This window comes from Lygodium microphyllum, chromosome 15 (genome assembly GCF_053477565.2).
Source record: "Lygodium microphyllum isolate KBCC chromosome 15, Lygodium_microphyllum_v1.1.10, whole genome shotgun sequence".
NCBI lineage: Eukaryota > Viridiplantae > Streptophyta > Polypodiopsida > Schizaeales > Lygodiaceae > Lygodium > Lygodium microphyllum.
In genome coordinates this window covers 63,317,130-63,389,218 of record NC_141149.1, presented here as the reverse complement: position 1 = coordinate 63,389,218, position 72,089 = coordinate 63,317,130, and positions in this window count along the sequence as shown.

Sequence of the window (72,089 nt, the reverse complement as noted above, 5' to 3'; positions counted from 1 at the left end):
CTTCATGTGAAAATGCTATTGAAGCAGAAGTTTGAGATGAAGGATTTGGGAGAGCTGCGTTATTTCTTGGGCATTGAGGTGATTAGATCACCAAGTGGGATACAGCTCTTGCAGAGGCAGTATGGATTGGACATGCTGTCCAAATATGGGATGACAGGCTGTAAGCCTATTTCAGTTCCTTTGGAGCAGAATGTGAAGCTGAGCGCAGATGCAGGTGAGCTTCTGGAAGACCCTACTATGTACAGACGCATAGTAGGAAGCTTGATTTATATGACTATTACCAGGCCAGATTTGAGCTATGCTGTTGGATTGGTAAGTCAGTTTATGCAGGCTCCAAGGAAACCACATTTGGATGCGGCTAGACGCATACTCAGGTATGTGAAGTCCACATTGCAGTATGGACTATTTTATGAGACTGGGGTTCAGATACAGTTGCATGGATACACTGATGCTGATTGGGCTGGTAGTATTTCTGATAGACGATCTACCAGTGGATATGTGTTCTCTTTTGGGAGTGCTGCAGTCACTTGGAGCAGCAAGAAACAGCCTACAGTTGCCTTGTCAAGCACAGAGGCTGAGTACAGGGGTGCAGCAATGGCTGCATGTGAGGTAGCTTGGTTGCATAAGCTACTTTATGATATGCATCAGTCTACAGATGGGCCAGTTGTCATTTATTGTGACAACATGAGTAGTATACACTTGGCAAATAACCCAGTCTATCATGCTAGAACAAAGCACATTGAGGTGCATTATCACTATGTGCGAGAGAGGGTTTTACTAGGTCTTATTGATCTAGTTTATGTCAGCACAGAGGATCAGGTAGCTGACATATTCACGAAGGCATTGGGCGCAGAGAAGCTGCGCAAGTTCAGAGACCTGCTTGGTGTGCAGGAATTGGGATTGAGCTCGAGGGGGAGTGTTGACATATCGAGCTCCACTCGTGATACGCCAGGGTGACCGTTGTGCATTTATGTCACCGACGTGTTAGTTGCAGACGCGGTTGGTACACCGCCCCTGAATAATAGCTACACGATAGCTATCCTTATCTACTCTAGGTTGTGGCTCAGTTAGTATGCCACCTTAGTTAGTTGAGTTTGGTTTGAGACCCATATATACAGGGTTCTTCTATTTCTTTGTATTAGAGTTCTTTTGGCTTACACAACTAAGAAGAGGAAAACTGTTTGCAGCCTCCACCTTTGTGTGTATTCCCCCATTGTGCAAGCAAGAAAGCTACAAGTGAGACTCCTTCCTTCTCTCCCACAATCTTGACACTTACAAATGAAGAGTCTGAGGAGTACTTGTGCATCACGTATAGTTTGGTTTACACTCCTCCAATGAGTGCTACTACTCCATTTGGACCGATTGGTGAGACTGGCCATCTCTCTGATCTTGGAGGGACCATGACATTTGGCATGTTTGGCGATCCATCTCCTTTATCTCAGCTAGGCCTTGTGTCAGGTTCGTATAACCCTTTTGAGTCATATGAGCTAAAACCCTCTCTTGTTTCTCCCTTTGGTGTGCAGGAGCCGAATGGTTTCCAATATGGTAACTTTAATAGAGGAGGTTTTGAAGTAGACACCCTTCATTAGATTTTGATCTCTTTTGCAATGTTTTGTATTTTACTATAGGGCTAACATGCAAGCTTGCACCAGTCCTTGTTGTACCTTCCCTTATGCATTGTATGATTTCATCATCTTTGTACTAGGGCACTTGGGCAAGTGAACAATTTCCCCATAAGGAACACTGTCCAAGTAGCACTTGTTGCATGAGCATTCTTCAACATGTAGCATACTATGCATTGCATTGTGCAAAGCACCACTAGATGGATCCTAAGTTGTTTCCACTGGCGGATTACACCACCATTCTTCTTCACATGATACTTCATCGCCTTTTCCTTGTCAATGACATCCTTGAGTGGTTGGGTAAGCTTGCATTGTTTTATGATGTGTTGGGCGTACCATCTCTACTCTCGTCTTTTGGATCGTTGTTACTTAATTGGTTGCCATCCCTAAAATTCACTTTCCACAAAAAAACAAAAAAAAGTTCAATGTGGTTCCATATGCTTTTGCTTGGTCGACCACTAGGAGCACCCTTTGTTCGATGCCTTGTCCTCTTTGGGGTGTCTACTTAGACTCCCTTGGTAAGATAATTATCACCTTTATAGTCTTGGTAGGCCACTAGGTAGCCAATATGCACCCTTTGTTCAATGCCTTGGCTACTTTGGGGTGAGACTCCTTGGGGTAAACATTGTTGGCCTTTCCTTTTAGGCTTAGTTTTGGGCATGAGAGAGGTTGTTGAACTAAAACATGCTTTACAACTGATTAGCATTTTTATACAATCCCAAAACACACTTAATTAATGAAAAATACAAATTTGGTGTGTGGTTTGAGAGAGTTTTAGTGGTCCCCCAAAACCCTACTTTTTTGGGGCACCCTTCAACATCTATAAATAGACATGTTGCCCACCATTTAGCCTTATCCTTTTGTGTAGATTTCTCACTCTACTGTGCAAATTTCAACCATCAGCCACCTACCATATGCTGCTACCATCTGATGTCAGCGGACTACAGTCCATCAACCATCACCTTGTTGTTTGGAGGTCTCCATCTGTTGTGTCATCATAGCACCTGATTAGCCTGCATTTTTAGCATCTTGTGACAAGCAAGAACAAGTTGTTGCCATCTCTCTCACCAAGGTGACTACTACAGTACCTATGTTTTTACTATCCACTAGTAGGCCGTCTACAACATTAAACATCTCTCCTGTTGTCACCTCAGTTTCCTAACACTTTGGTGATTAGCATTTGGTGTTTGCCACACTCAAACACTCCAACTTGTGGTTACTACACTTGGGATTTGTCTCTAGTGGACATCACTCTCCTACACTGCATTGCTCTATCCTTGGGCATTCTGTACATTCTTACATTCATTCACTTTAGAGTTCTTCTCTTTGTGTTTGTCTCTGTGTTTGAGTTTTTGTGTCTTGCATTTTGCATTTAGGATTTGATTTTTGCTTGTCTCTATCTTAGTCTTTGTATTTTAATCTTGGTCATACATGTTGTGTTTTCTTAGTGTAAACCCTAGAATATCTTTACATTCCCGCCTTTCAAGAAGATATGTGTTTTTCTTTGATTTTCTTTACTATTCAATATCTCAAAAAGAAGAAGAGAGAAAGTACATTTTAACCTTGTGAAAGATTGTATTTATGAAGATTGAAGTTGCCCTTGCTAAAGTCAAGCATGCAATGATGAGACAAAACTAAATGAGTAAACTATATTGATTATAAGTATAACATTTATCCGTTTCATGTTAAAAAATACTTGAAGTAAGTATTGCATTATTAACTCAACATATTATAGCTATATGGTATTATTACCTTGACCTATTAACTCTAACATAGTAATTTAATATATTTTGAGTTTAATATTATTTTAACATACTTATTAACTAAAAGAAACTAGTAATTAAGTAAATAACTATAACTAAACTAGTAAGTAAGCAAGTAAACAACTGCTAACTAAATGATTGATCTAACTAAATAACTAAGCAATTAAATAACTCAATATTTAGTTATCTAATAATAATAACTAATTAATCAATTAATGTATATAAACAATACCTAAGTAATAACTTTATTAATCAATTACTTTATGTATAACTTGATAACTTAATACGAATAAGACATCTTACTAATTAATTTATGCAATAACTAATTATCTTTTTTTGTAATAATTAAGTGCTTAATTTTAAAAAATAATTTACATATACATCAACTAATAACTAATTAATTTATTAAATATAGTTAGCTAATACAAATAAATAAATTATCCTTATGTAAACTAAAATATATAATTACTTTATCTAATTATGTAATTATTAATATAAATAAATTGATAATAATTATATAATCCATACTATCTTATTATTTTCATTGTTGGTTCGTCAATGATCTTCAAAGCACCAAAAGAATTCTGAGCCTAACTCCCCAAACTAAACCTAATTTGAAGATTTCCTCCAAAAATTTGTGCAATCTATTAAATTAATATGACATCATCCTACACTCTCTCCCTCTCCCCCCCCTTCTCCCTCTCCTCCCTCCCTTTGAGAGTCTCTCACTCCCTCAAAGCAATCCAAATCGAGCCCTCCCTCTCTCCCTCTCTCTCTCTCTCTCTCTCTGTTGTAGGGCATCCAGGTGGTGGCCATGGCAGTGGATAGACATGTTGGGATCTCTCTCTCTCTCTCTCTCTCTCTCTCTCTCTCTCTCTCTCTCTCTCTCTCTCTCTCTCTCTCTCTCTCTCTCTCTCTCTCTCTCTCTCTCTGTGATGTGTACTCTCTATTTTTTGCTAAAATTTTGTTTGCTACATCATGTAATTTTTATGATGCTAGGAGGCATATTCCACGGTGGATTCCGTGAGGTTTTGCGGTGGATTCCGTCGAATTATATTTATTTGCCGGGGCTCGTACACAAGGTGGATTCCTACACTCTCTCCCTCTCCCCCCCTTCTCCCTCTCCTCCCTCCCTTTGAGAGTCTCTCACTCCCTCAAAGCAATCTAGATCGAGCCCTCTCTCTCTCTCTCTCTACGTTGTAGGGCATCTAGGTGGTGGCCATGGCAGTGGATAGACATGTTGGGATCTCTCTCTCTCTCTCTCTCCCCATTTGGTGGTTGATAATGGTGGATAGTTAGTAGCAGCCGGATAGTGGCACGTTCTTCTTGCTTTCCCTTGCCTCCACATACAGTGGGGGACTAGGCAGGTGCTCTCTCTCTCTCTCTCTCTCTCTCTCTCTCTCTCTCTCTCTCTCTCTCTCTCTCTCTCTCTCTCTCTCTCCAGTCCATTGGACCAAGCTAGGGTGTTTGGTGATCGATAGTGGCATACAAATAGAAGAGGGACAATTTGGACAAAGGTGGACAGCTAGTGGGTGGTAGCTGCACAGTCACACAGACAGACAAGCTAGAAATTGTTAGTGGCCAGAGAAAGGCTGATGGTTAATGGATATAGTGGGATGCATATCGTGATCGATGGGTGACAGACGACGTTTGAGAGACTCTCTCTCTCTCTCTCTCTCTCTCTCTCTATCTCTTATCTCGTGCAGACAGACGTTGAGACTCTCTCTCTCTCTCTCTCTCTCTCCCCCTTTCTCTCTCTTATCTCGCGTAGACAGACGTTGAGACTCTCTCTCTCTCCCTCTCTCTCTCTCTATTCAGTGGCTTTGGTGGGAGTGGAAGACACGCAAGAGCTAATGATGGCACAACCCTGAGCAGCCTTGGTAGGAGAGGGGTAGTAGCCCCAGAGAGAGAGAGATTTAAAATTGAGAGATAGGAAAGTGAGTGAGAGAGAAAAATGGAGAGAGAGAGAGAGAGAGAGATATATATATATATATATATATATATATATATATATATATATATATATATATATATATATATATATATATATATATATATATATATATATATATATATATATATATATATATATATATATATATATATAAGAGGGGGAGAGAGAGAGGTTCAAGAAAGAGGGGGGAGAGTAAAAAAGAGGAGAGAGAGAGGTAAAAAAGGGGGGAGAGAGAGATTGATTGATATCTAGGGGACATGAAGAGGAAATGAGAGAGAAAACAAGATTTTAAATTGAGAGAGAGGGAGAGAGAAAAACACAAAGAAAAGAGATTGAGAGAGAGAGAGAGAGAGGTAGGCTTTAAAAAATAGGGAAGAGGTAATAAATATTTTGGGATAGAAAGAGAGAGATAAAAAAAAGGGGGGGAGAGAGAGGGGTTTTAAAAAGAGGGGGAAGAGGTAAAAAAGAGGAGAGATAGAGGTAAAAAAGGGGGAGAGAGAGAGAGATTTCAAACTCAGAGAGAGAAAAGAGAGGGAGAGAGAAAAATAGAGAGAGAGAAAACAGAGGGAGAGAGAGATTTACAAAAGAGGGGGAGAGAGGTTTTAAAAAGTGGGGGAAGAGGAAAAAAAGAGGAGAGAGAGAGAGAAGAAGAAGAAGAAAAAAATAATACTATCTTATTATTTTTGTTGATGGTTTTGAAAATGACGTAAAAAAATGAGATATATATATATATATATATAAGAGGGGAGAGAGAGGTTTAAAAAAGAGGGGGGAGAGGTAAAAAATGAGGAGAGAGAGAGAGAGAGAGAGAGAGAGAGAGAGAGAGAGAGAGAGAGAGAGAGAGAGAGAGAGAGAGAGAGAGAGGTTTAAAAACACAAGGGAAGAGAGGTAAAAAGTATCTGGGAATAGAAAGAGAGAGAGGTGAAAAAGGAGAGAGAGTGAGAGAGATTAAAAAAGAGGGGAGAGAGAGGTTTAAAAAAGAGGGGGGAGAGTTAAAAAATGAGGAGAGAGAGAGAGAATTAAAAAAGAGAGGAGGGAGAGGTTTAGAAAAGGGGGGGAGCTAAAAAGGAGGAGAGAGAGAGAAAAAAGAAGAAATATTTGAGAGAGAGAGAGAGAGAGGTAGGTTTGAAAAAATAGGGAAAAAAAGGTAAAAAAATATTTGGGGATAGAAAAAGTGAGAGGTAAAAAAGGGAGAGAGAGAGAGAGAGAGAGAGAGAGAGAGAGAGAGAGAGAGAGAGAGAGAGAGAGAGAACAGGGGGAGAGAGGAAAAAAATATTTGGGAATAGAAAGAGAGAGAGGTAAAAAAAGGGGAGAGATTAGGAAAATAATGAACTTACAAATGGGCCTTTTAGCCCCGTCCTCTCTTCTCCTTAAAACAAGGAAAATAGGAGAGAAGAATAGTAAAATAATCCACTTCTCTCTCCACTTTTGCAATCTCGTTTTGCATTTTTTATATTATCCACAAAGGATATACTCAGATTCCTTCTCTCTCCTCATTCAAGAATTCTTTTTCAACCAAAATTTAAATTCAAAAAGGAGTTAGTTACGGGAGTGGGGTGCTTCGTTTTCAATGCAAAATGATTAGTAGATACGAGGTAATTGATTTTTAAATCGAGAACTATGAAAATAAAATTTTGGAAGTTCCTTTTAAGATATTTTGGGGATTTTTTATATTCTAGCTTTTGGTCAAAAAACAAACCACTTGGTTAAATTTCGTATTTTTTGAAAATGTTTTTGGAGGTAAAATATAAATTTCTAAAATACGAAAAGCCTTGGACATCCCTACTCTCTGAGCTATTTCCCCATATCGATAGCTCTATTGTAACCTCTTCTCTGTGTTTATGAAACCTTCATTAATAGAGTGAATTACTTACACCCTCCTTTCCCTTGGCATCTTTGTGTGCCTCTCTATGCATCTCCAATATACCTCCTGTGACAACCAAGTAGGCTCCCTGTTTCTATTAATAAGTAAAACGAATACAAGAAAGAAGGAGCTGCATATTGAGGTAGAGATTGAATACACCCCATTATTCAATAAAACCCAGCGTACTAGTGTCAATTCTCAAGTTCTATAGAGTTATAGGCAAATGGGATTGAAACATGTGGACTTGTGGGTTGATGGGGGAATCTACACAATTGACCCTTAAACAATAGACCTCCAATTTTCTCAAGAATCACAAATTTGCTGAAGTATGTGTGTGAGGGTGAAAATGGGTTGCTCAATTACACTAGGTAGCTCAATGATTAGACATTCAAAGTATTTACAACTTGCCAAGCAACCATAAAAAGTTATCATGTTGTGATCGTTGCACATGAACTTCATATACAATAGCTCATAGGACAAGTGGTATAGCTAAATGACACTATAATTCAACAAAAAAATCAAAATATTACAATGCAAGACACTATCCATGACATTGGTATCTCATATGAGGAGGCAAAGTATTTACAACTTGCCAAGCAACCATAAAAAATTATCATATTGTGATTGTTGCACATCAACTTCATATACAATAGCTCATAGGACAAGTGATACAGTTGAATGACACTATAATTCAATAAACAAATCAAATTATTACAATGCAAGACACTATCCATGACATTGGTATCTCATATGAGGAGGCAAAGGCACAATTGGACGACTTGAAAATATCAACAACAAGCTAACACATGAGCACAAACGAAAGAAGGAGCCAATCAACAAGTTAATTGTGAATAGCGGCCAGTGAAAGCAACATATCAAAGTATGCAAGGTAGCTCAGAATGAGAACCTAGGTGAGTGTGAGCTTGGATAATGTATTAGTAGATTGCTGAAGGCAAGTACATTGGAAAACGCTTTGAGCAATCCTAAGTTTAAGACTGTGAAAGAAAATGTGAGTGAGTGCACATTGAAAGATGTGTCAAATTAGTTCTCAGCTATGGATGCACAATCCTTTTGTTATAGGGCCAGTATTAGCACAACGACTTACTCAAAGATATTCAAAGGTGTGAAGGTTGGGTTTGGTCGTGTGCTAAAGAGAAATAGAATCATGCCTCTTTCTCAACCTTCAAACTTAATAGAGGCCCGACAACAACTTAATGCAAAGGTTTTGGAGCTGATAGGAGATCCCATGCATGTTCAATGTGTGGAAACACTAAAGGTTGGGACCAAAAATGCATATGAGGTGAAGTTTACCAAACTCAACAATTATTATTTAGATTTGTACAAGGTGCAGTCGGAAATGGTAATGTATTACAATATGTCTGTTGAGGAATGTAAGGTAAATTGTAGTTTTTTATAAAATTGGATGAAAGTGAGGTCGTCAAAGGAGTAAAGCTTGAAAGAGTTAGTGTAACTTTGATTGATAGAGCTTTACAATTCGACAAAAACAACCCAGGAAACTTTAGTGTTCAATCCGGGCACCATGTGTGGTGGCCCGCTGTATTTGAAGTTCCTAAGGAAACATTTGAGGGGCTGTAGCTATTCTTTATGAACACAAGCATTCCAAACATCATCGATCGTCAGGAACATGGTGAGATACTCTTGGTTGAAGGGTATGGTCTATACTTGGTTGAATGGCACCTTGCAGGAGACTTGAAAACTTTAAAATGCATGTGTGGAATCTCCAATGGTGCAAATACAAAGAATCCATGCCTATATTGCTTGACGGAGAGGATGGAAGGAAAGGACAAAAATAAGAACTGGAAAAGGGTGATGAGTGTTGCACTGACAAAAAATATAGAAGATCCCATTTGGAAGCCCATCTTCAACATTCCATCGGATCGTATTCACATTTATTCATTGCATGCTTTTGTTAGAATCATAGAGAAACTTGTATATGAATACATTTTCTTTGCTTATAGGATGCAATCAGAAAAAGAAGCCATTGCAACATGTAGGAATGTGGAGCGAGTGCTATCAGAAATTGGGCTATACAAGCGTCAAGTGAAAATTGAAAAAGCTGATAAAAGATTAGGAAAATTTGGTAACTTGCCAAAAAAGCCTTGCTTTAGAGGAGCAAAGGCTAGGAAGTTTCTTTTAGCGCCCATCAATGAGGAAGGGAGTGTCAGGTTCGTAGGTCGTAAGACTACGATGGGTGAAAAAAGTTGCATTTTGTAGTTCCTGATTGAAGTAGTGGAGGAAAAACAAGGTTGGTCAAAGCTAAGGTTTGGATTAGTCTTAACAAATTGGCTCCCTTACTTTGCAAAATGATGTTTAACAATGAAGATAAGCAAGAATTTATCAATGTTGTGCATAGCTTCTACGAAAACATGGTGGAAGTATAGTTTTACTCATGTGTGATATGTGTCTTTGTAGCATATCCTTGAGGCACATGGGCCATACTTTGCAGAAAAGGGAAGCATCGAATTTTGGTCCACACAAGGGATAGAAATTTCACATTGGATAGTGCATGATGCATACCAAAGAAAAACCAATCATGGTGGAGGGGTGAATGGTAGCAATCCAATGATCTAATTGCTATCTTGCTGGTATAGCATCATAGTAGTGGATGAAGCTAAACTCTTACAAAAGAGAGCAAATGAAAGTGCTGATGAATCAGCTGTAGACATGATGTAATCATGTCATGTCACTAAAAGAGTGTGTTATGAAGCCTCAAGTGCCAAAGAAAACCATGCCAAGTGGCTAGAAACAAGGCTTCGAGAAGGTAGCAAATGGGTTTGAAAAGAGCTAAGATAGTAAGATGAAACAATATGTTTAGTGTGAACGCAATTCTTTGTTTAAGAGAGAAAGAGAAAGTGTGCATCTATGTGAAAGAGTCTTATAGTTTAGAGTTATATAAAAAAGGGTCTCACTTTTTATCTTATTCATTGAGTTCTCACATCTCTTGTGTAGGAAAGATGGCTAGGTCTAAGGTAGTTGCAAAGAAGCTTCCGCTCAAAGCCCCATATCACGTTCAGCCCCTTGGAGCATCTACTAGCTCAGATGCACCCCCTTCTCAACCTAACCCAACTTTCTCAAGCCACCCTCACAAGGGTCCTCCTCAACATCTCCACAAGAAACACAAGCGAAAGCCATGTATAGTGGTCCTCAAAGAAATTAGGAGGTATCAATGCTCTTTTGATCTCATCATTCCGAAGAAGGTGAGCTTCTCAAGACTTGTTTGCGAGATTGTGCAAGATCTCTACCGCATAGAAAGCAAGAGATGGTTTTTGGCACAAGGTCAGGATAGACCTGATCGTTTCACAAAAGAATGTCTTCATGCTCTACAGAGTGTGCTGTAGAGGCCTTTTTGGTTGATTTGATAAAACTGATGCTCACCGTTGTGCAATACATGCGAAATGCATCACTGTAACTCCCAAGGACTTCCAACTTGTAAGAAATCTTCAAGCAGTGAAGGATGCATTCATTTCAATGGAATGAATACAATTTGTAATGTTATCTTTTTTGGCACAGTGTTCTCCTCGCGCATTGGACATATGACTATGTCCCAGTGCAAAACTATTGTATGCGCCCTTAAAAAATGAATTAAATTTTTACTCTTGTTCTTTACTCTCAACTTTGACTGTGCGTCTTTGTTGTATTTTTAACTCTTACTTACAATTTTTGCTAGCATTATCAATTTCAATATGAAAAATATGCAAAAATTTACCATTTCTTATTGCAGATTTTACTCCTGATGCCTTTGTATAGTCTATGTGGTGGGAAGTTTCTAAGGGCCAGTAGTCGCAATGTTGATTTCTCGATTATCGATCCATCCATAATTTTGTTGTGGGATAATTTTTAAAATACCAAACTGTATCGAAATGCAACGAAACTTCACAAGTGCATTTGTTAGGTGGCCAAGAGCCAGAGACTTCGCTCCAGATACCAGGCTTCGGATTAGGGGTCTGCAAGCTTTTTTTTTTCAAAAAAAAATCGGGCTCTTGGTCACCTAATGAGTGCGCGTGTGAAGTTTCATCGCATTTCAATAAAAGGTTATGGATTTATGATCACACAATGGACAGTGTATATGAAGTTGCATTAACTTGGTTTTGGGGTTTAAATGGGTTAAAAGTTCATTCTTCTTTTCATTTTCACATATTGCTTTCTTTGCTTCCTCCATTCTCACACCCCCAACCTCTATCTCTCCTCCATCTTGCCCTCCTCGAGCTTACATGGCACGCACCAAGCAAGCTGCTTGCCATTTCAACCAGAGGGAAAGGCCTCACGCCAAGGCCCGCCACCTGGAGCACAAGATGGAGCCTCCTCTGGTGTAGTATTAGGTGCTCCCCATAGAGCACAATGACCACCATAGAAGAAAAGGAGATGGAAACCAGGCATTGTCACCCTTTGTCAGGAGATAAGGAGAATCTAGCATAGCTACGAGCTTCTAATCCCGAAAATATCTTTTCATAAGATTGTTCGTGAAGTTATGCAAGACTTGGAGTTGAAAGAGCTGGGAAGATTTTGGGCGCGAGTGTGTGGATGGTCCATCAACAGGGAAGTGGACTGTTGTAGATATGGAGGCCTTGGAAACTATTGTAGAGGGGTTTCTCATCGACTTGTTCAATGATACATAGCTAGCAGGCCAAACATCTATTCACCACTTCTTGGTGATTCTTCCCTGCTTGAAATACCATGAGCTATTTTAGAGGAGGCACCCAAGTCATATTGGATCCCTCGATGTAGTATGTGTAGGTAGCAATGGTGCTCACAAAGTCTTCCAAAACCTGAAGGGGGGGATCCAATGATGAGAGCACGCTTTCAAGGTTGAAGTTCTTAGAGAAAACCTAAAATATCTCATCACCTTGGTTGGCAAAGACAGTTTCTTGGATCCACTCGTCAAAGTGTGTATGAGCATCCATCTTAGTAGGTAGGAGGGATGTGGTGGATGTAAAGAGATGAAGAGAGAAAGTGTGAAATGAAACAATGAAACAAAAACTAAACTAGTTCTACCTTAAAAACTTTTAAGTTTTAAATCATTAAGGACTGTTCACATATGATATTTAGTTATGGCTTTACTTAACGTCTTTGTAATGTTCACATGCATATGTAAACGTGTCAATGTGAAAAGTGTATAGCAAGTGTATAATTTTGCACAAATACCATAATTTTTAAATATTACAAGTTTGTAAGCAACAATATTCCATTGGCAATTTTTTTTAAAAAATTTACAAGTGTTGGATATTACAACTTGTGGTGTTGGGATTTTTAGGGAGACTCTACAATTTCTAAAATATGTGGAGCCACAAACTTTCCATTGGTAACAGTACCCTTAGCTCGGCTTTGAATTTTCCTACCATCTAGTTTAAAATAGAAGAGCTAGTAGGTGGATTTTACATTAACATTGTAATTTCTTGGCGCATTATACTCAAGGTTATACTCAAGGGCCAATCATCCTCCATTTGCAACACTTGGGGCTTGCAACCTTCACAAATGACAGTAACATCCACAACTGCACTTTCATGCGTGTCTTGATCAAGGCACAACCATTCACCCTTGAGCATCCTCCATCTACAATAATTGAACACTAGGCATAAAGTCTATCGTGTGACAAAGTACTTGTAATTGGAAAGGAAAGTTAGCTAATCCATCCCAAAGTAAGATAATAGTCAACTAAGAGAGAAATTTTTTACTTGAAAGCCATGTCCCTTATTGTGACTCGACACTCTATTGTGTCAGGAATGTGAGCTATTTTTGATGTCCAAGTTTTGCCTAGAATCTTTATTGCATAATCCTCTGATGGAATTTTTATGATGTACGTGCTTTTGGTACATCTCAAACCCTTACAATGTACTAGAGTTCTTTTTTGGCTTACACAACTAAGAAGAGGAAAACTGTTTTCCGCCTCCACCTTTGTGTGTATTCTCCCATTGTGCAAGTGAGAAAGCTACAAGTGAGACTCCTTCCTTCTCTCCCACAATCTTGACAGAGGGGACAATTAAAGGAGTCGAAAGCTAAACAACACAAGAAACCACAAGATCTACCAAAACGCTTCACAACGTTTAAAAAAGGGGATAGGTTAGTGATCTTATTGACAAGATTGTGGGAGACAAGGAAGGAGTCTCACTTGTAGCTTTCTCACTTACACAATGGGGGAATACACACAAAGGTGGAGGTTGAAAACAATTTTCCTCTTCTTAGTTGTGTAATCCAAAAAGAACTCTAGTACAGAGAAATAGAAGAACCCTATATATGGGTCTCAAACCAAACTCAACTAACTAAGGTGGCATACTAACTGAGCCATGAACTAGAGTAGATAAGGATAGCTATCATCTAGCTATTATTACCTTGAATATATGTGCAAAAATTGTAATTGGTATGAACTAGCATAGATGTACATTCTTTGAGCCCATGCTTGGCTTCATAGAGTTCAATATGCCTGCTGAAATTTTTGTGCTACACATGTGCAAAATGTCGCTACTACACAATGGCCATTCTATGCTATTGAGATTCGGTATGTGCATAGACTCAAGGGTTCCATATTCTCAACCCCCCTTGAGCAATATATACTTGGAGTATTAGAAAAAAACAAGGTCCTCTACGAGTTGCTTAGCTGTACGCCCCCCTCAAAGAGCAATCTACCAAATTCGAGGTGGTAACACTTAAAAGAACCTATGAAACTCTCGACATTTTGCCACTCACAGCAATCTAAAAGGTATACTTCTGTAAATACGAGACAAGTGGTTACATATATATCACGAAATTTCTCATTCTCAATGAGTTGCAAATACTTACTGTTTGCAATATTTCGTTGAAAGGGCATAGTGGGCGCAATATGTATTTGTTTTTGCATGAATACATGTTATACCAATGCCTCTGTTATACAAGGTGAGTATCAAAATTCCTTTGTTTGAGAGCTAAAATTTTACCCTTCCAGTGCTTTGATACATCTACAATTGTAATTGCTTTCACCCTGAAAGCTCCCTTCATACTTGGATGCATATGTATCCAACAAGCAATGATATGTATCAATGATCCAATTCCCTTCTTCATCTTTTCTATTACATACTTCTATCGAGAGAATGCTTGTTCTTCTCTCAAGCATTATAACCTAGGCACTAGATGTAAAGAAGTATGTATTAACCCCTAAATAGTAAGCATTTTAAGTCTGTCTAGAACATGGCATTAATAGATGTTTACACTTTTGTAAACATGCACAAACAACATCGATATTGAAATGCATGTGGATATGTACATCAACACAAAGTGTAGATTCAATTTCAAGGCATCACTTTAATCATACCATTTATATGAAATATAATGAAAAGAATAGCACAAGAATACCAAGAGAATTTTGCCAAAATAAATTTCATTATAATGAATAGGAGTCTGATTTGACTCAATACATTGTATGAAACGTGGGTATTATAGTGTAGTTGTTACAAGGATAGCAGCCACATGGCATGAAAATCTTAATAGGCACATTGGATTGATACCTGAGATATTGAAAAAACATTAGAAAACAGGAAACATAGAGAGAGAAAGAGAGAGGGAGAGAGATATGAGCACTTATGTAATGTCACCCAAAATGATCTCTGCAATTAAAAAACAAGGGTTAGAACTAACATAATGGTGTATTGAAAAGATAGCAGCAAAAAAAAAAACCAAACAAAGAGAGAGATATTAACACCTTTGCCTCTTGCTCCAAATAAACTCTACAAGAGAACAACAATTAGAACCAACATCAAATTCTATTGAAAACACAACATAAAAGAGAAACAACACATAGAGAGAGGGGAAAAAGAAAGGAGAGAGAGAGAGAGATGAGCACCTATGCCTCCTACCCAAAATAGCCAGTGTAAATAAAACAACAATAACGGTAAGAAATGACATCAAACCCTATTGAAAAAATAGCAAACAAGAGAAAATGCAAAGAGAGATGGGCACCTTTGTTTTGCCCAAAATCTAGAGTTGCACGGAGAAGAAAGTGGAGAGGTAAGCATAATGCTTAAAACCCTAATTACTCTCATCAAGGAGCTTCAATGGAGACAAAAATTCACCAGTATAGAGAAGAGAGGGAAAGTGGTCAGCTGCTCAACTTTTGGGTCAAACTGATTTCATGAGAGGAAAAAAAACCAAAATTGAAAATTCTCCAAAAAAAGGGGGGGAATATGAGATGAGAGAAACTCAAATTTTGTGTACTATTCATTCTCCCTTTTTAAAAATTCCCCACTACCCCTTTTTTGAATTAAAAAACCAAGATTTGGAGAGATAAGATTCACCCTCCATGGATGTTAACATCTAGCCTTCCTATTGGACAATCCAAAAGGCCCACATCTTAAACTAAATTATTTTTAAGGGCCCATTTGCGTGTTCATTTTTTTCCTAATGGAGAGAGAGAGAGAGAGAGAGAGAGAGAGAGAGAGAGAGAGAGAGAGAGAGGTTTAAAAAAATAGGGGAAGAGAGGCAACAAAATATTTGGGGATAGAAAAAGAGAGGTAAAAAGGGGGGGAGAGAGAGAGAGAGAGATTTAAAAAAGAGGAAAGAGAGAGGGGTTAAAAAAGAGCAGGGACGTAAAAGAAGAGGAGAGAGAGAGAGGTAAAAAATAGGAGAGAGAGAGAGGTAAAAAAGATGGAAGAGAGGGGTAATGAATATTTGGGGATAGAAAGAGAGAGAGAGTGGTAAGAAAAATTAGGGGGAGAGAGGTTAACAAAAGTTTTAGAGAGAGAGAGAGATTTAAAAAAGAGTGGAGGGAGGTAAAAAAGAGAAGAGAGAGAGAGGGGTAAAAAAATTTACAGAGAGAGATTTAAAAAAAGGTAGAGAGAGAATGATTCACTTTATCACTTTGTGGCACCTTCGCGCAATAGTGCGAAGGTGCTGTAAAGTGGGCTAGTGTTCCATGCACACAAAGTGTGTAACAAATGCTAGTAACTAATTACTTTATCTGTATCAATGAATTTATAAATTATATAAGTATTTAATATAAATAAATTGATAATAATTGCATACTCATCAGTTAAACAAGGAGACATGTTTTCTCTCACATTCAATTTTTTTCCACACACATACACACACACACACGCACACACACACACACGCACACACGCACACACACACACACACACACACACACACTCTCTCTCTCTCTCTCCATCCACATAATGAAATTGTATTTCTAAGAAAAAGGCTTTTTATGGACATGAGAGGGTAATGTTGAAAGACTTGTGTAAGCTACCAAAAGGGAGCAAATGATGACTGATGCAACTGGAGGGAGCCAATGAAGAAGCCCCAAGGCAAGAGGAAATAACATTGAATTATTTCTCTTTTTTTATCTAGGGAGGGGAGGAGACACTACACTAGCAACTTGCGACCCATCGCGCGCATGGCCAATGATAGTAGGATTATTGTCCAAGATGAATCCCTTCTTGTGGTTCAAGTCAACGAGCTCTTGGACAAAGGCAAAGATGCCACCCAATGGTTAATTTGGCTGAGGGGGTGGTTGCAGGCCTCCACCTACTTGGCAATTGGCATCTTGTTGGGTGGTCACCTTGTTGATGAGTAGGCAATGCTTAGCATTGCTCAGGGTGTTTCCCTTAGATTGCGACCAGCTCCAAGTTGAGGAAGTGCAAGAATATTCTACGAGGTACCCAAAACCCCCATCTTAGGGCAAAAACCCTTGTCTAGTGGCTTATCTATACATTTATTGCACTACATTCTCCAAGGCATTCAAAATGGTGATGGGACACTCACCCTTTATTGGCATGTTGTTGCTACTCCATGAGGTGCTTGTTGCAAAAACTACCGTGCCTCCTAGTTCAAGCCTCCAATGTGGCTTCGGCTTCAAATCCCTCGACATGGACCCATAGTAGCTACCTTTACCTTTGCAATCAAGCACATCATTTTTTCCCTTCTACCTACATATTATCACAGTGCAAAATCCAATGCTTCTCTCTCTCTCTCTCTCTCTCTCTCTCTCTCTCTACACACACACACACACACACACACACACACACACACACACACACACACACACACACACACACACACACACACACACACACACACACACACACACACACACACACACACACATAAATATGTATATCTATATGTATGTATATATATATACCTGAGATGAAGACATCAATGCATATGACAAACATCTATTCTATATACTATTTAGAGATTTGCCTTGAGGATCTTGAACCATCCAAAAGGCTCCCAAGCCGATGTGGCACAAAAGAAGCTTGGTATTCAAGAAATAAAGAGGTATTTTTCTTGGAGGGTGAGTGGGGGTTATAATTATTTTCTATCATCTCTCTCTCCCAATTGAACACACGTATACACATTCTCTCTCTCTCTCTCTCTCTCTCTCTCTCTCTCTCTCTTAATTGAACTTAAGGATATGATCATGGAAAGGGGAAATGTGAGTCTTTGCAAAATTCTATATATTATCTCACATAGAGATGAATTTTATTAAAATTTGATATATGACATGATATGCATATATTATCATACACATAGATATATATGAGTAAGAGGAAAAATGGAGAGAAAGAGCATAGGAGAGAGAGTGTATATATACTTATAAAACATGCACTTACATATATGCACACACATATGCAAACATACACATCCACACACATATATATACATATACATATACATGCAATGCATACACCCATGTGCATACACATATACACACATGTACACAACATGCACACATATAAGATGATGAACGATGAGAAAGGGCAAAAATAGAGAGAGAGAGAGAGAGAGAGAGAGAGAGAGAGAGAGAGAGAGAGAGAGAGAGAGAGAGAGAGAGAGAGAGAGAGAGAGAGAGAGAGAGAGAGAGAGAGAGAGAGAGAGAGAGAGAGAGAGAGAGAACAATTACTAGGCCACACACACACACACACACACATGCACTCATAGTTGCAGCCTATATATTGAGGCTCTGCCCTTGAACTTCCCCCACTTGTTCTCTCTCACCATACACTCTATCCTATACCCTCTCCTTACCTTACTTACCCTCTTGGCCTTAGCACCACTGTAATGTACTGTTCTTGATTATGTGACAGATAACGTTTTAGTAGTTTACCTTCCAGATGTTGCCACCTGTACTCTAACCAGAATGATCGGATTTTGTTCGGATTTTGTTAGGCTAGTTAACCCTAGGTTTACCCCACAGTAGGGGAAGCGTCCTGTTGTTACCCACAGAGGACCGACTTGAAGGTTCATAATTAACCTAATAGTCATCTATCAACAACTAGTTCACATCCGGAGGTGTCCTTTGAGAGGCTTCTTGTCTGGAAGGAGTGACTACCATTACCCTTAGTTCATGGAGTACAACGGTTTTTTCTAGTAGCAGACTAAGGATTTATGAAATCCTTCACAGTGCTCTAGCACAGCTGCCGTACCTTTCCCCTAAGATAATTTAAAATTCGGGTTCTGAGACCAAACCCTAGGTAAGGCAGCAAATCGGCCCTTCCTAGAGTTTCTTCCTAGCATTTATTTTTGGGGAAACCTCTTAGCTAATTGAGACCACCCTATCATAGGACTGGATTCATTAGGAATCCATCCACCCACTTCCCTCTATGGAAGTTCTTAGTTATCTAATTACCTACCACATTACATGAAACATATAAAAATAGCTTCATTAATTAAAAAGAATCCTTTTATGCATAGTTGTTCGTTTGCGTAGTTTATCACGGATGTACAATCAAAATAAAATAGATTCATTGATTATATTTCATAATGTGTATTCTCCTGCCCATACATGAGAAAAATTACAATTTCACGTGCTGCCTCATCCGGCGCATCTGCACATCACCAAGATCAAATCCACCTATAGCTAGCGTTTTTAGGTGTCCCAAGTAGAACTTGGCCCATACATGTGACCAAGTAGTTCCTAGGTGAGTAAAGGATTTACTAGCCAGAGACCCCATGGCACCCTAACCACCTCCTACTTAATACGATCCTTGCTGGGAGACCTCTCGCCATTGAAGTCAGTCCATGCTTTCGTGGCGGTAAAAACATCCCCTCTTGGTATGGGGATTAAGTACCTATCCTTGGGGGAGGTATAGGGCTCCTCAATTTATATCTGTTCCAATACTTAATTCAATCAAGATCTAATCTAGAAAATCACAAACAAGATTGATGTCTTCAATTATGACTTCAAACACTCATGTAACTTTCAAGTGACGATTAATCTAGTAGCAATCGATACTTGAATTTCACATAATGAACTCTTCCCCTTGGAATTTAACTAAGGGTATCTAGATTTTGGGGTCTCTGACTTTCCAGTTTAAGGTTTATTCTTGTAACCAAGTTTCCCGGCCTTAAGTCAATTTCTTTAACTTAGAGATATTTCTGATCTTAAAATCTTATGTCGAAGCTTCTACATTAAACTATATCCTTGACTAATTTATTTGGCGTTCATTCTTAATAGTTCCGTCTTGAAACATTCCTCATTATTCTCTTGAGTTTTAGAATTTCACAGTTTCCCTAACAGTTTCTAGCCTATAAGATGTTCTAATAATTTACCAAGTGAATACTCTAAGATCGCAATATTTCTTAAGAGACTTATCTTATTTCTATTGAATTCGGATAGAATTTTTTTAAAGAAAAACCTGTGGTATCGCAATTGGTAAAGGGTTGTTATCCGCACTCGTAACTCCATTAGTGACTCCCATGCTCGCAACTCCAACTATTGCTTCCATGTTAGTAGGGTCATTCACGATTTCCGCTTTTGAATTCTTTTTCTTCGGGGCCATGATAGAAATATGATTTGTAGAAGAAGAAGAACACAACAATAATACTGGTTGGCAAATGTGTAAGACTCTCGATGATGATGATGGTTATTGCGGGATTCAATGATGTAGGCCTCGCGAATGGTTCTTCTTGCCTCGTGGAGAGCAATACTTCTCTCTCTCTAGTAGACGGAATAGGGACAAGAGTAGAGGTATGACTTCTAACTAGATTGATAGAATAGGATACAGTTCTTCAGTGTCTTCCCTTCTCGAATTAGAGTAGAAGAGGATGAGAGACCTTCTATGTATCCTCTTCCTTGCAACCAAGGTGGCAACCAAGGCATAGACCTTGGCATCTTGGCCTTGGCATACTTGGCAACGGGCTATGAAGGCTTCGTTGGCGCTGTTGGCTACGTGTGAGAAACTCCCACTAGCTTGTAGAAAAATCTTCATGGGAGGTCACTCATCCCGGCAATGTTGTCACCAAGTGCACTTAACTACCAAGTGACTATCCACTAGGCTAGTTCTTTTTGTTGTTCTATACTACAAACATAGTTTTAATAAGCTAGTCTTGGGAGGGTCTCCCAAGTCTTTCTTCCATGAACTGGCATATAATACCTCATTAATAATAATAATAATTATCTTCATAATGAGAGTCAATTTCATAATTAGAGCTAGTAAATCAATTTTCTTTGGAATGTATATGCACATTAAAATAAACTAAGTAATGGGGACATTACAACCACCAAAGTACCCATAACATGGATTGCTTGCTACTTTTGGGGATGAAGTTCTAATCTGCAACAATAATCTCTTCCAACTATAGTAGCTAGCAATTACACGTATCATGGATTCATCAAAGGTAAACTTTTATATTGATTAAAGGGGATAGCAGCTGAAAGAGAACCCTAACACATGTAACCCAATTCTACTTATTGAATCTTATTAATCTATGGTCTTGGTCGGTTTGCAGGTACCAATCCACTTCCTTATCCATATCCCAATATACATTTGATGAGACCACACTCATTGTAACAACATTCTCTTCTATTAATGGAAAATGTCACTTTTAGACATTTATTTTGCTAGAACTTGTGGCAACTATTCATTTCCTTTTTTTGTTTAATCTACCTGTGGGTATATACTGAAATGTTGGTAATGAGATGAACATTGGACATGTTTAAAGACGAAATATACAAAAGTCGTGTCTTTGGTAACACATAGAATAAGAAGAGTAAATAAGGAAAAAATGTGTGTGTGTGTGCGTGTGTGTGTATCATTCATTTATACACACACCATATAGAGACATATATATGAACGGGTGTGTATTATTCATACACACATATATTCTATACTTATTGTCAGAAGGTTTTGGGGGTGCCACCACATGGCAATCTCTCATCACCCCAAAACCTTTTCTTCTTCTCTCATTTTTCTACTTTTTTAAAAACTAATTTTCACATCTCCTCAATAAGAACTCTCTCTCTCTCTCTTCTCTCTCTCTCTCTCTACCATACTATTATTATGATTGAATATTATTACATAAAGTATACTTAACCTATAATTAATACATATATTCATAAGTAATATTGATATTATGTAATATGTATTATTATTATATATATTACATACTTATTATTAGAAGGCTTTGGGGATGCCATATGGCAACCTCTCATCACTCCCCAAAGCCTTCTCTTCTTCTCTCATTTTTTTACATCTTTTCCCACTATTTTCTATCTCTTTTTGATAAGTAAGAACTCTCTCTCTCTCTCTCTCTCTCTCTCTCTCTCTCTCTCTCTCTCTCTCTCTCTCTCTCTCTCTCTCTCTCTCTCTCTCTCATATTACGTATTAATACTTAGATATTATGTATAACTATCATTAATTTATTATTTAAATTAATTATAATGTTTTATATATAATTAATATATATAATAATCAATACATATTATTATAATTATTATGTATATTTAGGTATATGATAATTAATATGTATACACATATTTATACTTATATGTATTATTACATTTAATATGTATAATAATAAATGCCAATAATTATATATTAATTTAATAATATATTTACTATTTATAATTAGTGACTAAAATAATTGATTATGTATTAATAATTAATAAATAGGTTAATGTGTATACGTATGATATATTATGCATATACATTAGTATATAACTATAATATGTAGTATTAATCAACATATTATCATTTCAACTAATTGTTATAATATATAATTATGATTTATATATTATTTTTAATAATGATAATTGTAATATATGTATAATTATTAAAACTTTAGTGTACTTAATTATGCATATAATAATTAATAGGTATAATGATATAATAATTTCATTGATTAGGTATTAAGTATTAATGATTAATATATAAATTAAATATTAATAAATATATAGTTATATTTTAATTTATATATTATATATAATTATACAAATGTGTTATTAATGTTTGAGAGAGAGAGAGAGAGAGAGAGAGAGAGAGAGAGAGAGAGAGAGAGAGAGAGAGAGAGAGAGAGAGAGAGAGAGAGAGAGAGAGAGAGAGAGAGAGAGAGAGAGAGAGAGAGAGAGAGAGAGAGAGAGAGAGAGAGAGAGAGAGAGAGAGAGAGAGAGAGAGAAGAAGAAGAAGAGGAGGAGGAGGAGGAGGTAAGTCTCAACATAGTTTATGGGTGGCCAAATTTATGTGACATTATTGGCTTAGTGTGAGAAGATAATATGCATGCCATGATAGGCTCAATGCAAATTGAAATTACTATTAAAAGTACTTGTCTTTAAGAAAATTTGAGAAATAGTCATAAGGGTTCTTTAGAGATATAATTTAGGATTGATGCTGTTAATGTTAGTCTTCCACTTCTTATGACCATTTCTCAAAGGGTTCTTTAAAGATATAATTTAGGATTGATCTTGTTAATGTTAGTCTTCCACTCCCTATATTTCAATGATTACCACATCCCCATACATTGCATTTTTGTGCATTCAATATTCTATTAGTCTAAGTTGTTAAAGCCTTCAAAGTGTAGATTATGTTCCTTATATGAATCCTCTTGCCACATGAAACATTCTTTTGAATACCGACATGAAGCATTGGGAGAATCTAGGGGTTATATTGCTGAGATTTACAATCATACCCACTGTGGCCTCTTTGTATGAGGTAGTTCTGGGCTTAGGACATGCATGCAGATTAAATCCCATATGCACAGAAAGGGAAACTGCTACCCATCCAACAACTATAAAGCATTGTATTTGACTAACACTTTAACACATATGATGAATGCAATATCATGATGCTTTCCCATTTCAGTTAGTGTCTTGGTCATTCTCAGTCTTATACATAAGATTGTGTTTATGAGTCCAAGTATCAATCTTGGAACCTAATTCACTTGTGTAATAGGTCAAGTCTTGTCTATGTCATCATGAGCTTAATCTTCCTCTTCGATCCACCATAGCTATTGCCATGCTCTAGATCTCGCATCTTTTCACATATATATGAGACGAAGACATTGTTGCTACTCTCTCTCTCTCTCTCTATCTCTCTATACTTGTTCGAAGGTAGTCTTTCACTATCACCTTGGTCCTCACCTTTGCTTCTCACATTCGTATAACTTTCAAAGACGAATATGAATTATGATTGATTTTTTAACTTCGCCTCTCATAGTTTTGCTTTTCTCAATTTGCTTATCTTAAATACTAGATGAAAACATGTTACTTTTCTTATTACTCTTGTTAATTTTCTTATTACTCTTCATTAATTTTCTTATTATTCTTGTTATCCTTTGCAATAGTCATAAGTAGGATAATACTCCCCCTTCAAGTCAAATTTCAAAAATTGGCCAAAGCAATCATCAATCTTGGTCAAAATTTCCATAATTTTTCCTTTAATGCATTTCAAATTTTGCGGAAATACCCACTTTGCACCTTCAATTTTTTTTTAAAAGTTACAAAAAGCACTCCTCATTGGAGTCCTCAATTTTGGTCAAAATTCCTAACAATTTTTCCTTAAATGCCATTCAAATTTTGCAAAAGATCCCACACCCCTTGCAAGATTCAAAAATTAGAAAAAGCACTCTATATTGCCACTTTGAGTCCATTGTTCACAATTTTTTTTTTGCAAAAATACAAAAACCTTCAACTCAAAATTTTGGAGGGATTTATGAATCAAATAGCACATATTTGCTATTTTCATAACCAAACTTTTTGTAAAGTTCAAGGTTTTTATAAATTTTCTTTAAATTTTGAAGATTATTTTGTACTTTTTACGATTAAAATTACACTAAAGCTTGGGTTTTTGTGAACAAAGTTGAAGTCCTCAATTTTGGTCAAAATTTTAAACACTTTTTCCTCAAATGCCTTTTAAATTTTGCAAAACTCCCACTTTGCCCCTAGCAAAAAATTCTCAATACATCTGCATAAGGACAATTGTGTTTCATTTTACTGTTGCATGGTAGAATGAGCATTTTTCTATGCCATTATACATTGATGAGATGAAGTAGTCTTCAAAAAAAATGCCACTCCATTTGTGATGAGTTTTTACATGTGTAGCCCTCAATATTTTTTTGGCTACAAATATTCTTAGTTTTTAGTTTTGAAATAGCTTTGGCCTCATTCTTAAAACTAAATTAATTAGATGATATCATCATATGATTATATCTTTCTACTATGTTGATTTTGAATTTGAAATAAATCTTGGAAATAGAATAGGCTATTGACTAGATTCAATGTCTATCATATTTTTGGATGGCTAAAATTCTACTATCAATGCCTTATCACTACCATTCCTGTGCGAGTTTTCACAAACTAGGGATGGTTCACTATACATGATGGATGGCTATGAATTAATTTCAATCTAGGATCAATGTCAGTGTCTTCTTTTTATTTACCTTGCATCCCCTTTTGATGAGATTAGATGGTTCAACACTAGATACCCATTTAGAGAGGCAACCTAAAAGATATTTACAAAGAGGGTGCTCATCATAAATACACAATTTTGGTATGAAATGGATGAGGTGCTCATTGATACTAGGCTTAGGCACTAGCCTCCTTCCCTATCACTCTCTTGAAGCTTGTCATATCTCAACTTGATCATTCAATAGCATGCTAAGTCAAGCTTCTTGATCCATTGGGATGGTTGCAAATACTTTGCATATATAGCATTACTATTAGCCTCATCTTCCTACTACTCCTACATCCTCTTTTGAAGAGATAGGAGATGGTTTTGCAACATCCACTTTCAATGAGATGGTAGATGGTTCTACAAGAGGCATTGATCAAAACACTCACATGTTGTGTATGGAAATCAAATTAACTCAACTTATAGCATACGGTGGCGACATCTAGGCTCCATCTAGGTGAGTGATCCATGTGAAAAGAAACTATGTGGCTTCTCTTGGATAGCATTTGATTAGGTTATATTGTCATGACACTCTGTGTCTATGGGTTGAAACAGATCTCTATTCCTACCAGGATTTCATATGTATGCTTATGGGATGTGTCTATTAGTGTCTAGGAGTACAAGTTTAGCGAAGGAAAACCATAGGAAAGACCATTTATACAAAGATACATGGTAAGGAATCTTTACCTGGTCTTCTAGAAACAAAATTGGTCTTTGAGATAGTCAAAGTATCCAGTATTAAGTTTTAATGACTTAACAAGATTTTTGGGTGAATATAAATACATGCAATGACTTATTTTGAGGGGTACAAGTCTTCCAAGAAAAAAAACATCAAAAGTGACATGTTTACAAAAAAGAGACACTTTTGGCTATTCTAGGAGGATTTTTGCAAATTTGCATGTGTAGGCTTGTTGATCAAATCTATTTGCTTCAATTTGAGTACCCATATAAATCTATATTGAGTTTGTATGAAAAAATTATGGTTGAAACAAGTTGTAGCTAGAAACAGAAGAAAATGAAATCAGGAAAATCACTAAAGCAAACAATAAGATTTTGGAAAGCAAAAAACTTGTAAAGCAACAATGAAAGCATGCTTGATTTGTTGTAAATGGTTATAAATAGAGATATGAGCCATTGGTATATGTCTAGGCAAATAAACAAGTGATCTACTATTCTGGTTAATAGGGCTGAAGTAAAGACAAGTGATTCTACCTCTTTACAAGTGCCTTTATAGCCCAAAAAGGCCCATGTGTAGGAGGTTATTTTTGGGATAGATCTGAAGATATCTTTACCTACTTTTATAGTTGTGGAATAAAATTATTTATGTGGCTATAATTGAAAAGATATCACGGGAATTTACTAAAGAAAAAGAGTTGAAGTGGATCGAAGTTGTTTTATGCATATCCGTGCTATTTTGGTAAGAGTATTCTATAGTACTTCCAAGTTTTCCCTTTATACTTGTTGTTGTTTTAATTTCTTTTAGTCTGGAAGAATGGTGTTGAGCTATCGTCTTAGACAAAGTTTACCTAAGATATCATCTTAAGTGTAGTGTATTTAGCTTGAAAGGATTTATTGCAATTATATGGAAGAGTAAAAAAAATGCTTGTTGGGTTTATCTGTTTCTTGTATTCTATGATATGTTGAGGAGTTATTGTTCCAGTATCTCTTTTTTCCATCTATATTATCCTTCCCTTGATCCCCAAAGGATTTAGGCATAGACTATTCCAAGCCCTGTTGTGAACCCAATGTGAAAGGCCTACCTTAGAGTTTACAAGATGAGAGAACCAGTTGAAGATGAAGTTGTTGTCAGCACAATAGATTTCAAAGATTTCACTAAAACTTATGGATTGATTAAACATGAAGAGGCTATTATTAAGGCTCTACAAGAAGTGATTGAAGAAGTTTGATAGCATAACATTTTCCAAGTTTCTTCGCTTCTATGCAAAGAAGCTAGAGCAGGCTAGTGTACCAATAAATGATACGTCGATATATTTTACCAAGGTTGTTTCTTATCAAACCCGGAGCCAAATAGAGTCCATCCACACACATTATGGAAATACATGGGCTAGTTTTAAGAGAGCCGTAAAAAAGGAGTATCTCATAGAGGATGCAAACAAAGTAACCAAGTGGAATTTCTTAGAGTGGGTTTGTAAACCTACAAAGGGCCTTTCTGTGCCAGAGCTACAAAGAGAGTCTGAGATGAATTTTGATCAATTGGGCATCGTAGAGCAATTATATTTGCTTATAGAGAAAGTTCTTTTTTCTTTTACAAGGTTAGGACTCTCCATTGCAGCTAGAGCTAGATAAGACGTTAAAAGATTATACTACAAAGCAGGGCATAAAGATTTAATGGAAAGGTATGTAGGATGTTGTATCTAAGCTAGTGAAGAGACAGAGAAGAAGAGAACTATTAGCCATGCCTATGCCTACTCATGCCGGTCAGCCATGGGTGTTAGAGCCAATGATTAGATAATTGCATCCCATGCCTTCTACAGATTCTTCAAAAGATAGTACCATGGATGAACTTATCAAAAACATGAGGAATTTACAGATAAAGCTTGCTAAGCTTGAAGAGTCAAGGAAAACTTCTACTTCGAAGATCTCACCTAGTGAATTTTTTGTGCGCCATTGCATATGGTGTGACATGACAGAGCATGACCAAAGAGGCTACGAGTCATAAAAGATGCTTTAATAAAGAATTTGATGTTTGGGAAGGGTGGGAAGATTCATGCAAATGAAATTGTTATGCCCCTTTCTACAAACTTTGTGAAGGGAAGTATGTAGAAGGTAGCACAAGAAGGAGGATGGACAAATTTTCTTTTTGAAAAGAGGGAAGAGAGAAGTTAAAGAGACACCACAATTTGCCGTGCTCCAACCTCCTCAACCACTTTTTCCCAAGAATCCTGATTGCACCCTTTTGAGCCTTATTAAATCAAATATATTTGAGCATACATAATGATTAAGGTAGGAGTCTTATGTGTTGCATGTATTCTAGGCAAAATTCCTAAGGTTTAAAATAAACGAACATATGCAATGGCTTTTATAGCTCCAACCCAAGAATTTACAACACACCATAAGATATGACAATAAAGTACAAAGAACATGCATATAACATATAATTTTGGATAACATAAAAGATTTGTCGATATTGAGCCACATGATTTTAGCCTTTTTGGTGACAAAATTGGAGGCTTTCAAGGCAATTGTCAGAAGATGGACGTTGGGGGGGGGGGGAGAGAGGGGAGATGATGATGATAGTGATGGGAGGTAATGAGATGGCTAGGGGGATTGGAGATGACTGATCATAGCCTAAGTCAACATGCCACCTCCCCCCTCCCCATTTAATTTGATTTTTATATTATTATTATTTATTCAATAAAGGTTGTAAGTATTATAGATTATGCCTTGTTCCCATGCAGTAATCGCAATATGATTCCCATGTGGACTTTGTGACTATAAATTCTTATGTATCTCTTGTGAGTCAGTTTTTTTTTTGTGAATTTTGTGAGTACTCCACCATTCACGATGACAGATGCTAGGGGGAAATGGGAATATAATTACTATTGTGAAAGGAAAAAGTAATTTAAAAAAGGGAATAATACACTCTTTTTCCCTTAAAGAATTTGAGTTCTCCTCATCTCTAAAGAAACTTGGGATGGTCTCTCTTGAGGATGGACTCCTCGATCCATGTAGCATCCTCTTCAAGAATGTCTTTCCATTGGATAAGGTAATCATGGTTGGAAAGTAAGATTCCTAAGAGGCTTCTCCTTGATGTCTAGGTTTCTATCAAGTTGAACTTCCAAAATTCCCTGAGTTGGTATTTCATATGAGAATTTTCAGGAGGATTAGCATAGATGTTCATTTCTTGTAGTGCAAAATGCATATGCATTCATGTATGCTACTATATATGGACTGCAAATAGAGAGATATTCAATTTTTAGTTTAGGTAAGAAGCAAAGCTATGGACTCATGCCATGCAGTCTCCAAGTAAGGGTAAAGCGATAAAGATAGAGCTAAATGATGCAAGTCAGAGTATTAGAGAGAAGATTAGGTGGGATTCCCTTGTGGATTCCTATTCTGTCTATGCTTATTTGGTAAAGCAATAGAAAACATAGATGTAATAGTGGAAGATAAAAGGAAAAGAGATGATGGGAATGTAGGGACCTCAAAGAGGGTTACTAAAGAGGGTGGTAGGACAGAGCCTGGGTAGTCTATGCCTCTTGTTAGACTTGATCCAAAGCAAAATATGAAATATGTATAGAAGAAGAACGAACAAAAAGAAAAGAAATAGGAAAAGCCAAAGGGAAAGAAACTAGGATACAAGCTACTCTCTGATATAGAGATAGCCTACAAATCTTAAAAAGATTTTATAAGAGAGGATTCCAAATAGTAAAGTCAAAATCCTTGGGATAGCACAAAGAGAGTTCCATGAAGAAATTATAGACATTATCTTAAAAAAATTCAATTTATGGGTGAGTCAACTCAAGCTATGATAGAAAGTGAAGAAGAAATAGATTTACAAGGCATACAATTGGTTTCTAAATATAATGGAGATGCAAAGACAATAGAAGAGCTTATTGTAGACAATGCTAAAGTGAACAATGTTACAGAGAAGACAGTGATATGTGGTAAAAACACAAGAGATGTATGGCCTATGCACTATACAAAGGACGAAATAACTTCAAGGGTGATACCCAATAGTCATTATTCCATGAACCATTGAGCCCATGCTACTACAAAGACTATAGTGAAGGTTAGAGAGTTGGAAACTTGTGTATTGCAATGATAGACCATGGTTCAGAGATAAATGCCACGATGAGAGAAGTATTTATGAGAATGAAAGATGGCCTATACAGATGGAGGACATGGGCAGCCAATAACTCCACAAGAGACTTGTATGTTGCTTATCCAAATGTGAAGATTACCATTAGAGATGATGATCACCATTCCTTTGTGTAGGATTCTTTATCATACCTAGTGATCACCATTACTATGGTAATATTGGAAGGATAAAGCTTCGTCTATTGTTGCAAGTGAAGATGCTTTTACTTTGAGATTCATAGGATTCTCAATAGCAGGTTCTATGAAATTTGAGAGAATTGAAGAGATGAATAGGGCTTCTAGATAGTATATTTGCAAGGTAGAAAAGAGTATGAAAGAACAAGGTTTATTGCAAGACGATACGATGATTACAAGATTATATGATGGGTATCTTTTGCAAACACAATTGCAAAGACTTAGGTATGCTGAAATTAGAGTAGAACATTAAAGAAGAAGAAGATTCAAAGCTTATTGAAGATGATGAAGACCTTGAACTTGTAGAAGATTAAGTGGCACATGCTAGAGGATGTGCAGGTTTAGAGGTGGATGTGGTGACACTTTGTGTCTATGGATTGATACCTTATAGGATCTCTATTCCTATCGGGATTTCTTGTGTATGCTTATGGGATGTATCTATCATTGTCTAGGAGTACAAGTTCAATTAAGAAAAAAATAGAAACACATGGCAAGGACTCTTTACAGGGCTTTCTAGGAACAGAATTGGTCTTTGAGATAGTATGAGTATCCAATATTAGATTTTAATAACCTTAATACGATTTTTGGGTGAATGTAAATATATGCAAGGACTTGTTTTGAGGCCTAAGTCTTCTAAGCCAAAAAATATAAAAAAACAACATGTTTATTAAAAAGCAATGTTTTCAACTATTACACGAGGATTTTTACAATTCTATCCACATTGCTAGGTCTTTTCACTTCAATTGGAATACCGGATGATCCTAATTTGAGTTCATATGAAAAAGCTATGGTTGAAACAAGTTGTAGCTAGGCACAAAAGAAAATGAATTTAGGAAAAGCACTAAAGCAAACAACAAGATTTTGGAAGGAAAAAATCATGAAAAGCAACAGTGAAAGCATGCATGAATTGCTGTAAATGGTTATAAATAGAGATCTTAGCCATTGTTGTAAACAAAGAGACTCACTTTCGTCATTATTAATAAAGGGTACGAAAAGATTTTTGATGGCACTACCTAAGTTCTACATTTGAGATGGCAAAGCATTGACATACATTAACACACATACATATCGCCATTTTATTATTTACACAAAGTAACAGTTGAGTAAATGGATAAAGATAATGTCCCATGAAATTAGAAGAGGTGTTGATTATAACTAAAAATTCCACAAGTAATAGCATTACAAGGGGCAATAGGCAACCACATTGAAACATCATGACTTTGATCTTAAACTAGTATAATAATGGTGTATGCAAATATTCTCTCTCATCATCACTTTACAATTGGCTTTTAGAGCATTGTCTTGTGATGGGTAGATTATTTGATCCGCTCGACTAATCTAAGTGTCTCTTGTTGTCAAAAAACTAACAAACAAGCCTTGGCCTTCACCTTGCTCCTTGGAAAATAAATTTAGCCACCCTAAATTTGATAGCGGCTAGCTAGTCTCTTGAATCTCCCTGAAATTCCTCAATTCAGCTGACTGTTGGAATTCAAGTCCTAGGCCCTTAATTTTGAGCATGAATCTAGAGGTAGTTATTAAACCATAATTTTTATGTTGTAAATTAGGGTTTACGATAGAGATTTTCCAATATCTCTACCTCTGATGACTCAAATGGCTAGATTCTATGGAGATAATTTGAGAGATGGTTGGGGATGAGAGAGAACCTTATAGAAAGAGAAAATTTTAGATTTTCATAGCGAGAAATATTGAAAAATTTCTGCCCTACTCAAACACCCATGGAAGATGTCACCTATAGCTTAGAATCACCAAAGAGGTCGTTGCTCCCTCTTGTATGCTATCACTTACACCAGAAGAACCTTGGGCTATTGTCATCTACACCTAGAGGGCTCCAAACTATTGTCATCTGCAATAGGATTGGTCCCTTGGGGCTGCAATTCATATCAACAGCATCTCCTTGCTCTCTAACAATATTTTCTCTCAAAATAATTGGAATATACTTCACCAAAAACGGTTTTTTCACTTGCACGGGAAAGTTTTGCCGAATGCTAGCCTTCTAATCCCATTTTCCAACATTATCTAACTTAAAAACTAATTTAATAAATATTCTAGTATCCAAAAAATGGCTTTCACTAGACAATCATTAAATTAGCCAAGCGAATTTGTCTTCCAAGTATCCTTGAGCAGTTATTGGCCCTTAGACGGGCATTAATTAATTAATTAATGTCAAGTCTCTAATGTCACCACTAACACTAGTGGCTGATAAATTGGTTTAGGCCCAAATCTAACATCCGATACCACCTAATACCTGTCAAATATAACTTATTACAACATTTGCCTTGGGCAACGACTAATATTTCAGGATCCTAGGTCCCATATTGTGAATAATTAACTTGCAAATTATATGTGCAAGTCACATTTGTACATTTGATTGACTTTTAGTCAAATACTAAGCAAAGTAATAAAATTTCATGTCCCCATTTGACAAACCATCCCCTTGAAATCCTTGTAATCTTCCTCAATTGCACTGCAATGTGCCAAAGCATCATTTCCACTATTGGATATACATGCTAGCATCGCGATCAAACAACATGTGCACCTATTGCTTAACCATGCTCATGCTCTTTGCATGTGAAATTCCAGTCACTCAAATGAGTTACAATTGGCACACATGAATCTTAACCATTGTCAGAATTATAAGGATGCAGCCATATGCCAAAGCCCATCATTGTTTTGGCCACCAAGGCATTGTAATGCATAAACTAATCATAACTAGTGTCTCATCGCAATGATGTACTACATGATACTAATGTAAGGCATACATCAATTGCAAACCACATTTAACTAATGCAAATGTACTTCTATTGCATCACTAAGGATGATTTGTTAGGTCACCTTCTTCCATCCATTGCATCTATCATTGGTGAAACAATGCTAAAGCTTCACCAAGAAGCAAATGGAAACTTTGCCTCTAACTTTAATTTCTTCAAAAGCTCCACTAGGTTCTAGGCATTTTTCCCTCTTGAGCATTGCAATGCTTTATACTTTCACATTGCTATAATTTTGACTTAACTAATATGTAACATTGCATCCAGTTGACTAGCCCTCATGTGTACCTAACATGCTAAGAGCACCAAATGTGCTAGGAAACTTTCTTGTTTGCATACTTTGGACCATTGCAACATGACTATGCATAATGGAAATTTGCATACTACAGCCATACCAAGATACATTTTCCCATACATTGCATGCATTACTAGATGCATTTTTCCTCATGACCAACACTATACATAGCATTTACATGACCAACATTAATACCATGAATCCCAAACACAGTGGGTTGCATATATGCATTGCCAAACTTGCCACTTTGTGCCCTATCCAACATTGCTATACATAGGGGTTATGCATATTACCACCCATACCTAAATACATTGGGCCTTGCACGCCATGCATTGGTTGCTACACGCCATAAAGAGTTGTGCCATACATCCCCGTATGCAGTCCCAAACCCACCATAGCATGGAAACTAGTGTCATCACCAAAGTACCCTGGCTACCCCATCATTGCACATGTCATGCCTTGTTGTCTAAAAAGCATTGGATTGGCACTTGCAAGTTGGCCTTGCATATGCATCAATTGCCCCATTGGCATCAAATGCTTATGCTCATCACTACCCACATTCGAAACATCATGCTGCTATATTGGCTCTGACAAATACTCAAAGTACACTCGTAAGGAGTCTCTGCTTTGTTTTTTCATTTGAGGTTGTTTCAAGCTACTCCTTTTTTCACGTCGTCGTGTTGCTATGCACACACTGTTTAAAAAAAAATCTAGAGTGTGGCTTCCTTTTAGATTTAGAGAGCTAATGCCATTTTAGACATTAGTGTTAGTGTCCATGGTTCAAAAATATTAGATTTTAGTCAATTTTTAATATTCTAGATATTATCTCTTGTAAAAAAATCTACAAAACTATAGACAACTTCTAGATTAGGATGACATGTAAAAGAAAGCATGTAGCTTTCAGCTAATTTGAGAGGATTTTATGTAAAAAGAGAGATTAGTGAAATCGCGCGACGCGTGATTCCACAGCTATCAAGGCCTTAGAAGAAGTTGGGTGTGAATTAAAACAATTTAATGGTCAAAATGTCTCTGTTTTCATTCATTTGTATGTTGAGAAAATGCTCTTCTTTTGTGTACCACAACATGCATGGAGCCATTATTTTGCCAGACTAGCCAAGCATAGTCTTCAAGAAAGAATCCATGGTCTTTTCCAATAAGATGCGGATTGGGCTACATTTAAAAAAGTCCTACGCGAAGAATTCTTCTTAGAAGACTCTGGACTTATGATGAAGAAAAGTTTCACTAAATGGGTTGAAAAACCCAACATAGGTTTAGCTGCAACAACTCTATACTATGAATTTGAAAGTAAATTTGGACAACTTGATGCTGAAGACCAACAAAGTATGGAAGGTCAAAAGATTGAATTATTCCTTAAGGCTGCAGATCGCATTCTGCAAGAAAAGCTTGCTGATCGCCTGGAAGATGCTACCTCCAAATCAGGAGTCAAGACTGCATGGACAGATGTTACTGATGCATTAACATGATTGCTCGAAGAGAGCGGATGGGACTAAGATTGGGCTCTACTTCAACTTCAACAACTCCATTGATGGAGCTTGTTCCACCTTCAAAATCCCCTATTCCTTTGACTAATCAACCAACTCTTTTTTCTTTTGTTCCTTCTAAAAATAATGTCATGGATGAACTTATTAAAATCATGCGCGACCTTCATTTGAATCTTACAGAAATTAGTTCAAAAGTAGAGAAGCTAGATGTCAAAGTTGAAGAACGAGGACAATCATCAACTCAAAGACCCATAAGAAAAGGCTTTAAGAGGCGTTGTATTTGGTGTGGCAGCCAACAACATGACAAGAGGGAGTGTTTTGCCTTCTGTGAGGCTGAAGCACATAAGCTCATCTTTTGGAAAGATGAAAAAATCCATGCAGCTGAAACTGGTCTTCCACTGGAGCCAAATTTTGGCAATGGTGGAATGAAGAAAAGATTAGAAGATTTAGCTGTAAAGAATGCCTATGTAGCAATTGATGCAGCTACCTATGGGTTGTAAATTAAGCCAACTAAATCAAGTTTGAAAGCATGTAAAGCTAATGTGCAATATAAAGTATGGATGCAGGCACTAGATCAAATGGAACGTGGTAAAGCAACCAAAGAAGATTTGGCTAACGCCAGTTAGTGCATTCGAGGAATAGCTGGTTGGAAAGAACCGGTAGATTCTTTTTCCGCCTTTGCACATTTGGCTGACGTCAATCATAAAGAAGTCTTGATTGAAGAAAAGAGTGTTGAGATATTGAGCTCCACTCTGATATGCCAGAGTGACCGTTGTGCATTTATATCACCGACTTGTTAGCTGCAGATGCGGTTGGTACACCGCCCATGAATAATACCTAGATGACAGCTATCCTTATCTACTCTAGTTCGTGGCTCAGTTAGTATGCCACCTTAGTTAGTTGAGTTTGGTTTGAGACCCATATATAGGGTTCTTCTATTTCTTTGCACTAGAGTTCTTTTGGCTTACACAACTAAGAAGAGGAAAACTGTTTTCAGCCTCCACCTTTGTGTGTATTCCCCCATTGTGCAAGCGAGAAAGCTACAAGTGAGACTCCTTCCTTCTCTCCCACAATCTTGATATGGTATCAGAGCCTTGTTCGTGGTAAGGAGATCAAGAAAGCAAACCAAGTTCGCGGTGTTCTGGTAAGAGGACAAGTGTTGCTTTCATTTTTCTATTTTGGGAGCAAGTCTCTGCAGGTAGCACAGCCGAAAGTGCAAGAGTGCATTGTCTCAGATTGAGACAACCTTCGCAGTGTAGCTGATGCCAGGAGGCATATTCCACGGTGGATTCCGTGAGGTTTTACGGTGGATTCCGTAAATTTAGATGACCGGGGCTCATACGCAAAGAGGATTCTTTGTGCGAGAAGTTGATGGGGACGCCTGTCCTTTTCGGGCGTTTCATTAATTTAGTGTGTACATGGGTGATTCCATAGCGGGTGATTCCGCAAAATGCATATTAAATTAATAAACGTTTATGAGTTTAGAGTGCGCACTCGTAATAAATTAAGGTTAGGATTTATTTCTAACCAGTTGATTTATTTATGTAGCTGAAGACTGCTAGGTATTCACTTTTGTCGGTTTAATTGTGTTATTTTACTAAGGATTGTGAATGCTTCAGTTGATGTGTAGAGATAGCAGCAGTGGTGGAGGAAAGCATTGGAGTCTAGCGGGTTTTCGACTTTTCGACTATATTTTGATAGGCGCCACGCCTATATTTTGTTATGTCTATAGAGACATCGATTATTTATTATTATTTTGTATGCGCTTATGCGCCTGGATATGTTATTTTTATTTGGACATTGAGATTGGGCGTGCCAGACTCTATGGGCACCGTCCATTAGCTTTATTTTCCTATTTTTGGTAGAAAGCAAACTCAAAAGCTAAAAGCTTGTCATATTTTTGTAATTGGGCTATTTTTGAGCATAAAGATTGGAAATATACATTAAATACATGCTTTGTGAAGCGCTCACACAAGGCATGGGGGAGATTGAACCCAATTTGTCTCTTGTTTCATGTCGTGCTTGCTTTTACATTGGTTTTTGTGCTAAAAAGTAGAGTACTTTGTTCTTGGGGACCTTCCGGGATTCACCACGTGAGCTATCTGCGTCCGATCTGCGCATCAGTGGTATCAGAGCGGAGCAGAGATCAAGGGCTTCCAATCGCTACCAATCTCGGGCGAAGGCGGAGCTCCAGGAACAAACGGCCTCTACAGTCAATCTCGTCGCGAACCGTCGATACAGGCAGACTTCTGGCGATCAAGAACCACTGTTTCCACTGTCAGATCGCGAAGGACCAATCTCTGTCGGCGGAGGACCACTCAGCAATTCTCTTCATCAAGTCATTGCAAACAGAGATAAGATCTTTCATACTCAAGTTTAGTTTGACCTTAAAGCTTAGTCTTAAGCTTAAGAAGCTTTATAAGCTTCAAAACGACAAATCGACTGGCAAGAAGACACCTCCGAAAATCACGCGTGAAGAAAAAAACGGCCCCCCCCCCCTTTATGAAAAAAAAACGGCGGCCTGTTTTAAGCTTATTAAGCTTAAGCTTAATTCATTAAGCTTAAGTCCCTCCATACTCTGCAAGTCAGTGAAGGCAAACAAGTCTGCAAACTCCAGGTCTCGCACTACAGAAGTCAAGTTCAGCAAGTCACTTGTAAACAAGTCCTGCAAGTCCTGCAAATCGGCTAAGTCCAGCAAGTCAACAACCCTGCAAGTCTGCTAAGTCTGCAACTCTGCAAGTCAGACTAAATCAGAACTGACTAGTGCTTAAAACTCATAGAAGATTTGTTCGTATGCAAAAACTCTGAACTGGAAAGTTGTTCGCAGCAAGCTGTTCTACCTATCTACAAGTTCGTTGAAGTACTTTCAGCAAACGGAGACAGAAATATTGCAGAATTTCTGAAAATTGAAGAAGAAAATACCCAAAAATACATAGCCTTGTAACCCCAAATTTGAGCTACGCTCATCCCGCTAACTGATTTTGAGTGAGAAAGGTTTGTTGAGTTTTACAGGATGACTACCCCACATATGGATGATCCTATGGCTGAAGACGATCTACCCGAGCCTACCATGGAACAAAAGCTGGATCTTATCATGCTGCAATTGGAAGAAGAGCGAAGAGCTAGGCAAGCCTTGCAAGTGCAATTGACAAAGCTACAAGGAGCGTCCACTGATAAAGAAGAACCTCAAGCTGAAGATCTGATTCGCCGTACCATCGACGCCACTCTTGAAGCACAAACCATTCGCAAGGAATCCAAGATAAGTAAACGAAGTTTCAAGTTTCGCACTTTCAATGGCATAAGAGAAGGAAAGACTGTTTTATCATTCATTAGCCAATTTGATGACTATTTCCATGAGGAAACTTATTCCGAGAAAGATAAAATCAAGTGTGTTACTAATCATCTGATAGACAGAGCATCACTTTGGTGGACTGTAGTCCGCAAGAGTATAGAATGTCCTGCTACATGGGAAGATTTCAAGAAGAAGTTCATGCAAAATTTCCTTCCACCGCAATTTCATGAGAAGGCTATCAAGCAATGGGATTTACTTCAACAGCGCGACCGTGAGCCTATTCCACAGTATACAGAGCGTTTTTGGAATGCACTCCTACAGCTACGCATGCTTGAAGATGTACCAAAGACGACACATAAGCGGAAGTACATGTCTGGACTTCTTGGACATTACTACACTGAGGTGAATATGTTCAAGCCTGCTACCCTTGAAGACGCCATCTCCTTAGCTCACGACACTGAAGATAAGTTACGCGGAAGAGATCGACGACCACAGCCATTCCAAGCAAACGGTAATTATGTATCTAAACAATTCAATTCCAATTTCAGAAGGTTTAATCCAGGTCATTTTTCATCACCATCTTTCCGCAAGAATTGGCCTAAACCACCTGCATTACCATCCACTGTCAATCCAAATCCTAAGCCTATCCAACAAGCAAATCCAAATATACCCAGACTCCCAGCCATTGCAAATAATGTGACCAAAGCCAAGCCCATCGTATGCTACAAGTGCCACCAGCCAGGGCATCTCGCAGCAAATTGTCATTCAAAGAAGCCATCAGCACATATCAATTACCTTGGAGCTATGGATGAAGACGAGCATGAGGATATGCCAGATTTCACTGAAGAAGAAGATGATCCTACTACTACTTCCGACACTTTACCAGGTATGCCTACTTCACATTCATTGTTGACTATGAAATGTATGGTGCATGGAAAAGAAAGAATTATATTGCATGATGACGGTAGTACCCATGACTTTATTTAAGCAAAATTGGTAAAGGAATTGAAATTGCATACAGTACCTACGCACTATCGCATAAAAAGCTGCATTTTTAGGTACTAGGTACAATGGCACACAAGAAGTTCAAGATTTAGAAATTCAAATTGGTCCATATATTGAAAGAAGAAATTTCTTAGTTGTCCCATTACAGTCTAGCGACATTATTCTAGGAATGCCATGGAGACACCAACATAATCCCAATATAGATTATTCCACACACACAATGACTATTAATTTTCAAGGAAAATCTATTACATTATTTGGTATGCATGCATCTCATATGTTTCCACTGCTTTCGCATACTCAAGCAAAACGTGCACTACGCAAGAACACTAAATCATATCTCATTTGGGTGAATGAATTGCACGCAAAAGAAACTCATATGCACCCTAGGCATAAGGAATTTCTTGCATATTTTAAGGATTGTTTTGCAGAAGACCTACCACCAGGTTTACCTCCATCACGTCCAGAAGACCATAAGATTGACCTAATACCTGGCACACAACCACCTTGCAAAGCCCCATATAGGCACAATCAAATAGAGCAAAAAGAAATCCAGAGTCAAGTAGAAGAATTACTAAATAGAGGCTTAATTCGACCTAGCAGTTCTCCATTCGGTGCACCTGTGCTCCTAGTCAAGAAAAAGAATAATACTTATCGAATGTGTATTGACTACCGAGCATTAAACAAGATCACTGTAAAGAATAGATATCCTATACCTAGAGTTGATGACCTTATGGACAAACTGCAAGGATCTTCTATATTTAGTAAAATTGACCTTAAATCTGGATATCATCAGGTGAGGTTACATAGATCCGACATATTTAAGACTGCATTCAGGACACAGTTTGGCCATTACGAATTCTTAGTTATGCCATTTGGATTAACTAATGCACCTGCCACTTTCAGTAGAATGATGAACCGTATTTTTCTAAAATATCAATATTGTGTGATTGTTTTCTTTGATGATATTTTAGTGTTCAGTCAAAGTGAAAAAGAGCATTATGACCATTTATCATTAGTTTTTCAATTACTGAAAGAAAATCAATTGTTTGCAAATCCTGACAAGAGTGAATTCTTTAAGACAGAAATAGAATATCTAGGTCATATTGTATCAAAAGAAGGAATAAAAGTTGATCCTAAGAAAATTGATGCAATATTGCATTGGCCTGTTCCTAAAAATGTACATGAATTACGTTCATTCCTTGGTCTTGCTAGTTTCTATAGGAAGTTTGTACGTAATTTCTCATTACTTGCTTTACCACTGACCAAACTTCTTAAGAAAGGTATTGTTTATCAATGGACTGAAAACCAGCAGAAATCCTTTGATTTACTCAAACGTGCATTGACCAATGCCCCTGTCCTACAATTGCCTGACTTTAACCGACCATTCTTTCTAGTTGTGACTGATGCTAGCGGATCAGGAATAGGAGCCGTGCTTATGCAAGACAACCATCCAATAGCATATTCTAGTTCTAAGCTGAAACCCTCTGAGCTTAAATATTCCACTTATGACAAGGAACTCTTAGCAGTTGTACAAGCATTAAAACAATGGAAGCATTATTTAATGGGTTCAGAATTCATGATAAAGACCGACCAGCAAAGCATTAGACATCTACTTAGCCAACCCCAAATTTCTGACCGTCATATCAAATGGGCTTCATTCATTCAAAGTTTCCATCCTATCATTCAATACCAACCTGGAAAAGAAAATGTAGTTGCTGATGCATTGAGTAGAAGACCTGCACTTCATAACATTTCTATCATATCTTTTGATTCATTGATTGCTATGAAAAACACATATCACCAGGATATTACTTTTCATTCTGATTGGCAAAAATTAGTTCAAAATAATTTCATTCCTGTTGATTCATTATCATATAATGATGGATTCATGTTCTTTGAAAAGAGACTGTGTGTTACTATTCCATTCCGATCTTTTGTTTTAAATGAAATTCATTGTCCCCCATATCAAGGTCATAGAGGTATCATCTCTACATTACGCATGTTAACTGAAGATTTTTATTGGCCGCATATGGATGCAGATGTATCTAATTTTGTCTCTGAATGTCTGATTTGTCAAAGAATAAAGAGACATCATGGTAAACAGTATGGGTTATTAATGCCTTTAACTATTCCATCTAAACCTTGGGAACATATATCTATGGATTTCATTACTGGCTTACCAAATACTAAATCTAACCATGACATGATTTGGACAATTGTAGATAGATTTAGTAAGCAAGCATATTTCATTGCATGTAAGAAAACTTTAACAGCATCACAAGCAGTACAGTTATTTTTGAAAACTGTTTTTACTAACCATGGATTGCCGAAAGTGATTATTTCAGATAGAGATTCTAGATTTTGTAATAATTTTTGGATTACACTGTTTGCAAATCTAGGCACAAAGATTGATTTCTCATCTGCATTTCATCCAGAAACAAATGGACAAACAGAAGCCACAAATAGCACTATTCTAGATCTTTTACGTGCATACACTATCTCAAAACCTCAAACATGGGATACTCATTTACATTTATTACAGTTTGCATATAACAATACACCGCACACATCTACAAAGAAAGCACCTTTTGAAGTTATTTATGGATATAGATTATCTACCCCTGTTGCATCTTTGTCTAATAGAATACAAAGTGCCGATGATATTGTTGTTATGCATAACACTATTTTTGATGAAGTAAAGGATATGATTGCTAAAGCCCAACAATCATATACCAAACAAGCCAACAAGAAAAGACAAGCCATGAATTTCAAAGTTGATGATTATGTTTGGCTTAGAATAGAAAAGCGTAGACTGCAAAGTGTAGATAGACATCCAGTTGTTAAATTAGCTCCTAGATTCTACGGACCATTTAGAATCATTCATAAGATTAATGACAATGCATTCAAGTTAGAACTGCCATCTCATTGGAAAATTCATAATACATTTCATATTAGTTTATTGAGACCATTTAGAGGACAATTACCTATCCACCCTGTCTATGAAAACCCACCTTTACTAGAAGAAGAGACTGAAATACTTGAACCAGAAGCCATTATAGACACTGACTACATGACCACTAGAACTGGCCGAAGGTACTCTAGATATCTAGTAAAATTTAAGAACCATCCTGTAGAGGAAGCACAATGGATGCACGCTAGAGACCTAAATGCTTTCCCCACTCTGTTAGCTCCACATTGAGCTAATAGCAATTGAGGTCAATTGCTATCCCACCCCGGGGGTATGATGCCAGGAGGCATATTCCACGGTGGATTCCGTGAGGTTTTACGGTGGATTCCGTAAATTTAGATGACCGGGGCTCATACGCAAAGAGGATTCTTTGTGCGAGAAGTTGATGGGGACGCCTGTCCTTTTCGGGCGTTTCATTAATTTAGTGTGTACATGGGTGATTCCATAGCGGGTGATTCCGCAAAATGCATATTAAATTAATAAACGTTTATGAGTTTAGAGTGCGCACTCGTAATAAATTAAGGTTAGGATTTATTTCTAACCAGTTGATTTATTTATGTAGCTGAAGACTGCTAGGTATTCACTTTTGTCGGTTTAATTGTGTTATTTTACTAACGATTGTGAATGCTTCAGTTGATGTGTAGAGATAGCAGCAGTGGCGGAGGAAAGCATTGGAGTCTAGCGGGTTTTCGACTTTTCGACTATATTTTGATAGGCGCCACGCCTATATTTTGTTATGTCTATAGAGACATCGATTATTTATTATTATTTTGTATGCGCTTATGCGCCTGGATATGTTATTTTTATTTGGACATTGAGATTGGGCGTGCCAGACTCTATGGGCACCGTCCATTAGCTTTATTTTCCTATTTTTGGTAGAAAGCAAACTCAAAAGCTAAAAGCTTGTCATATTTTTGTAATTGGGCTATTTTTGAGCATAAAGATTGGAAATATACATTAAATACATGCTTTGTGAAGCGCTCACACAAGGCATGGGGGAGATTGAACCCAATTTGTCTCTTGTTTCATGTCGTGCTTGCTTTTACATTGGTTTTTGTGCTAAAAAGTAGAGTACTTTGTTCTTGGGGACCTTCCGGGATTCACCACGTGAGCTATCTGCGTCCGATTTGCGCACCAGTAGCAAGAGGGTAGTATATGTTGAGGGTGAGGAATTTAACCCTCGGTTGCTCTGTTTTTTTGATTTGAGGCCATTTCGAGGCCTGTTTTGGAGGCGGAAGTTTTCTGCACGCCCTCAGGAAAAGGCCCTGTTTTATGCTGTGCGACCACTGTTCTACAGGTCGGTGAAAAGTTACTGTAGAAATTGTATCGTATGCTTGTGCGCAGAGACATTGGGAGTTATAGAATCATCCTTGTTGCCTGTTGATGCAAAATCGTCACTAGGAAGTGACCGTGTGATCAAATACCACTTTCGTCAGTTTTGCAGATTTGCCCTTGTGAGGCTGAAGCTGTGTTCTTTGCAGTGACAAAATTTTTTGCAGTGTTCTGTAATGGCGTCTGATTCTCTTTCACAGATTGTCACTGAAAAGCTTGACAAGAACAACTTCCAAGCATGGAGGTTCAGAATGACGAATTTCCTTATAGGAAAAGGATATTGGGAATTCGTTGCAGGAAATGAAGAAGAACCAGTTCTTCCTGATGTTCCCAATCAATAGCAAATGCAGGCATTTAAAGCATGGCATGAGAGAGCCAGGAAAGTTATGTACTGGCTATCTATCAACGTTTCAGACTCTATGATTGTGCATATTCAAGATGCAAGTACGCCAAAGGAGGCATGGGATACTTTGTCAAAAATGTATAGCACAAAAATGCATGGGATACTTTGCCAAAAGTGCAAAGAGAAAGTATGAGCATCAATGACTACCACATGAAGGTGAAGAAGATTGCAGATGCACTTGCTTCCATTGGGTTGCTAGTGGAAGATGATGATTTAGTTTCTGTGACCTTGAATGGTCTAGGAAAGGATTATGCACAGTTTCGAACATCCATTTCCGTCCGTGAAAGATTTTCTGATTTTGAGGAGTTGATTGCTCTTCTAATTTCTGAGGAGCAGAGAAATGGTGGTGCATCTTCTTCAGGAGGAGCTTCAAAAGAAGCTGTCTTCTACTCAAATGCTGGAAGAGGTAGAGGTAGAGGTAGAGGAGGCCGATCTGGAGGCCGTGGTAGAAATCAGAATATGCAGCAAACTCAAGAAAACTAGTCCTATGGAGGAGGACGTGGTAACTCTAGAGGCAGGGGAAGCCAAAGAGGTCATGGTGGATGGCAAAGAGGCCAAAATGCAAATAGCAATGTTGAATGCTATTACTGTGGTAAAATGGGTCATATGGCTAAAGACTGCTATAGAAAGCAGAATGACATTATGAATGGAAAATTGCAACAAGGAGATTATGCATCTTCTAGTAGACAGGGTGATGACAGAAATGAGCATTTGTTTATGGTGTAGCACATGACCAATTCTGTGACAAGTGCAGAAAAAAGCAACGATGTGTTGTATGTTGACTCAGGTGCATCAAACCACATGACAGGTCATGCAGAATGGATGCAGGATGCAACGAAAATGGAAAAACTAGGATTTGTGGAGACTGGTGATGATACTGCACATCCTATTGTGCAGATTGGAAAAATTCCTTTGTCTATGCAGGATGGGAAAAAGAAATACCTGTCGGATGTACTTCATGTCCCGAATATCACCAAGAACCTAGTTTCTGTTGGTCAAATGGTTGAGCAGGGCTTGCAGGTCAGATTTAATTCTCATGGATGCTTTGTTGAGGATATGAAAAATAAAGGTCGCTTGATAGCAAAAGGAAAGAAGAAGGGCATAATGTTTACGTTGGATGCAGACATGTCTGAATTGAGTGCAGCAATGTTTGCATATGGGACCGATGTAGTTGCAGATATTGATATCTGGCATAAATGCATTGGTCATGTTAATGTACAGCAACTTAAATCAATGCAAGCCCAAAATATTGTTGCAGGATTGCCTAAATTCAAGGTTGCAGAAATGCATAAAGTGTGTGAAGCCTATCAATTTGGAAAACAGGTAAGGAAACCATTTTCTAGACATGTTCAAGAGAGTAAGAAGCCATTGGAATTAATCCACTCTGATGTCTGGGCTACTAAAGATGTATCTCTTGGAGGCTGTCATTATTTTGTCACTTTTATTGATGACTATAGTAGAAAAGTTTGGGTGTATTTTATGAAAAAGAAAAGTGAAGTTTTTAGGCATTTCAAAACTCTTAAAGCTATGGTTGAAAAAAAAACAGGCCTGTAAATAAAATGCCTAAGGTCAGATGGAGGGGGAGAGTACCTCTCAAATGAGTTTCCTGCAGGAGCATGGCATAAAGCAGCAATTCATGCAATCATACCCTACAACAAAATGAAATTGCAGAAAGAAAAAACAGGCATATTGGAGAGGTATCTCGTGCCATGCTCAATGAAAAAGACTTGTCAGATTTTTAATGGGCTGAGGCAGTTGCTACAGCAGTCTACATAATGAACAGGACTCCCACTGCAACAATACATGGCATGACTCCAGAGGAGAGGTATACTGGTAGGAAACCAGATATTTCTCATTTGAAAATTTTTGGTTGCATTGCCTATGTTTATGTGCCAGATGAGTTGAGATCCAAGTTGGATCCAAAAGCTGAGAAGTGCATCTTTATTGGTTATTCTCTACAGCAAAAAGGGTATAGATGCTATAACCCTTCTACTCGTAAGTTTACAGTGAGTAGAGATGTTGTTTTTGATGAGATGAGTAGCTGGTATAAACCAGTAAATGTGATTGATAATGTAGATGCACAAAATGGTAATGCTGTATAGAATTCACAGCGGCAGTCACAAGATATTAGTGGACCTAGAGCGTCCTCTAGCAGTGGTTCACATTCTTTGCCATGGACAGGCAGATTGAGATCATGAGAATCTTCTCAAAGTAATGCAGATAGTGGTATGCAGGTATCACGAAAAGGAAAAGAGAAGGTAGATCAGCCCATGTTTGATGTGAATGTAGGTCACTCTTATGTGGATGGTGAATCCAGTGGCTCAGAACAGAGCTTTGATGATGAGTTGGGTATTCCTTCTATTGTTACGCTTGGAGTAAGGAAGACTAGGGATGTTTTGAGAGTACCTGGGAGTGAACCTACTTTGCGTAGGTCTACCAGAGCTAGGTATCCTGTGGATAGGCTGAAATATGATGGATTTACAGCCATTCACTATGCCTATATGGTCAAAGTAATACAGGAACCAGAACCCACTTCTTTTGAGCAAGCCATGGGAAAAGAAAAATGGGAGAAAGCCATGGATGAAGAAATGGATGCCTTGGAAGAAAATGCTACATGGGAATTGGTACCTTTGCCTAAAGATAAGAATGCAATTGGTTGTAAGTGGGTTTATAAGGTGAAACACAATGCAGATGGTTCTGTGAATAGATATAAGGTAAGATTAGTAGTCAAGGGGTATGCACAAACATATGGCATTGATTATGAAGAAACACTCAGTCCGATTGCAAGGATGGCAACCGTAAGAGCAGTCATTGCTATGGCTGCATCAAAGGAATGGTCTTTACATCAGATGGATGTAAATAATGCCTTCTTGCATGGTGATTTGCAAGAAGAGGTATATATGGAGCAACCACTAGGTTATGTGCATGCTGTTCATCCTGAGTTTGTTTGTAGGTTGAAGAAAGCCTTGTATGGCTTGAAGTAAGCACCTAGAGCATGGTCTGACAAGATAGGACAGTATCTTGTCACTATTGGCTTTCAGATTTCCAAGGCAGATTTCTCACTTTATGTGAGAAAAACAGAGAAAGGTATTATGCTACTTGTCATTTATGTTGATGATTTGATTATGACAGGTGACAGTGATGAAGATATCCTTCATGTGAAAATGCTATTGAAGCAGAAGTTTAAGATGAAGGATTTGGGAGAGCTGCGTTATTTCTTGGGCATTGAGGTGATTAGATCACCAAGTGGGATACGGCTCTTACAGAGGCAGTATGGATTGGACATGCTGTCCAAATATGGGATGACAGGCTGTAAGCCTATTTCAGTTTCTTTGGAGCAGAATGTGAAGCTGAGCGCAGATGCAGGTGAGCTTCTAGAAGACCCTACTATGTACAGACGCATAGTAGGAAGTTTGATTTATATGACTATTACCAGGCCAGATTTGAGCTATGTTGTTGGATTGGTAAGTCAGTTTATGCAGGCTCCAAGGAAACCGCATTTGGATACGGCTAGATGCATACTTAGGTATGTGAAGTCCACATTGCAGTATGGACTACTTTATGAGACTGGGATTCGGATATAGTTGCATGGATACACTGATGCTGATTGGGCTGGTAGTATTTCTGATAGACGATCTACCAGTGGATATGTGTTCTCTTTTGGGAGTGCTGCAGTCACTTGGAGCAAAAAGAAACAGCCTACAGTTGCCTTGTCGAGCATAGAGGCTGAGTACAGGGGCACAACAATGGCTACATGTGAGGTAGCTTGGTTGCATAAGCTACTTTATGATATGCATCAGCCTACAGATGGGCCAGTTGTCATTTATTGTGACAACATGAGTAGTATAAAATTGGCAAATAACCCAGTCTATCATGCTAGAACAAAGCACATTGAGGTGCATTATCACTATGTGCGGGAGAGGGTTTTACTAGGTCTTATTGATCTAGTTTATGTCAGCACAGAGGATCAGGTAGCTGACATATTTACGAAGGCATTGGGTGCAGAGAAGTTGCGCAAGTTCAGAGACCTGCTTGGTGTGCAGGAACTGTGATTGAGCTCGAGGGGGAGTGTTGAGATATCGAGCTTCACTCGTGATATGCCAGGGTGACCGTTGTGCATTTATGTCACCGACTTGTTAGCTGCAGATGCGGTTGGTACACCGCCCATGAATAATAGCTAGATGACAGCTATCCTTATCTACTCTAGTTCGTGGCTCAGTTTGTATGCCACCTTAGTTAGTTGAGTTTGGTTTGAGACCCATATATAGGGTTCTTCTATTTCTTTGTACTAGAGCTCTTTTGGCTTACACAACTAAGAAGAGGAAAACTGTTTTCAGCCTCTACCTTTGTGTGTTTTCCCCCATTGTGCAAGCGAGAAAGCTACAAGTGAGACTCCTTCCTTCTCTCCCACAATCTTGAGAAAGAGAAGAAGAGAAGATAAACCAGGGCCTTCCTCTTCTAGCCCTCCAAAATGGGTAACTAGAAGAACGCATGAACAACCAAAGCTTGCTGAAAATATAACCCTATATCAAGAGATGGAAGATGTGCCACAAACAAAGAAGATCGAAGGAAAGAAGAAAGGCAAGTAGCCAAGCTACAAATTGCAGTCTGACAATCTGCAATCGATCTCAAACAAGCCCTAGAAGAACGAATTGAAGCTGAAGATAAAGAAAGCATGAATACAAAAATTAAAGAAGTGAAAGCTAAAAATGTAATGGTCGGCTGGTCCAAACCAGTTGTGGAGCAAAAAGAAGGCCGTCTACAACACATGTATGAGGAGGAAGAAGCTCAGTTCATTCCAAGCAGTCACTACTCCTGTACGCATTGGGCAAGAGCAACAATGGAGACAGTTGTCAAAATTGGAGAAAAAGAAACACCATGTATTGCACTCTTGGACCATGGCTCGGAGATAAACGTCATGGCAAGGAGTCTCTATGAAAGTGGTAGATGGCCCATAGAAGTTGATCGAGGATGACGAATGAGAGCTGCAAACAACTCTTCTGGAGAGTTATATGCTGCATGTCCTAATGTGCAGGTAACTATTGGAGACATAAAAGACAAATTTCACTTTTTTGTTCAAGACTCTTGTAGTTACCCTATCATTCTTGGGCAATCTTACATTTCTAAAGCCTGCTTGGAAACAAAAGCTCTTGATAATGGTTCTTCCTATGCTCGAATCGGAAGCAAGAATAATGAACGAGCTGTCCAATTTCTTACTGTGTGTGTTAACCATCATCGAAATAGAGATCGACTGTGTGATTATTCTGTGCCTCCTAATACCCGAGAATTCAAGGGTTTTCGGGCTACACTATTATAAAAGGAGGCTATGGTAGTGCATCATGTAAAAAGATTGAACCTCCTTATGCTACAAAAACTGTCTCTCTAGTAAATTTGTATGTTTTTACAACCAATAGTATGGGCTGTTATAAGTCTCTTTCGGCCATGACTAAGGCTAAAAGAAAATATTTATATCATGTAAAAAGGGAGCTGAAAACTTATGACATGATGGCTGAAAATGAAGATATTTCACGCATTTTTTTTGGATTGGTTACTACTGACACATTGGCTGAAATATATGCAGCTGCTCATGCAGAAAATCAGGCTAAATCAGTCCATAGAAGTATGTACATTGGACTTTTATCAAACAATTCAAGAATTTGTTGAGCGGGAAGACATTAGTTTACTCAACAAGGCTGAAGCGCAAGTGGAGACAAAATACAAGACAGTGGATAAGAAAGTCAAACATGTGGCAGTCCCACTACCTCCTGAAAGTGAAGGGCTCGCTGATAGGGCAGCAAATCACGCAAGTCTTTGTGATCCTTCCAACATTGGTCACAAGTTCACATCTGAAAGTATAAAAGAACTCAAAATCGGTGAAAATTCTTTCCTTTTGCTGGTTGAAAAATACTCTTTTATGCAAATGCTAATGAAACATGGAAAAGCTTTTGCATTTCAGCCAAGTGAAATAGGTCATGTGGATCCAAATATTGTGGCTCCTATGGTCATTTTTACAGTTCCCATGTACCTTGGAATCTCAAACCTACTCCTGTTCCAAGGGCGCCTTTGCCCAAATTACTGGAACTTCTAAATGAAAAAATCAGAATGAAGATTTTGGAATCTTCTTCAATGCCCTACTCAAACCGATGGTTTACCGTGCCCAAGAAAAATGGATATTTACGATTCATTCAGGATCTACATCTTGTTAATCATGTCACAATCTCAAATGTTGGTTCGGGTCCAATTGTTGATGAGTTTGCTGAAGATTTTGTAGGCAGAGCAATTTATTCTATGGGTGACCTATATTCAGAATATGACCAATTTCAGCTTTCATTAGAAAGCCGAGACATTACCACAATGAAGACACCTCTTGGAATGGTTTGCATGTGCACTCTACTACAAGGTGCAACAAACTCTGTAGCCCATATGATGAATGCCATGCACAAAGTCTTAAGGGACTTTATTCCACAACTTACTCTTTCATTTCTTGATGATGTATTGTTAACCCTCAAACGAATGAAGGTGGAAAATCCAAAAAAGCTAAAGCAGAAGACAAAGACAAAGACAAAGACCAAGGCAAAGAGAAACGGAAGACAAAGACACACAAGGAGAAGAGTCCTAAATAAGGGAGAAAGGCGCACAAGGAAAAGCGCAAGTCAAAACTTTTGTAAAAAAGTGCAAGCGCATCATGGTTTAATTCAAGGAGCGTCGAGCTCTCACCCGTGCAATTTGTAAATGTAGATGGGCGGTGGAAAGGAAGCTAGGAAGATAGAAGGACAATGGGAAAAAGGGCCTAGGCTACAGCCGGCCATGTAAAAAGGGGAAAAGGGGATGACCGCCCAAAAGGGATTTAGGGTTTTGTATATATAAAGTTGAAAAGTGAATGAGAAGCTCATTCTAGTGTGTGGCCAAAAGTAGCTTTCCTCTTCTTCTTCTTCTTCTTCTTGCTTTCTTGAGCTTGTGCTTGAGAGAGGGAGTGTGAGGAAGTGAGTGTGTGAGGGTGAGGGACCGAGGAGGAGAAGCTCTCCATCTTTTCCTCTCTTCTTCTCTTCTCTTCTCTTCTCTTGTCTTGCTCGCGGCAATGGAGCTTGGAGCATGGAGCTTGCTTGAAGCTTGCACTTGGATCGTGGAGCTACCGGAGTGCGCGGGAGAGGAGGTAACTCGAACGTCATGGAGGTAAGCTCACTACACCCATAGATATGGATGGCGCGTCGGCTATGTGAGAGGTAGCCATTAGTGCTCGGCTTGGAATGCTTGAAACAATAAGCGGTCCGTGGGTCTTGGCGGTTGAGTGAAAGCTCCCACATGTACCTATCAAGGGATGTGAAGTCAATGAAAAGAATGAGAAGCTTGACAAAGATGGCTGCATGACATTTGTAGTTAACCATATTCATGATTGTGACAAGATTTTGACAAGGCTAGAAGAGGTACATCTTACCCTTTCACGAGCTAAGTCGATTTTTGGAGTAGAAGAAGTCCTAGTGGTCGGTAATCTATGTGGCCCCTATGGACGCAAACCTTCTCCAATCAAGATAGATGCCATCAACAGAATGCAAGAAAAATGCACAAATGTTTCAGAGGTGAGAAAATTTCTTGGTGCATGTGTATTCTATCTCATATGGATACCAAATTTTGCACATGTAGCTGAAAATATTGATCAATTATTAAGAAAAGGCCAAAGATTCTCTTGGGGTAATGAGCATACTCTCACTATGCGTAAATTAAAGAAGTTGTTAATTTCAGCCCCCACTCTGAAAAGGGCTGATTATTCAAATGGTCAACCCATCATCCTTACTGTGGATACAAGTCCCATTGGGATAGGATGGGCTGTTGGCCAAGAGGATATTGAAGGTAACAGGTATGCAATTTGTTTTGGAGAAAAAGTTCTCAATGAACGTTAAAGAAGGTATGCACAAGTAAAAAGGGAATTGTGGGGAGTTGTAACAGCATTAAAGTGTGATCGTGAATACTTTATAGGTGCTTCTATAGTGGTAGAAACTGATTGTCTTCCACTCTTGGGCATGATTGCCAACTGCTCTACACCTGACTTTGCTATAAGATGGATTGCATATATTAAATCTCTCAACCTTGAATTAAAGCATATTGCAGGAAAGATGAATCCAATTGATGACATGCTATCACATGCAAGATATGACAATGAAGAAGAGTTGATGGAAGAAGATGAAGCTAAAGAATCTATACTTGCTGAATTTCATTCCATGACTGCTGAAAATACATTTTTAGTTATTGCATATACTGGTCCAAAGCTAAAAACAACATGATAGTCAACTAGAAGCCAACATGCTCATTGCATTGCTCAAGTTCTAGTTCATTTCCTTGAAGAAGATTATGAAGAAGATTGGCTGAAGATCGGCCAATATTTGAGCACAATGAAGAAGAATGAGACTTGGACTGATGAGGAGTTCAAGCATATTAAGAGGAAAGCTTATGGCTTTTTTCTTAAAGAATGACATCTATGGAAGCACACAAAGAAGAAGAAAGGAGCACTTGTCTGAGTTTTAGGTAACAAAAGATTGCAATAACAGGTAATGAAGGAATTTCATGAAAGCTTGTGGGTTAGCCATAGAGGCATATGGGGAACCTTTAGTAAAGTCAAAGAAAAATATTGGTGAAAAAACATGTATTAGGACATAGCACATTTTTTTGAAACCTATTATGTGTGTCAAATGTATTAATTTCATGAAAGCTTGTGGGTTGGGCATAGAGGCATATGGGGAACCTTTAGTAAAGTCAAAGAAAAATATTGGTGGAAAAACATGTATTAGGACATAGCACATTTTTTTGAAACCTATTATGTGTGTCAAATGTATTCTATAGTTAAGCATTGAGATGGGTTACAACCAACTTATCCCTTGTCTATACATTACAGATGGGTTATTGATCTTGTAACCATGCCTACAGGAATATGGAATATGAGGTATTTAGTGCTTGCAAGAGAGGATCTAACCAATCAAGTTGAAGGCAAAGCCTTAACAACCAAATCCACTTAGGCTGTTTGTCGTTTTTTGCTTGAAGAAGTGTTTGTAGATATGTTTGTGTGGGTAAACTAACTGCAGATAGAGGAGAGTTGGATGCTGATGAGGCACACAACTTCTTTGCTCAATTGGGTATTAAGTTGGCTCTAACATCAGCCTACAACCCTGAAGGCAATGGAAAGAGTGAGAGAGGTCATCAACCTATTCTCAAAGCTCTAGCAAAGTCTTGTAGAGGAAATATCAAAGAATGGCATAAGATGCTACGCTTTGCATTATGGGATGATCGGACTACTCACAGTTCAGTAACTGGCTATATGCTAGCTGAACTTATGCATGGACAACAACCAATTATGCCAATTGAAAAATCCATTTTCACATGGAGTCTTCTACCTTGGGAGGAAGGCATCAATAGAGAAGAGTTGCTGACTTTGCACATTATGGCAGTTAGAAAGAAGGCTTGAAGATATTCAAGCAGTTATTGAGAAGCTAAAGACAACAAGACTAAAGAACAAAAGAAGATTTGATAAGTGACACCAACTTCGGCCAAGAGCAATTCAAGAAAATGACTAGGTGTTTGTCTATGATAACAACTTAGATAATCAATACAGTGATTCTAGGAAGATGGTGAAGCGTTGGTTTGGTCCATATGTGGTAAAGGTCGTTCATGACAATGCCACATATTCATTGGCTGAATTTGGATGGAACAAGCATGAAGATACCCATAGTTGGAAAAAGAATCAAGCTCTTCAAACGAAGAGAAAGTTCAACATATGAGCTAGAAGACTTGAATATAATTCAAGAGCATGAAGAAATAGAGGAAGAAGAAGAGGTAGAAGATGAAGACATTGACATGGTAGAAGATACTTCTTCTGACACTGCAAATCCGTAAAACTTTGGCACATGCCAGAGAATGTGTAGGTTAGGAGTGGGTGGATGTCGTGCTGCTACGCACACACCATGTAAGAAAATCTAGAGTGTGGCTTCCTTTTAGATTTAGAGAGCCAATGGCATTTTAAACATTAGTGTTAGTGTCCATGGTTCAAAAATATTAGATTTTAGTCAATTTTTAATATTCTAGATATTATCTCTTGTAAAAAAATCTACAAAACTATAGACAACTTCTAGATTAGGATGACATGTAAAAGAAAGCATGTAGTTTTCAGCTAATTTAAGAGGATTTTATGTAAAAAGAGAGATTAGCGAAATTCCGCAACGTGCGATTGCTGTTTTCAAGCAATGAACATCACTCCAAAAGTGGGAGATGAAGAAGGAGTGATTTGACAAGATTCTGGCCAAGTATTCTGGTATTTAACCCTCCTTTCAGAGCCATTGGAAGGATCAGATTGGCGATCTGAGTAGCATAGAGGAAGGTATTATTTTGTACACATTTTTGTCTATTAGAGTTATATTTTCTCATAATGTTGAAAGAAACTGACAGGCTTCATCTCTATTAGTATTCTTCTATATTTTCTAATTCTTTTTGGAAGTATTCTTCTACATCTTCAATCTCTTCGAATCCCTTCTCTTCTGTCTACTCCTCTCCTTGAATCTACCTTCACCTTGCTCTCACTTATCTTCAAGAACTTGGCTTGAAACCTTCAACCATTCTCTTACCTCTACCATCTCTGGAGTCTAAGCTCTTGAACCCCCATACATTCTTCTCTTGCCAAACCCCTGTGGTGACCTTCAACCCTACGTGCTGCGACAACATAAAAGTGCTACATATAATTTTTCATCTTTTCCTACAACTCTACACACACTCTTCAAAATCATGTAAATCAAGTGAGAGGTTGCAACGTGCACTATATAGATGATATATATAGATTACTTATTAAAGGTAACATGTTACATGCTTATAGAAACAGGTTGCATCAATTGTAGACCATTTTACAAAGGTTACAGATTGCAAATTTAACAATTCTAGAGTTTGTTGTTAGCTGATGTTATATATAGAATTGCTTGTTGGAGTAGAGATTTTGATGTATATACTATTATAGTATATGACCTACATGTATTGTTAGCCATGAGATAAAGTTTATGATCTGTGCTTGTGAATGAGAAATTCTATAGATATTGTTTTGGCTTTACTACAATGATATCCATGAAATTAGTCTCTAATGTATTTTTGGGTAGCTAGATACTATTATGTTATTATGTCTATGATGACTTCTTGATGCAAGAGTACAATGTTATTGATTCTATACATTGATTTTCTAGCTTCTGAACAATATTATATACCTCATTGCTCATCATCAATTGTTCAATTGGCTTATTCTCAATTCTGATTATATTAAAAATTTGCTATAGAAACTCTATTAGTTTTTCGTGCAGTTTTTTTTATTTGTTCTTTCTTTTGCTTGATATTTAGGTTCTATTTGTAAAAATGGCTTCATCAAATGCGATGGACAGTGAACTCTAAAACATTAAGAAATTTGATTCTACAAACTTTGGCTTGTGGAAAGAGAAAATCTAGGATGTCCTTATACAAAAGAAGCAGTTGAAGCCAATAAGAGATATAGATGCAAGCCTTTTTGTCCATCTAAGCCAACCCCCTATATCTTAGTGATTCCACTCTCTACTAAGGTATTCCAAGCATCCTTACCTTTGGCACTCATTAGCTAAGGATCTATCACCAGTCCCCCCATAGATGATAGCACCCATGATTTCTTTGAATCTGGCATGCAAGGAGGCCCTTTGCAGTAACAAACAAGAAATCATGGAGTGTGCTCTCCCTTAAAGAAACTAGAATCTATTGGGGGCAAAATTTCAACTAAGAAAGTCCTAACAAACCAAGGCAAGGGAGTGAGCAACAGTAAATAGCACCAAACAAGAGGCAATGCCCTTAGATGAGGGTGAAGGTACATGTTATATTACTCTATCTGACAAAATAATTGATAAAGCATTTTCAAAGAATCATTATAGAGCCCTTATTGGGTTGTGATATAGTGTAAGACCTCCCACTAAGGTATTGAGGGATGGATTAGATACCATTGGGGCTGTCTAGGTATCAAAGTCAAGTCAACTAGATTATTGCCCAAAGTTACTTCATTTTTCTATTCGAAACCAAAGAAATGGATGTCAATGTCCTCTCATACGGACAATGGATGTTGTGCAATTCCTCACAGATCCTCTTCAAGTGGCATCCTCAGTTTGACCCTCATTACCCCTTCTACCAGGTCTTAAGATCCATAACAGCCTTCTTAGGTAAAGCCCTAGGTTAGAGACCTACCTTTGATATTAGCCCCCCTAATGGCATCCCCAGATTCTTATTAAGATTGATATTAACAAAAAGCTTAAGGACACCATCACGATCACAAATTCCAAGGTTTAGCCTATGAGGGCTCAACCAGTATTTTATAAAAATCTCCCTAGTGCATGCTTTAAGTGCATGTGGCAATGACATGTTATCAAGGATTAATAAAATAGCTCCCCCTGATGTGGATGAGCAAGGATTCAATGAGGCTCGAAAATCTACCTCTAACAAGGATGGTAATGGACAAAAGAAACCCCCCTCACACAAAGGTAACAACAACAAGAAGTATGCAGCCTTACTTATCAACATTGAAAATAATGCATTTGGTAGTAAGGGGAAAAGCAAAGTCCCCAATGAAGAAATTGATTTAGATAACTCCGTTGAAGAATTTTTTGATAGTACCCAATTTTTTTAAGACACACAAATGCAAGATGATTCATTCAAGAAGGAGATTAATTATTACGATTTGAACAAAACATAGGAGAATGAAGGCATTGGGATGTCCAAAAATTATAAATCTCAAGCTGAAGAAGAATTTATTCCAGCAGTCTCAAATCAATAGTTTAAAGCTAGTCCTTCTTATCTAACCTCCTCTACCCCCCATCCATCAGTAAGCTCTAGAGGCAACAAGAGGAGGTTGGCAAAAGTTGATGCTACTAGTGACAACCTAGTAGCCAATGGAAAAGCTACTAGAGGTAAGGGTAATAAGCCTAAATCAAGTAATAAATAATGCAAAACAAAATAAAGATTTATTATATAACTCCAAAGGGCTAATTGATCATTTCAGAGCTATAGTGATTAGCACAACTAGCTATTCTAAGAGAATTTAAAACCTAATTTTATTTGTCTTTAGGAGGTCAAAGTAGCAGGGACTAACTTAACCAAAAATCTAAGATTGATATCTTAAGATTTTGAATGTGCAGCCACAAACCATGAAGGGGGAAGTGGGGGGACAACCATAGGGATCAACAAGAAAATGGTACTTAGTTAAGAAAGTCATGAAAGACCCTGAACATAACTGGATAGTGGCATTTCTAAATATTGAGGAGGAAGTAGAAATGGTCTCAAAGCCCATGCTCTAGGTATGCCAAACAACATGGCAAAGATATGGAATTCTCTCAAAGGTATCCAATGCCCTATCATCTTAATACACGACTTTAATATGGTAGAGTCATTGGTTGATAGGCTAGATGGGTTGATAACATAGTAGGAGGACTAAAGGCTTTCACAAACTAATTTGATGCCAATCCTCATATAGGTTTCACATGGGCCAACAACCAAAAGCACACATATCTTAGGAAGGATCAATTAGACAAATGCTACACCTCCTCAAGGCTATTTGCTTCATACATGAATATTACACATCATAGCCCTTTCTGACCACAAGCCATTTCTCACCACACTCTCTCAAGACTCTATCTCTTTGCCTAGGGCAAGTTGGTTTCATGTAGATCCCATATTGTTTAAATTTAATAGCATATGGTAGGGTATTGAACTTTTAAGGGATTTTCACTTCCAATCTAGGGAAAGCCCTTCCAAGCTTGGGCCATGGTTATCAAAGAATCCCAACAATTTCCAAGCTAAATTAAGCATACACTAACTAAGGTTAGATAGGAATGTAGAGACAAATTGTATCAAGACATTATTTTATTAGAAAAAAGAATTGATAGATGTGAAATCCTCCTTGAACCCCACCTTCTAACTATTTAATCCATGCTTAGGAAAGAAGAAATGATTGAAGTTGAGAGTCTTCAACTTTACATGAATGGTGGTCATCCAAAGGGGATAGACCCACCAATGAAAATTTTTAAGTACTCAACCAAAAAAAAGTTAGAGATAAGACCCCCCCTTCTCCAAAAGAAGGATGGCTCCATAGACTTGAATTAAGAAGAAAATTTAGCTATAGTCCATGACCAATTCTTTGATATTTTTAGTAGACCCACAGACCTTCAAATGACCAATAAACAACTGCTAAAGCCAAGGTCTCCAGATGTTGAAAGGAAGTTATTCTACCACAAAGAGCTCCCTACATTAGATGTTGATCTCTCTCCCATAGAACTCTTTGACACCATAGACTCCCTGGCCAAAGGCAAATCTCCAGGATTAGATAGTCTCCCAAACGATGTCATGTGGCTACACATTTAGTGAAGGAAAAGTAATGGAAATAAATCTATACAAGAATTTTAGAAATATCTACTTATGAAAGATTTAATTGGGATGTGAAGAGGTTTTCTAGGTTCAAAATTGATCTCTAATATAATCTAAATACCCATTATTAAGTTCTAATAACTTAATGTGAATTTGAGGTCGATCAAAACATATGCAATGGGTTATCTTGAGTGCTACAAGGCATCCATGCCTAAACATACAAATAAGCGAAGCATTTTCCACTATTTCAGAATGATTTTTGCAATCCCACTCACACTAGCTTGTAGAGTAGGTCTCTTTAGTTTGACTTGAGTATCGGGATGGCCATATTTAGAGTTTGGATGGGAAAGTTGTAGAGAAAAAAAGTTGCAACCAAGCTCAAAACAAGACTGCTATGTTGAGTATTTTTAATCACATTCCAAAACTTACAGGGTTTCCTTCATCTTTGATCATTCCTACCAATTGGTATTACTTTTGGGTGATGGGATTCCCATCAAGATTCATGCATTTGTATTGAGATTTGATGTTTTTGCCTATTGCATAAGTTTATGTACAACATGATTCTCATCTTTTCTTATTTAGGGTTAGGATATATGTTGGATAATTGATTTTGAGTTGATTAGTTGTCCCAACTAGAGTTGATTTGATCAGACACTATTGTTCTTGACAATAATACAAAGGCTTGGCTTTAGACTCGTTTGGTGTGAGATTGATTTCTTCTTCCTCTCTTCTTCTACTCTTCAACCACTACTCTCTGCACTCTTATTTCTAAAACTTTGTAGTTTCAGCTTTCATTCTTTTGTCCCATGGTGAACCCAATGCGAAGGCCATTGGAAGGGTGCAAGATGGGTGAATCAAGTTCAAGTTCTTCTGTAGGAACAAGTGATGAGATGAAGTAGTTGATTTATTTTAATATGTAGTTGTAATCATAGCAACTACAGCAAAGGGTGAGGCTTTGAGTGGAAAGGCTTTGAATATGGAGTTCCACTCAGATGTAGATATGATGCAAGTATATCAAGAAATCATGGAAGATGAAGTGGCAATAAAGGCGGTTTAGGTGGTTGTTAGTGAATTGGGTCAATTTGACGGCAAGAAATCTCTAACTATCTCAAAACCTATTACATGCATGTGGATTTTTATTGTGTTCCAAGAAAACATACGATGAAGTTCTTTGATCATATTATAATTTGTGAAGTCAAGGATCATGTTTAAGACACATAGTGAGCATATAGTGCAACTTAGGAGATCTTTGAGCAAGCTCTTGAAAAAGAGTTACATTTCACGTAGGATCTAGCACAAGACGGTGAGCTAAATCAAAGCCTCTACAAGGTCTCATAAATCAGAGTTTGGAGCACTATTATAGACTACCAAACCATTATGATTGGATCTATCATGGCTAAAATACTTGGGAGCAACGCCCTTGATGTCGCCCCCACCCAACCCCACGGTCCCGGGCTCATCATGTCGTCGCATCCGACTCACCGTGCCTGAACCCCACGGTCCCGAGCTCATTGCACCATCATCGCTGCCATGCCACAGTCTCGGGATCATCCCTCGGCCTGTGGTGGCTGAACCCCACGGTCTTGGGCTCACCCGACGGCGGCGGTCCGCACCGAATCCCACGCTCTGCACTAAACCCCAGGGTTCCCCCCCCCCCCGCCATCAACCCCACAATCATGGGCTCACCCGACGGCGGCTGTGAACTCCACGGCCCATGGTGAATCCCATGGTCTGCACTTAACTCCATGGTCCCACGCTCACCCCCCACGCAAGCACATGGAAAAGGGCAAAGGTAAAATACATGACAAAAATGATGATTGCAGCATTATCCCTAGCAAGTTAGGAATTAATATTGAAGAGATTAATGTCGTGCAGACTAATTTTGATGATGATTTCATACTTGTAGCTTCTTCTTTTGATGCTTCATAGTTGATTGATGCTTTGTCACGGTATACAGAATAATGGCTGATAGATTTAGAGGCTTCCTCTCATGTGATCCCTCATAGAGAGTGGTTCCACTTCTATCATAGTTTGATTAGATTTGTCTTTTTGGGTAATAACCTGGCACTAGAGATAGTTGGTATTGGTGATGTCTAGTTGCAATTTGGTTCACGTTGTATGTTTAGTCTTCATGATATACATCATGTATCGGCTCTCACAAAGAGCCTTAAACACAATATTAGTGAGTTTGGGAATCTCCCAATTCCCATTTTTTGAATACTAAAAAGGTGGCACCCGGATAACGTGCCTATAAGTTTCTCAAAACCATATGATGTGACCTATCATTGAAAAGCACTTGAAAAATGGAATCTATTGAGCTATAGAGCGCTCGATTTGGAGTTACAATGTTCAAGTTATGACAAATCCAAAGATTTGACCACGTGTCCCAAACTTATGGGAAATTCCCAAATTTCCCAATATGGTATTCTTATCTCTACTTGGCACTTTGGATTATGCAGGTTATGTAGTTTCTTTTGGTGATTCCTCATGGAAGATTACTTGTGGGAATCTTGTCATTGCACATGGTGCTAAGTCCAATACTCTCTACCCTTTGCTTGTATCCGGGTCAATTGATCATGTTTTGAAAATTGATGCAGTTCTACATGTATCTCTTTGGCATTGTTGTATTGGGCATATGTCCTTGAAAGAAATGAAAATGCTCACCCATTTGCAATATCTTTTGCCCCTTAACTATAAGGGCTTTGAGTCTTGTAATCATTATTTATATGGCAAGCAAACACATAATACACATAAAAATTTTGATATGATATGCATGGTGAGCCATTAGCTCTCATTCATTTGCCATATTTCCAAAGACAAGAACAATAAGCTGGATCCTAAGTCTAGGAAATGTATCTTTCTTGAGTATAGAGATATAGATGAGATGGGCTATCCCCTATGGGATTGAGAATGCAATTTCAGAGCCAAATTTAAAGCACAAATGTGCTCGAGACCCATAAAAGATGTATTTTTGGTGAAAAATGGAATGATCATGGATCAAGGAGCTAGAGCTTTACTGGTTACAAATGAAAAAGCTTTGGGCTCATTCTTAAAACTAAAATAATTAAATGTGGTCATCCATATGATCATATCTTTCTAATTTTTTGATTTTGAAATTGAAATAAAGTTTGAAAATAGAACATGCTTTTGATAGCTTCAATGCCTATCATATTGCTAGATGGCTAAAATTCAACTCTAAGAATGCCTTGTCACTACTATTCATGTGTTAATTTTCGTGAACTAGGGATGATTTACTACATGTGATGGATGGTTATGAATTAGTTTCAATCTAGGATTGATGTGTCAATATCTTCTTTTTATTTACATGCAAGAGGGGCATCCTATTTTATTACATATATTGATGATGCGACTAGGAAAGTGTGGGCTTTTCCTATGACTAAGAGAGATAATACATTGACTTATTTTAGAAATTTTTGGCACTTGTAGAAAAACAATCTAGCAAGAGACTAAAGTGTCTTAGGAATGTTGATGGTGGAGAGTATATCTTCACAAATCAAAACTCTTTGTGAAGCACGTGGCATCAAGAGAGAGCTCATTGCACCTAGTAATCCAAGAGGATATCATTGCACGTGACATCAAGAGAGAGCTCATTGCACCTAGTAATCCAAGAGGATATCATTGCACATGCCATATTGTCCTTGTCTAGGCATGTGCAATGATATTCAAGAGAATATCATTGCATCTAGTAATCCAAGAGGATATCATTGCACATGCCATATTGTTGTTGTCTAGGCATGTGTACTTCAATGTTATTTTTACTAATGGTGGTGCACATGATTTATGAAAAAAGATATATGATGTTTTATGACAAGTAGAGTCCTACATCTCAATTGTGTTGGTTGAAGAAGCTTGTGGATCTTTGCATGAAGGAGGGCACCCCTATATCTACTCATTTGAATGAGTTTCACTCGATTTTCTATGAGCTTATCCCACAGGGCATTCAATTTGAGGATAACATACAATCTTTGTTCTTGCTTGTCATACAACCAAAATCATGGGATACTTTCATACTGCTATGAGTGCTAATCCTCTTGAAGATGGTTTTTAATGTAGTGATAAAGAGTGCTTTAATTTTTACAAAAGAAGTGAACATGAAGAATATTGATGCAGAGCTTGCTCTTCTCCTGCACTTACAGTTAGAGAAAAAAATGGTGCAAATGGAAATAATAACCATGGTAGAGACTCATAGCTCATTAGGGGCAAGTCTTAGTCTCATGGGCAATCATGTAGTAAGTCCCATGATAGTAAGTCCTCTTTGACATGTCATTATTGTGGGCAATAGGGTCACATTAGGCCATAGTGTCATAAAATTCAGAATGATAGGTTAATGAGAAACACAAGGAAAAAGTGTAGGATAATGCTAAATCTTCTTATGATCACATTACTGTGCCTAAGATAGAGGAGATAAATGCCTTGGAGTATAGTTCAAATGATTACATACTTGCTACTTCATCACACTTGATACTACTTAGTTGACCGTCTTCTCACTCTCAGTGTTAGCTTCTTGATTCAGAGGCTTTATTCAATGTTACCCCCCCATCGTCATTGGTTTCATAGCTATTGTATTGTTACAAGTTTTTTTGGACTAGGAGGAGTTAACACTACATTGGATATCATTGGCATAGGTGATATTAAATTGCAATTTGATACTGGTACTTCTTTTGTGCTTATAATGTATGTCATGTTCCAGTTTTGACTAAAAGCCTTATTTCAACTAGACAGCTGGATGATGATATGTACCATGTATTTTATGGTAATTTTGCATGAAGTACTCTTACTTGAGGTGCCAAGGTTGGAAGCCTCTACCCCCTTGCTTGTCTCTAAGTCTTTTGACCATGTTTTGGATGTGATCCTTGGATGTGATTGATCTTCCACATGTGTCACTTTGGTATTGATATCTTGGGCATATGTCTTTGAAAGGAATGAAACTACTTACTTTTTTGCATTATCTTCTACCTCTCTTGAGTACTCATGTTTTGATTCATGTGATCATTATCTTTATGGCAAGTAGACACATAACTGTCATAAAAAGTCATTGGTTATGTGTGCATTGGTGAGTTGTTGACTCTTGTGCATCTAGATATTTGTGGTCCCATGTCTTATCAATCATTAGGTGGCGTAGAGTACTTTGTTACATTCATAGATGATTGATTATTTGCATAAGGTTTGGGCCTATCCTATTAAGTAGAAGTCAAATGTTTTGTCTATGTTTGAGTGCTTTCTTGCTATGGTGGTCTAGGCATTGACTGAAATGCATACGATCTAACAGTGGGGATGAAAATGCCTCTAAGGCATTTGAGCACCCTTGTGATGAGAGGGGTATTAAGCATCAGTTGATCACCCCATATACCCCATCCTAGAATGGTATTGTAGAGCACATGAATAGGAATATTTAGGAAAGAATAGATAGTATGCTTAGTCAAGTAGGCTTACTGAAACATTTTTGGGCTAAGGCATGCACTATTGTTGTTCATCTCATTAATAGATCCCCATGCATTGCTCTTGGTGGTAGAGTTGCATAGAAGCTATGGTCTGGTAGACCTCCCTTGCATGCATACTTGCGAGTCTTTTGATGTGAAGTTTTTTTCCATATTCCCAAAGGCAAGTGCAATATGTTAAATCCAAAGCCCATAAAAAGAATCTTTCTTGAATATGGTGATGTAGGTGAGATGGGCTGTCACTTTGGGATTCATAGGCTTGGAAGGTTATCCATAGCCAAGATGCTATCTTCCATGAAGAAAATATGCATATGAGACTAGAGCAGGTGATTGAGATATGCAAGGTAATCTTTTAGGAGGAGCCTCTTATTACAATACATCCAACCCCAATGAGATAGCTTGCTACACCTGGTTGATGATGCCATGGCCTAGAGTTCATAATAAGTTGGATCTAAAGCCCATCAAATGCATCTTTCTTGAATATGGTGATGCAAGTGAGATGGGCTATCACCTTTGAGGTCCGCAAGCTGAGAAGGTTATCTACATCCATGAAGAAAAGATGCATATGAGACTAGAGTAGGTGATTGAGATACGCAAGATGATCTTTTAGGAGTAGCCTCCTATTACAATACAACCAGTCCTAGTGAGATAGCCTATTGTAGCTAGTTGATGATATCGTGGCCCAAGGTCTAGCTTCTTGTTGTGTAGGATCATAATGTCGAATAAACAAGATAGGCCAACCTCTTCCACACACATATTGTTCGTGAAAGTCATAATTCTTAGTGCCGAGGTGCACATTGATTGCTAAATAGGGAAATGGCAGCGGCAACTCGGACTTGTTAATAGTAGGTTCATAAACATAGAAACAGTTAAGAATGAGTAAATATTGAGAGAAACAACGAGTACGAATGGCTAAATATTAAGAGAAACAATACTTAAGAATGACTAAATATGAGGAGAAGGTGAATGAAATCTGAACAGGGTTGTGCAATCAATTAGAGGCTAGAAATAACATGTCCCTTATAGTCAAGGTCCAAAAACCGCCACTTGAATGCTCAAGTTTGGAATGAATACACTGCTACTTATATAGTGGGTTGGCCATAAAGGAAGCATCATATCCTTGAAGATTTCATCCATTGGAGTGCTCTACTCACCCAAGCTAACTTCATGGAGAACTTAACTTAAAGGAAAACCATAATTATGAATGTGCCCAAATATTCTTGCCATGATTTTCTTTTACTAACGACTACACGATAGAAGAGGATTTGCTAATGATTGCTTCAAACTACTTGTTTGTTAGTGGTTAATGGAAGGTTCTTCTTCATGTGTGTGTGTGTGTGTGTGTGTGGAGAGAGAGAGAGAGAGAGAGAGAGAGAGAGAGAGAGAGAGAGAGAGAGAGAGAGAGAGAGAGAGAGAGAGAGAGAGAGAGAGAGAGAGAGGTAGGTTTGGGGCAAGGGGAGGGAGAAAAGTGTGCATGCACCACATGGCAAACCCCCCGAAACCTCTTACTAAATATATAAGGTATATAAACAAATTTCCCTCTCTCTAAGACAAATTGCATGTTCTATGTACATGCCTCAAAATGTGATTTGAGTTCCATGAAGGAGGGATTGTACCTATGAAGAAGGAGAGATTATATCTATCTTATACCCCCTCTCTCGATTAAACTTAGACTATCATAAGTACAAGTAGGTTGATTGCCATGGCAGGTTATATCAATGAAGCCTTGGTTTATAGGTTATACTTTGATGGAGCTTCTCGAGGACCTGCTAAGCAAATGATGATGGATGCAATACTACTATGGCAACATACAATGTTTGTCCCCCCTTGTGTTAATATATACACATACACACACACACACACAACAGATGCCATGGATATATGAAACACGTAGTATATGTTTCCCAGATGCATCTAGAAGCCAGCAGGTGTGTGACACAATATAGCTAGCTCTATTTATTATTATCGTCAATATTATATTATACCTATCCTCCCTTCTCTGATGTCTATGGCATCATTCCGACAGCAAATCCCAATATTCGTCTTATGTTTTCCTCATGTTCTACACCTAAAAACATCTTGAACAACTCTAGTAAGCTTTTGATTCTTTTTTTAATTTTATCCATTGCGTGTCTGTGTTTTGGGGTGCTTGGGAGCTTAGCAGTGCTTGAGATTGAGCTTATAACTTTGTAAAAGTGAAGCTGTAATAATAAAACACAATATACAAACATGCTATACAGATGCTATACAAGTAGTATGTCAAAGAGCTGGCACATGTCTCTTTGTTATTTTATAATTATGGGGGAAGGTATTGTTCTCTTGTCTTTTGAGAAAGATTGGACTTTTCTTTACTTTACTTTACTATGAATGATAATAAAAAGGATAAAAGATATAATCTAATGTTGTCAAAGATTATATGTATGATAATTGTAGTTGCCTTTGCTAAACTTAAGCCTATAACGATTAGACATAACCAAATGAGAAAATTACATTGATTCTAAGTAAACAACTATTAGTTTAATGTTAGAAAATAATTATAATGTAACTACTAAAAGCATTAGTAATTATTTTATATAATTGTAAAGTAATACTAAAAGATAAGCATGTGATTGGAGAGACATGTAAAGGCTTTGAATTTGTGGGTGATATAGCTTTTTTTTCATCCTATATTTATTACAAATGACACCACTCTATTATGAATATGGTATATATATATATATATGATCATATGTTCATATGTTATGCTTATAATAATATGTTACGTACAATATATAATAAAATATTAGGAAGAAATAAAATCCATTTTTGATGAAATAAGTGATACTTTATAATGAACATATAATAACATCATATTGATATAATATGTATATGATATATTATATTATTGATATAATAATACAAATCATTCATGTCAGGATCTTTATAATACACATAATAACATGTTATATATCACATATGGTATTTAAATATTAGAAAATATAATAAAAATATATCAATATATAATAAGACTAATATAACAATGCATTAATATGTTTATACAATGCATATAAATATCATATGGTATAATGTATGAATAACATACTAGTATATATTACATGGTATGTATCATTAATGTCGTAATCAAAACTATTTTTAAAGGTAATATAATGAATATTATTATCTATTTTAATATGTATACATATCATACAAATATTTTAATTATTACTTTCTATGATTAAAAAATATTTTTATTCTTAAATATTTTTAAAAGAAATATAAAATCCTTCTAAAATAAAATGTTAATATTAATAATTTAATAATAAGTTTTGATTTAAGAAATTCAATTAACGTTGAATGTTAAAATATTTTTGATTAGTATGTTATATTTTATTTTTATGTAAATTATTATATTGGACTTAGTTATCAATTTTGAGTACTAATATTCTAATCAAATTTTCTCTTCAACTTCCAAATAAATATTAATAATCAATATTACAATAAAATTTCACATTGGAAATTTTTTTATCATAAAATTAGCTTTATTAGCTTCATATTTTTTGTATAATTTATTCTTTAAAGAAAATTTCTATATACTTTAGATTGTAGTGTAATGCACTTAAATTTGTGCGTGTGTGTTTATGTATATGTTAAGATGTGTGTGTGTTTTATACATATGTGGCCATTTGCATGGTCTTCTAAGTATACATACTCTCCACTCATTATTTTTTTCTCTTCTCTCTTTTTTGTTTCTCTTTCTTGACTCTCCTTTCTTACCCCTCCCTTGTCTCACACACACACACACACACACACACACACACACACACACACACACACACACACACACACACACACACACACACACACACACACACACACACACACACACACACACACACACACACACACACACATCAATGAATGCTACACATACATTTTTCCCTTTTTCCCTCCTCTTGTTTTTCCTATGCTCTGTGTGTGTGCACGTGTGTATGTGTGTACACATATATATGCATATGTGTGTGTTTAATATATGTGTGTCTAGTTGTGTGGTGTTGTAAATGTGTGTCCTCTCTCTCTCTCTCTCTCATCATTTTATTTTGTCTCCTTAAAAAAAAAAACATTTCTTCACCTCATATGTGTGCATGGTTGTGTACATGTGCTATATGTATATGTATATGTATATGTATATGTATATGTATATGTATATGTATATGTATATGTATATGCATATGCATATGCATATGCATATGTATATGTATATGTATATGTATATGTATATGTATATGTATATGTATATGTATATGTATATGTATATGTATATGTTTGTGTGTGGATGAGTGCGCTTGCATGTGTGCATGTTTGTACTGCATATATTACAAGTGTGTATCTATTCTCTCTGCTCCAACTCTTATAGTCTATGTGCATTTGTGTGTGGTTTTCATGTATGTATACATTGCATGAACATGTTTGACCATTAAAATTATTATTTCATCTCATATGTTTACTTAACAAAGAAATTCAACTCTCATTTTATAGTGTATGTGCATTTGTGGGTGTTTTTAGGGAAAAAACACATTGCATACATATGTTCAACCATTAAAATATATTATCATTCCATATGTTTAATTAAAAAAGAAATTCATTTCTCTCTCTCTCTCTCTCTCATTTTCCGAGAGAGAGAGAGAGAGAGAGAGAGAGAGAGAGAGAGAGAGAGAGAGAGAGAGAGAGAGAGAGAGAGAGAGAGAGAGAGAGAGAGAGAGAGAGAGAGAGAGAGAGAGAGAGAGAGAGAGAGAGAGAGAGAGAGAGAGAGAGAGAGAGAAAGAGAGAGAGAGAGATGCACCCACAACTTGGGTACATTTCATAGATGCACCCATAAAAGCACTTGGAAATGTATAAATGCTTAAATACATGCTTATAAACACACTTATGCTAGTGATTATAGCAACCTTATAAACATGCTTATTGACACTCTTATATATACACTTATAAACATGGTTATGAATTTATTTAGGTGCAGCTACTAAAGATACATTGTTAAACATGAGAATAAATAGCTCTAAATTGTACGTCTACATTTGTGCCACTTAAATGTGCATTTAGAGTAAAACTTTTTAGTTCATTTATGGGCGCCTTTAAATGGAGAATGCTCATTGTACACTTCATGATCCAAGATGCACCTCCTAGGTTCTCAAACCCTCTATTGCCTTTGTCATGCTAGAGGTGAACATGGTAAGGCATGAGAGAGCATGAGAAAAGATGGAGACTTCACCCTCTTTGTCCCTCACCTTACTCTCACTCTCTTGCTCTCAAGTAACCTCTCTCTCTCTCATTACAAAAGCAAGAAGACACAAACCAAAAGTTCACACACATATGAATAGCCTTCTTTATTCTTTTTCGACCTTTTTATACACAAAAATAGGGTTAGGTTTTACCCTATGCCCTTGGGTATCCTACCCAAACTTTGGACAAAAAACTAGCCTTCTCCACTTGCATGCATTTAAATCCACATTCCTATGCCGAGTGCTACCAATTCTAATTACAACTTGCATAGGAGAGAGCCTGACTCTCATTACAACAATGAGTTATTTTCTAAAGACATAATAATTTATAAAAATTTTAGGCTTTCGTGTTCTTCTCTTTCTACGAGTCTTCATATCTCTAAGCTAGTTAACATTTGCACCCTCTTAGTGAGTGCAAATCCCATGGAACTTATGCTAAAGAAGCATGATGTAGTTGGCAAGAAGTGTTAGGTTAGCCGATGAAGAGAACTTGAGGGCCAAGTTTTTGTGATAGTATGAGGGAAAGATGCAAAGTGTGGTGAAGAGAAAGATGATGGTTGTTGGAGGTAGAGGAAGTTGTAGGAAGTAGGAAGCATGGGTCACCAAGGTTGATGGTTCTTCAAGTGCTCCATACACTTGTCATGGTGCTCTTTGTGAGGGTGTGTCTATGTGTCTTGGTGATGTGAGGTGCTCGTACAATGGAATTCGGAGATGGGTCAAGTCCAAGGAATGTTGTCCCACATTTGAGAACCATTTGTGAAATGTTAGTTTGGGCGAATAATTCTTCCACTACTCGAGGATTCGCTTGGGTGGATGCTTGAGGAATCCTTTTTTGAGCATGTATTCTTTTAGTGAGATGCATAATTGTTGGTGTGATTTTAGATAGAGCACATGCATGTACTGAATAAATCTACTGTCTACCATATTTGTCAAGAGCTCAATACAATAGGTAAGTAGCAATAGGTCTCGGAGTATTAGAAGTATAGCATGTGAACCCTATGTAAGCAAGAGTGCACGAGGGAAGGTGAGGTGTGAATGGACTAGAGGATAGGGAAAACCCTAACCTTAGCTTCCAGTGGCTATATAAATAGCCCTAAGGATCACTTTCAGTGTATAAGAGAGAGTATACTAGTTGTACTTCTTGAGCAACTAAATAAACAAGATCTTGTTCTTGTACTTCGTGAACTTTCTTCTCCCTATTGTGCACACTCCTCTCTACTACAGCTCTGATATTCTAACATGATATCAGAGCCACATGTGATCCATTGAGCTTCCCACAATCACGTTGTAGTGGGAGCTCATGCTCAGCTGCCAATGCCTATGGATCGCTTAATTTTTCAAGATTTTCAAGCAAGCTCTAATGGCTATCTCTCACTTAGCTAGACACGCTTCCGATCCTATGGGTGTAGTGAGCTTACCTTGATACCTGAGTGATAGTTTTGTAGGTACTCTATAGAAGAGTCTATGCAAAATAATCATATGGCTATGGATGTCACATAAGATTGTGTAACCTACAGATCCACTATTGCAGGCCAAAATGCCTTATGCCAAAGCTATAGTTGTAGGCATTAGAATACCAGAAGATGTAGTTGTTGGGGTACATCCCATCACAGCTATGGGGTACATTTTGTCACAGCTGGGATATCCCATTGCAGCGCTAGTGCGCTAGTGGAGCATCAGCAATGAGTGCTCCACCTACCTCAACCAGATCATCTCCAACCTTAATGATGCCCTCAAGCTCCTCATTACCTACCTCAACTCCAACCTCCCCAATGCAATCTTCCTCTATGAAGAACACCCGGAAAAGGGGCATGAGATTGAGGATCATACATAGCACTTGAGAGTTTAGGCGACCACAGTAAGGTTCTACCTTCATAGTAGTCTTGGGCTCATAGTAGGGCTTTTGGAACCCAACGTTGCTCAATCATGTGTGAACTGTAGGAGTGCCAACTCCACTATTTAGGCCTAGAGTTTGATGCATGAAAACTATGCATTCCCAATGATTGATAGAAACCATTAGTTTACATTTTTCCAAGAGTGGATAGGACTTTCCCCCAAATAGTCTAAGTTTCATATTAGTTGGTTGCAATTAGGATTGACCCATGGCAGTCTAGTGTTCATGCATTAAGATATTTGAGTCGGCTCCCTCATCAATTAGCGCATCAAGGGTGCATGCCTTTTGGGCGGTTACGGTTATTCACAACAAATAGGCTGGCACTACTATTTCCTCATCCACCTCCTTGAGTTCAGTGATGGTTGCAACCCTCACCTTAATCGGTGGTTCTATCATTGAAGGTTCATGAAGTGGATGTGATAGAGGGTAATAATTTTTTATGCAACTTTCGTTGACAAAACCTATGCCCTCTCCTTCTAGGGTTTCAAGTTCCACATTCCCTGTTCTACTGATATTGCGAACCTTGAAAGGTTCCAATCCCCTGAATTTTATTTTCTGCTTGTGTCCCTTGACAAAGTACAACAAGATTAGGTCTCCTTGTCCAAATTCTTGTTGTTTGACGTGGTTGTCAACAAACCAACTCTTATGTTGTGCCTTTTCACATATTAGATAATGGGTCGCAATGAGATGAGTCTTAGATAGGTGTTCCAACTCAACCAGTCGATTCATCCATGCTTCTTGGCCCTCCCATCTCTCTTGGGCTACTATTCTCAAGCTTGGAATAAAGAACTCTACTAGTAGAATAGCTTCGATTTTGTAGGTCAATTTGAATGAATTATGTCCTACGGCTATTTTGTAGGCCATCCTATGTGCCTATAAATTTGTTGTGAGCTTGTTGTCCCAGTCGCTACGTGAAGTAGAGAAGACTACCTTTATTAGAACACTCACCAAGATCTTGTTTGTGGATTTGGCTTGACCATTGGCTCGAGGATACTATGGTAATGACTTTTTGTGGATTACGAAGAAGGTAGATAACAATTGAGTGATCACTTCATTGATGAAGTGTGTGCCAGCCTTGGTCACTAACTAACTCTATAGGGCAATCGAATTGTGAGATTACTTGCTCCCAAAGGAACTTGGCCATGGTCCTAGCATAATTTTTCTGAGTTGCTTGAGCTTCCACCCACTTGGTGAGGTAGTATGTGGCAACAATGATGTACTTGGCTTGGGAGTATTGTGCTGTAGGGCTAATTGGACCAATGAAGTCAACTTCCCACTTCTCAAATGGTTGGCGCGCGATCACTGGGGTCAAGTCCATTTTGTCCTTACAAGTAGGAACTTTGGTCCATTGGCACTCATCATAGCACTTCACAAACTTAGGTGCATTGTGGAATAGTATTGGCCACCACAATTGAGATTAAAGCACCTTGTGTGCTGTAGTGTCTCCATTGAAATGCCCTCCAGCAATCCCGCCATGTGCTTCCTTGAGCACATCATACATTTCATGCTCGCAGATACATCTCCTTAATAGTTCATCTTGTCCTAACTGATACAGTTGACCTGCAAAAAACTGATAAGGTTGGACCTTTAAGATTAGTCTTTTTAACCTAGTATTTTCTATG